The sequence below is a fragment of the Cajanus cajan genome, chromosome 5, assembly GCF_000230855.2.
Source record: "Cajanus cajan strain Asha chromosome 5, NIPB_CcT2T_4, whole genome shotgun sequence".
Lineage (NCBI taxonomy): Eukaryota > Viridiplantae > Streptophyta > Magnoliopsida > Fabales > Fabaceae > Cajanus > Cajanus cajan.
This window is the reverse complement of record NC_138521.1, coordinates 26,114,180-26,165,197: the sequence shown is the minus strand read 5'-3', so window position 1 is coordinate 26,165,197 and position 51,018 is coordinate 26,114,180. Positions and strand designations below refer to the sequence as shown.

At 32.6% G+C, this 51,018-nt stretch overlaps 2 protein-coding genes and 1 pseudogene across 2 annotated transcripts; all 3 read right to left on the bottom strand.

Annotated features, from left to right (window-relative positions):
* Window positions 1-14,175: 14,175 nt before the first annotated feature.
* LOC109814113 (uncharacterized) lies at window positions 14,176-15,695 on the bottom strand (annotated as a pseudogene).
* A 7,271-nt stretch (window positions 15,696-22,966) lies between these two features.
* LOC145957929 (uncharacterized) lies at window positions 22,967-24,956 on the bottom strand. Its single transcript, XM_083074361.1, has 4 exons — window positions 24,647-24,956; window positions 24,525-24,586; window positions 23,493-24,298; window positions 22,967-23,387 (listed from the first exon to the last, which is right to left on the bottom strand). Exons 1-4 carry the CDS (start codon window positions 24,954-24,956, stop codon window positions 22,967-22,969), a joined length of 1,599 nt encoding a protein of 532 aa, XP_082930487.1.
* Window positions 24,957-35,580: 10,624 nt separating this feature from the next.
* Window positions 35,581-40,456, bottom strand: LOC109814121 (uncharacterized). The gene is made up of 8 exons (XM_020378472.3): window positions 40,116-40,456; window positions 38,621-39,970; window positions 38,327-38,509; window positions 38,185-38,239; window positions 37,468-37,616; window positions 36,774-36,863; window positions 36,156-36,284; window positions 35,581-36,048 (listed from the first exon to the last, which is right to left on the bottom strand). The coding sequence occupies exons 1-8, from the start codon at window positions 40,182-40,184 to the stop codon at window positions 35,968-35,970; spliced, it is 2,106 nt and encodes a 701-aa protein (XP_020234061.1). The 5' UTR covers window positions 40,185-40,456; the 3' UTR covers window positions 35,581-35,967.
* Window positions 40,457-51,018: the final 10,562 nt, after the last annotated feature.

The window sequence follows — 51,018 nt, the reverse complement described above, 5'->3', positions numbered from 1 at the left end:
TGCTTTTTCGTATATCCTAAGTTCTAGGTTTAATGTCACATCCTCTAATGTCATAGTGCATTCACCACATGGTAGATGGAATGTGTATGTATCAAGTCTCTATCTCTCTACCAAAGCTATGATCAATGAATGATCTATCTTACATTATCTTATAAGGGATATTTGTGTGAATTCGACTTATTCCAACAATGGTATAATTAGAGGATTTGAAAGAGTGATTGTATGGCAGTATGCACGCAAGACATTATCTGTTGGACTCTACAAATTAAAACAAAAGTCATTAGTACAAATTAAACATGATTTAATGTAACATGAGTTACCATTGAGGTTATACGACTAGTCTTATGAACATATTGTTTCCTCAACAATTGTGGGGTAGCCATTGATGTTAGCGTGAAGTCATGAAATGTTATGTATTGTAAAGGGAAAGATGTGAACTGGATAATGATTGTTTGTTATGTGTTTAATGGAAAAGAGGATATTTATTTATAAAAATGATTATGCGATCTTAATTGTTCAAATCGTTGGTACAATCTTAGTCATTCCTTTTCTTGCCACTACAGAAAGAAAAAACTTAAAGGATTCCTAATGTTTAAACAGTAATGAAGTCTAGACGTTTGTGATCTAAGTTATTTAAATTATCAATGCAATCTAATCATTCCTTTTCCTACCACTAAGGACAAAAACTTGTAGGTTTCTTGACGCTTGAATAGTAATGAAGTTTGCACAATTATGATCTAAATTATTTAAATCATCAATGCAATCTTAGCCACTCTTTTTCTTGCCACTAAGGACAAAAAAACTATAGGATTCCCGATGCTTGAACAGTAATGAAGTCTAGACATTTGTGATCTAAGTTGTTTAAATCGTCAATGAAATCTTAGCCATTCTTTTTCCTACAACAAAGAAAAAAAACCTGAAGGATTCCTGACGCTTGAACAATAATAAATCCAAATGTTTGTGATCTAAGTCGTTTAAATTATTAGTGTAATCTCAGTTATTCCTTTTCTTGTCACTAAGGAAAAAAACTTATAGGATTCCTAACATATAACTAAATAGGCCCAATAGTAAAATGTTCATGAGAAATAGACATTATAAATGTTACATCCTCGTCATTTTTTACTTGAAAAACATTATACACAACACAACCATCCCTAATAACTGTTGGTTTTTGATAAAAAAAAAATTCACCTTTTGTCCATCTTCAAGTCCTATGACATTGTGAATTCTTCTTTTAAGGTTAAAAAATGTGCACTCATTAGGAATTCTAATGATGTGTTTGTTTTATCGTTTCAACACTGTTTAACTGAATTTTTTCACTTTTTAGACAAAAAAATGTAGAAGCAAGAGGGGAGATGGATTGACGTTCGATTGGATGGAATGGAGAAACAAACACACACTAAGTAGTTTAGGGGAAGGACATTGAAAACACACACCTTTAAAAGTTGTTGTCATTTGACCATTATAATACACAAATGCAAGTGTCGAATTGGTGATGTTTTGAGTAGTCATAATGCCAAGAAAATCTATGAAGAGTTGACATTTTTACAATTATAATATCCTTCATTGTTTTGACAAATTTCACAATTACAAAGTCCCTTTAAATACATTTACTAACATAATAAATAGACGATCGAGATTGCTTTATACAAATTGACGGTTGAGATCGCATCGATTCAAATGCAAACACTATTCACATGTCATATTGCAATAAAGATTTTCGTCTCTTGTGACAAAAAAATGGATAGTTGAGATCACTCCGTACAAACCAACTGCTAAGGTCACACCAATTCAAATGCAAACAATGTTCATGCATCAAACTATAGTAAAGACTTTTGTCTCTTGTGATAGACAAATGGACGATTGAGATCACACCAATTCAAATGCAAATATTGTTCACGTGTTACATTGCAATAAAGACTTTCGTCTCTTGTGATATACAAATGGATGATTGAGATCACTCCATACAAATTGAAGGCTGAGATTGCACCAATTCAAACAAAAATATTGTGCATGTGTCAGACTTCAATAGAGGTTTTTGTCTCTTATGATAGACAAGTGGATAGTCGAGATCGCTCCAACATATTAAAGATTGAGATTGCACCAATTCAAACACAAACACGATTCACACATCAAGCTACATTAAATACTTTCATCTCTTGTGACAAACAAATGGATGATCGATATCGCTTCATACAAATCAACGACTAAGATGGCACCAATTCAAATGAAAATACTGTTCATGCATCAGACTATATTAAATACTTTTATCTCTTGTGATAGACAAATGGATGACTAAGATCGCTTCATACAAATCAACGGTTGATAACACAATAATTCATTCCATTATCTATTATTTCTATCATAAACATTGCCATAAATAAAAGCAACCATGTAAACGTCTTAGGATCAATCGTATAATTTTAAATTAAGCATGTAAGTAACCATTAATAAAAGAGGACTAAATATTTGAAATTTTATTCTCCATCGTGCAAATTTCATCATAAGGCACCAATATAGGGCGCTTTAGGGTACCTAATACCTTTCCTACATGTAATTGACCCCCGAATCCAACTTTGGGTATGACGGTCATTTTTGGTAATTTTAAAAATCTTTTTTCTTTTTTCGATGTTTTGAGTAAAACATTGATGACAACTCCGTTGAACTCTTTTCTAAAGCCATTGATTAGGAATTAGTATGGTGTTTGGACATCCCTCAATCAATGAGATTTTCAAAATGGTCCAAACCATCTATGGGCAAGATTGAAATTTTTCAGGTTCCAACAACTATAAGATTACTTAACCACAAATGTGTGGTTTATAAGTGTGCACAATCATTGGATTATAAGAAAATATCCAACAATTAGTCATTAAAAGTTAATATATATTACAAGTTATTGAGTAGAGTAATAACTTTATGAAAAATTACTCTCAGAGTAATTTCATCTTCATTACATGTGTTTGTGTGTGAGAGAGAGATAAAATATTTCATGATAAATCATTAAAATTTAATATACATTACAAATTATGGAGGTGAGTAACTTTATGAAGATTTATTATTAGGAGTAACTACATCTTCGTTGTGTGTGTTCTAGTTAGTTGTTAATTTTTGTTTTTATAGTGACCATTACTTGCTAGTTGCAATATATGAATGACCTTGATGGTTGTTTATATCATTCATATTTAATGTATTAACAACCCTTAACTACCTTAGCTATATAATGAATCTTCATTAATAAAGCAAATGCAATCAACATGAGAAGAAAATACAAACCAAAGCAGATGCAAGCACAAACAGTAACAAACATGATGCGACTCAATAAGTAACAAAAAGCATACATAAATAAGAAGGAAAAGTAATTATTTGTTTATGTTTCTTGATTTCATTCTATTAGTATTGTCATGACAAGTAGTAACATCATAAGAAAAGGAGAAAAATTAAAAAGTAGAAACTAAAACCTACATGGGTTGCAATTTAATTTAATGCATTAAAAAAAGTAGTTTGGTGGGCCAATTCATCTCACCTCACTTAGTTTGTGAGCTATGTGAGGTGAGTTCATTAGGTTTGTGAGCCAACTTGTCTCACCTCATTGAGGTGAGTACCACTATTATGAATACCTGAACACGGGACAAATTCAAAGGGGAAGCAAGGGTCTTGCCACCTTTCATCCTCATTGCATGTGTATGTGTGTGTGTATGAAAGAGAAAGAGAGAGAGAGAGAGAGAGAGAGAGAGAGAGAGAGCAAGAGAAAGAAAGAGAAAGATAGAGAAATATTCAATGATTAATCATTAAAATTTAATATCCATTGCAAGTTTTTGAGTAAAGTAATTTTTTTAAGAATTACTCTAGGAGTAACTTCATCTTCATCATGTGTGTGTGTGTGTGTGTTCTAGTTAGTTGTTAATTTTTTTTTTTTTATAATAACCATTACTTGTTATGCATGTCATCAATGGTTGTCTATATCATTCAAATTTAATGAATTCACAACTCTTAACTAACTTAGCTATATGAATTGAAAAAATCCAAGTCTCACATCGACCAGAGATAAGGTAAACACTCGGTCTATAACACACCTTACATGTTAGCTTTGTAGGGTTGAATTTGACTCAAACTCACTTTCTAAGACAATATCAAACTATTGGGAAAAACTCAAGCCTCACAACAACTAGAGATAACACAAACATAAAGTTTATACATAGGGGGCAACCCTCACCTTACAAGCTAGTTTTTTTAGGATTGAATCAGATTCAAACTCACATTCTAAGATGGTACTAGAGCTATCATGAATCCATTTAAAAGGGAAACTCACCATTTTTAGACGCACCAAGCTCAATAGTATATTGGGTGTGAGGGGGTGTATTGGTAAAACTCAAGTCTCGCCTATACTAGATCATTAATAAAATAGTCATTCACTATTTATCAATGTACCAAGCCCAATAATGTTGGGTGTGAGGGATGTATTGGGAAAATTTTAAATCCCATATTGATTTGAGATAAGAGAAACACAAAGTTTATAAGTGGAGGGGAACCTTACCTTACAAGTTAGTTTTGTATGATTGAGTTAGGCTCTAATCCATTTTCTTAATATGATATCAAAGCTTATATTCTAGTTATTATTGATTGTTGTTAGGTCTATCGTCCCACCCACTATGTGACCCTTATCATACCACATGTAGATGTCTAATTTTACAAACTTCACACTCAAGATGTTCAATACTCAACATTAGGGAAGTGCGTTGGAGATCCCACATCAACTAGATATAAGGTAAACAAAGACTTTATAAGTATGGAACAACACTCCTCTTACAAGTCAATTTTCTAGGTTGAGTTAAGCCTAAACTCATTTTCTTTGATGGTATTAGAGTTGTTCTAGATGCACTTTAAAAGGGTCACTCACCATTTATTCACGCACCAAGTCCAATAGTGTTGGGCACGAGAGTGTATTAGAAAAAATTCAAATCCCACATCGACTAAAGATAAGGTAAACACAGAGTTTATAAGTGGGGAACAACCCTCACCTAACAATTCACCTTTGTAAGGTTGTGTTAGGCTCCAAAAATCCAAGCTCTACCTATCTTATATCATTAAAAAAAAAATTTACACACCATTTATTTATGCACCAAGCCTAATATTGTTTGGTGCAAGAGAATGTATTAGGAAAAACTTAAGTTCCAAAACAACTAGAGATAAGGAAAATAAAGAGTTTATAAGTGAGAGGCAACCCTCAATTTACAAGTCAATTTTGTAGGGTTGAGTTAGGCTCATTAATTACTATTTTAAGAAATATCATGAATCTCCATCAATGAAGTAAAAGCCATGGTCATGAAAAGCAAAGTATTTGTGTTTATGCTTCTCGATTTCATTCTTGGTACTAGCATGACAAGTAGTAACATCACAAGAAAAGGAGAAAAAATAAAAACTAGAAACCCTAACCTAAGTAGGTTGCAATTTTATTTAATGCATTAAAAATTAGTTTGATGGGCCAACTCATCTCACCTCAATGAGTTTGTGAGCTAGGCAAGGTGAGTTCACTAGCTTGGTGGGTCGAGCCACTTAACCCAGCTCACTAATTTTTGTCAAATAAGCATTTTGTTTCACTATTATGAATACATGAGCGTAAGAACGAATTCAAGGGGCTAGATTCGGGGGAACCAAAGGTCTTGCCACCCTTTCTTAACTCTTTAAAAAATTAAAATAAAATCTATTTATATTAAGTATATGATTATGTTGAAATATTTATTAAAAAATAATAGATATTTTATATTATCCATGATTTTATAATTAAAACAAATCATTTATAAGTTAGATAAATAACATGATATGTTTATTATTATGATTTAATATCTATTTAAATTTATTATTAAAAAATCCTAACCCCCTTTTTGATAATGTTGTGAATTCGTTCCTTCACTAGTGATCTTAGTGATTTCTTTGTATTTCTTATGTTTATATCAACTTCTGTATTTCCAATTATCGACAACATCATGGAAAGTGGGGAAGATTTGGTCCTTGGTTTGGTTTATGCCTTCGTTTGTGCAAGTGGAGTTGGATAGTTAAGGCCTACTTTATTTGGGTGTTAAACACTGGATACTTTATTGAAAAACCTAACATGAAGTACCAAAATAAGTGGTATATCCATGAAGAAACTCTAACCACCGTTAGATTTATTAATAAAAATAGAATGGTTATGATTTTTTACTGGAAACCTACTAAGTAGGTTCTCCATGATTTTTCTTATTCCAAGTATACTCTTTGTTCTCTCAACCCAATGTACAGTGTTGTTGTAGCCAAACCAAAACTAAGGAGAAACACATCACGACACTTTTCGTTCTCCCAACCCAAGGTATTATGCCACCACGACCAAACCAAATGGAGAAACACACAGTTTTAGAACCACAATTTTAACAGCAACTTGTTGTCGCCAACGATGGCACTTGGTCTCCCTCAATCGCATATGTTTTTCCTCTAGTCTCTCCACCGTCAAGCCTTAGTCCTTTTCATATTGTATCTTGCTTTTGCCTGGTTATTTACATGATTCATTTGTTAAATTGTAAAAACAAATGTAATAAAGAGAATGGTGATTGAAGTAAAAAAAAAAAAAAAAAAACATTATAGTTGCCGGATGTAGCGGTAGGAAACTGTTGTAGTAAGTGGTACCTCTGATGTTGTTAGATCGAGAGAGAAAGAGGAAAAAAGATTGGAGAAAAGGTTTTTGAGATGGAGACGAATGTTAGAGATGAAAATAAGCATTGACGTCATCACATGCGATGGTCAAAGATCGTCTCAACAATGTTGATTTTATTTTTTCATAATTTTAATTTTTTTCTGTTTAAAAACCTCTTATTCCATATCATTTTAGAGTCTCGTCCAAAAGGTACCGACTTTAATACTCTTAGAATAGTAAATTTGAATCTAACTCAACCCTATAAAATCATCTTGTAAGATGAGGATTATTTTCTACTTATATGCTATTTAATTGTCTTATCTCTAGTTAATGTGTGACTTAGGTTTTCCCAATATATCCTCTCACATCTAGTACTATTGGGCTTGGTATGTGGATAAATGGTGGATGACCATTTTTTAATGACCTAGGATAGGTGACCCTTTTTAAGGATTTAAGATAGCTCTGATACTATCTTAGAATAGTAGATTTGAGTCTCAACCCTACAAAATCAGTTTGTAAGGCGAGGATTGTTTTTTATTTATATACTATTTAATTACCTTATCTCTAGTTGATATGAGACTTTGATTTTTCCTAATAAATAAGACTTCATGATATAAAATGAAAATTCTGAATGCTTCTAAGGTGAAATAGTTTGATGTTTGCCTCACTGATGAGGGAGTAATTTTACTAATAATTGTCAACTTTTGACTGGGTAAAATATTTTATTTTATATTATTTTATAATTTTATAATAAAGTTATTTGAAATTTAATTTAAACTGTGACAAAGAGGAAATGGTGAAATGGGTAGTTTCGTTGCTCTGACAAGATTGTAGTTGATGATAGATATACTTAAAGGCGTTCTTAGCAAAGTTTTCAAGTTTTTTCAGTCTGTCGTGTGCAGCTTCTTCAAGCTCCTCGATCTTGACTTTGATATAGTGGCAACTTGTATGGGCGAAGTGCGATTATAAAGTTACATGCTCTTTCTCAAGCTCTAACGCAGTTTTGTTGCTAGTTGATCCAAAAGTCAATCCTTACTACTACCAATAGATCTGGCTCAACTAGACCTTCTTCTAATGAAAACCCACCACAAGCACAAACAAGCTTCCAAAAAAAAGTGTTAATATGTAAACCAATTGATAAAAGTTTCAGACAAAACACTATTAAAAAAACTATTGGGGAGATGAGATGAAGATAAAGGCCAACTCATGCAATATTAGAGAAGATTAGTGCGGTATACTAGGAAGATGACTTGGAAAAAAATAGCATAAAAAATTACCGATGACACTAGTTATTCTTCTTTAATCACGATCGTCGAATATTTTATAATTATATCAAATGGTTGAAAGTGATGATTCATCGATGTACCATTTATTTTTGGTAACTTCATGTTAGAATATGCAATCAAAAATTTATATGCATGTAGTTTTATATACAAACATTGGCCAAACTTTGGTTATTAGTTCAATTTTGGAGTAAATTAAACATTTATCTGCATACTTTTATAATCAAATGATCATCTATCTTTTAAAAAATGTATTATAACTTGAAATGAAATGAAACTAATAAATAAATAAATAATTTTTAAATTATATAATATTTATATTCTATTTTTACGAAATGAAAACTCTCAATTCAATAATTGAATTTATGAGGTTCATAAAAAGCTATTAAATAAAACAAAATAAGATTTTATTTTTTAAAAGTAGATCTCTCAAATATTGAAATGGTGTACTTTGTTTCGGAATTGACTAGTGAAGATGAAAATATCGACAATAGAGTTAAAAATAAAAAATTGAAAGAGTTGATTCATGTGTTGAATGTAAAAACTGAAAATGAAAAGATTTCACAACATCCATAATTTAGAAAAATCTTCTTTCGGCTAGAAGTCTCTTTCATTCTTTACTTAAAAATACCTTTACATTACTCTTTTTCAATAAATACTTGAATGATATGAGATGATCTATAACCAAATTTTAATAACATTTACTCCGATCTTCACAATGCTTTATGCATACTAATATTTATAGTGGATTATATAAATATTATTAACTGTTATCATATTCAATAAACTTTCAAGTACTAACAAAACCCAATTTATGTACCAAAAAATAGCATAAAAATGTAGCAAACAAAACCCCAATTAATTTTCCAAAAGGATGTAACATTGTCATGCTACGAAACAAATTCCATCACATGGTTAGACATTGGTAATAATTTAGTTCATATTTGTCAAGTTTGAAACTATTTGGCAATTTTTTTACCATAGAAACTCTCTAGTCTCTCCTCACCCCCACGCTTTCCCTGTCTCTCTTTAAACTAGAGAAACCAAGGAATCATTTATTAGCAATAGACACAACTTTGGGAAAATGAACCTCCAGCAACTATTTTGGGCTTTGATCCAAATGCATAAGGTGGTGGGGCAACTAGTAGTTGGCCAAGATATCGAAACATCATCAAGGCAGTTAGCCCAAAACAGAGCCCACCAAAATCTGACAGTGGGCCACACCTCTCCATCCATTATTTTGGACATGCCCCAAAGCGTACTTATCTCTGTCTGACACAGTCACGTGCTTACAACGTTCGAGTGTCAGAAAAGACTCAAAATCTTGCGGCATTTCGCGATCATCTAAACCTTGAACCCAAAATACAAGACACCACCTTCCTTCATAATCAATCTCTCGTTGCTGTCAATGGATTCTTTTGTATTTAACACAAGATCCTCTCCCATTACATCACTTTTCTAAATTTAATTAACACCCAAAAGTAGAAATTTATATATTTCCTTTTGTAACATTTAATCTTGATTGCATTTTTATCCTCTTATTATGTTATTTTACAGATTTAATTTCTCACTTTTAATTGTATAATTTATATTCCTTTGTAAACATAATAATTAGCAAATATATTAATGTTATGATATCCTAATCTAATATAGAGTAAATTATGTCGATACTGCAATACTTCCTCAATTTTTCGTGAAATTACACAACTATTTCATAAAAAAATTACACTAACACTCTTTAAAATATTTGAAAATATCTTACAGAAACTAATATAAAAATGTTTTCCTATTTAAATACTAAATAGACTATTTATCCTATAAGAATCAGATGGATATATTTTGTATGTACAAAAAATAATATATGTATCTAAAAATATAGATGTTTTTCTTAGATATAAAAAATATACACTCACTGTTAATGTACTAATCGTTCCATTATTACACATGGTGAAATATATTATCGAAACACCTATTATTATTATTTTTTTTTTTCATCCCTGCAGTATCCACCACCTATAGCAGTGACTATTAACAATACAATCCAAATTTATTAGTGTGTTTGGATAGATAATTTAAAAGAGTAATTTATTTATTTAAATAATTTTAAATATTTTATAATTAAATAATTTGTTTGGATAGATAATTTTAAAAAAAAAAAATTTTGTCATTTTTATTAAGTATTTTAATTAATTAAATTCATAAAATTTGACATTTCATCAAAAATTGATATTTTTAAAATTTTATAGAATTTAATATTTTAAATAAATGTTTGAAAATGAAATTCTGTTTAGTAAAAATCAAAACACTCTACTAAAATAAGACAACTGAAATACAAAATGAAAAATATTTTATCCAAGCAAAATATTTTAAAAAGAAAGAAAATTCAATTGAGAATAATTTAAATTTAAGAATTTAAAATTTTCTAAATTTTTAAAATGTCACATTATAGTTAAAAAATATTCTTAAATTACATGTATTATTATTATAATATATTACTCGTGTATTGGATTAGGATTTTAAAGGACTTTTTTAGTTAAAAAAAATCCTACGAATTTTAAAAGATTTTGCAGGATTTTCATGACTTTTAAGATTTTGCAGGATTCTACAAGACTTAAAATCAGGATTTTAATGGATTCTGCAAGACTTTTAAATCAGGATTTTAATGGATTCTGTGGGATTTTGTAGAATTTTCATGGATTTTTGACATTTGATAAGATTTCAAAAAAAATTTCATACATTCAAATTTAAAGAGTCAAAGACAAAAATAATAAAAAAAAATAATGTCTAGATAATTAATAATAATAATAATAATAATAATAATAATTCTCCATAATATCTTGTCCTCTTAAATAGCATTCACCCACATATCCATATCTATACTAGTCCTCCAAGCATTAGCGTATTTTTGCTCTTGTTCCTGGATTTGAATAATAGGTTCAAAAGTATGATCTTCATTAATTGGTAACGTTGAAGATGAAGGTTCATCCACCGCTTCAATTGGAAATTCATCAGAACGACATTCTTTACGTAGAAAATTATGTAGTGTTACACATACTAACACAAGTTCTACTCGTGTCTTAAATAAAAATGGAGATGCTGACTTAAAAATTGTGAACCTTGATTTAAAAATACCAAATATTTTCTCGATCACATTCCTTAAAGACGCATGACAAAGATTGAACAATTCTTTCTCATTTTCAGGGTTATTATCCTGACCTGCAAAATCTTATAGATGATACCTTACACCTCGAAATGGAGCTAAAAATTGGCGTCGATTAGGAAATTCACAATCCACCAAAAAAATAGTTACCTAATTACATATGCAATATATATAATATTAGTATAATAATAATAATAATAATAATAATTATTATTATTATTATTATTTAAAGAATAAGCATTTAGATATAAAGAATATATATATATATATATTATTTTAGTTATATATTATATGATAATTTTTAACGATATTTATAAATATAAATTATTCTAACAAATATTTTAACAATATTTCATCTTTTAAAAAATAAGCTAATGAAGACATAAATTCTAAATCCTAAAAAATTAGATACTGCAACGTTTTATGTTAATTTTTTTTTAAATATAAAAAAGTCCTAATTTCACAATATAAAAAGAAAAAGAAAAATTCATAGTAAAAAAAATAAAATAATTGTTGAGTCATAAAAAGAGGAGAATAAGAGTAACAAACTTAAAGGAAGAAGATAAATCGCAATTTTTATGCTAAGAGGGTTCTTCCCCCAATTAAGATCAATTTTCATCTCATTTTACTCACAGAAACTTTAACAAATTCGTCTTTTATATATATATATATATATATATATATATATATATATATATATATACATGGTTGTCAAACTCGCGAGTCAACTCGTAAACTCGTACGAGTCTACGAGTCTAGGGTAGCAAAATAGGTTAACTTGCGAATAGACTCGTTTTTTGGTAGACTCGGGCCGACTCGGGTAGACTCGGGTAGACTCGGTCAGAATCACGAGTCTGATGCCGAGTCCACGAGTCTAGTTAGGTTTTTTTTCCACCCCTAAATGCCCCAAAACGACGTCGTTTTAGCTAGGGTTAGTAAGTGAGAATGGCATTTTTCCCTTCGCGCACGATGCCTCCACCATTCTCGTGAGTCTGATATGATTTCTCTCCCTCCGCCGCATACGAACGCTCATCTCCGCCGCATACGAACGCGCATCTCCTCCGCGTACGAACGCCGCCGCATACGAACTCGCGTCCTCTTGCTGGGAGAGGAACGAGTCCAGTTAGGAAGGAAGCTCACGAGTCTGATTTCTCTCCCTCCGCCGCATACGAAAGCGCATCTCTGCTGCATACGAATGCACTTTCCGTCATCGCAGCTTCCGGCGCCGTCGTTGCAGCTTCCAGCGCCGTCGTCGTAGCTACCGGCGTCGTCCCTACAGTTTCCGACGAACACCCACTAGTCACCGTTGTTGTGGTGATTGATAAATTTAGATCTTGTTTTATGTTTTTGATTTGTGGACTTATGTGTTTTCGACTTTTGGTTGTTCATGTATGATTAAGATTTGTATTATGACATTTTATTGTTATTTGACTTATTTCAGACTTAGAATGTTGAAATAGTGATATCATATTATGTGTGTTTATGTTTTTTAATATCTTTTAATATTAAGTAAACTCTTACGAGTCTACGAGTCGAGTCTACGAGAGCTCCACGAGTTTGTGTAGACTCTCGAGTTTGACAACCTTGTATATATATATATATATTGTAGAGATTATAATATCAATTTCATCTTTCACTTTTTTCTTTTCTTGACGTGTGTTATAAAAAAAATTACCACTTAAAAGTTAACATTTTAAGCATTTTTTTGTGTTATATAAAGGAACAAATTCAACTACATAGAATAAAATAAAAGCAAGTCAATTAAAGAGAACAAACAGAAAAATAGAACAAATCAATGACACTATCATTTATATATCGGAGTTTTACAAAATAGGAGAATGAGATGAGAACAATACTACAATATTATATATGAGCAATGAACAATAGTGCAGTATTATTAGTAAAGAAAAAATGGAGAAGACAGGAGCATAGAAAAAAAAGATAAAAAACTCACTTGAAAATTCTTGAAAAGTCACTTTAAACAATCCTTCAAAATCCGATGGGTTTGGATGTGATTGTTTTATGAATTTGGTATTTATAGATAACACTAGAAAGTCCTTCAAAATCCCTCTCACACAACAATCCTTTAAAATCCTTATATTTTTGAATATCAATGGATTGTTTTTAAGTTGTAAAAAATCTCAAATGAATACCAATGAATTTTAATGGACTCTTTAAAAAATCTTGAAAATCCTGATTGAATACCACTGGATTATTTTTAAGTGACATAAAATCCTGATTGAATACCAATGAATTTTTTACTCAAAAAAAGTCTTTTAAAATCCTAGGAAATCCTAAACCAATACACCCCCCTTACAATAACTGTTTGTTATTTTTTTATATATTAATTATTTTTAGATTAAAATATTCTAAATTAAAATGCATTTATTTAATATGATAAAATATATTAATTATAAATATTTTAAATAATATACATTCTAATTAATTAGAAAAAATATTAATTATAAAAAAAGAAAAAAATATTAATTATAAAAAAAGAAATATTATAGAATATACATTTTAATCAGTTAAAAGAAATATAAATCTTAATTTAAAAAGAAAAGTAGTATAAAAATATTTTTCAAATATATATCTATAAATAATAAATTTATTAAATTAACTAATCTTTAATATGGATGAATTAGATAACAAGAATGGTGGGCTAGTATTAAGCATCCTCAAAACATTTTTTTTTATTCTTACCAAAAATTGGTCGTGAGAGACGATCTGCTGGGCAAGATTGGTGAGTCTCCTTCGCTAGGTACACGGTTGTTCCAAAGTAGGAGTGGTACCTGTAAAAAAGACTCTGATACTAAAATTAGTCTTTGATAGTGTAATCGTCTTATATATATAATACATGTACCTTGATGTGAATTAAGGTTTTCCTCTTATGCGAGGATAACGTTGATTTGCGCCTAAAGTTGATCTTGACCTGAGATGTAATGGGCCTCTATTTTGACCGATATCATGTTGCGCATATTTGATATCATTTAGTGCTTTAGTCCCAAGCCTAAGCTCAGCTTCAAGATATAAATAGTACAGTTTTATATACGAAAAACTGGGTAGAAAAACTGGGTAGAATGTTAACTATGATATTAATAGATCGATCAAAATCGTATAATTAAAATAATAAAATTTACAGAAAAAAAAATCTCAAACTAAGGCGGAACTAAAATACCATTACACCTATATGAAAATAAGGTGAGACTGAGAGAGAGACGATGTGAGAAGGTAGAGAGTAGAGTAGAGTGAAGCGAGAAGAAAATGTACATGAAAATTGAAACGAAGAAAAATAGATGATCTTGGGAATGAAGTGGTTGAATCTCTTATACTCTTGGTAAGACTTCTGTTGCCCACCCTGACAAAAGAAGAAAAGACTAGGGCACTTATAGAATCAATTATCAACGAGCCTCACATTCATCTCACCCTTCAAGCGCCATTAGGGCACTCGGAATCACCCCGAACAAGTAATTCCCCCAACAGAAGCCTCGCCAACCGCGCCACCCCACCTGAGGGAAAAACCACCTTCAACGCATACTTATCGGCAACATCCCCACAAGCCTATTCTCCTCCTACGACAACGACGCAAACCTAGGCAATAGCGCCAAGAACACTGGCACAACCCCCAATCTCGTTGTTGCTCAGATCCACCGCCACCACCTCGCTCCGCGCCTCCCACGCGTGCCAAGGAGCCTCCACCCACCAAAACCCGTTGAATGACAGCGTCACTTGCTGCGGCGAGGGAAACGGAACGCGCCGTTTAGCCTGTTGGAGCTCAAGTCCAACACTTGCAAATAGTTTAGCCTTTTACGAGAGTCCAACGCGCCAACGCGCCGCTGAGGCTGTTGTTGCGCATGGAGACCTGAACCAGAGACTCCGGGAGCGTGGAGGGGAACGCTCCGGTGAAGGCGTTGAAGCTGAAATCCAAATGGAGAAGGGTTTCGAGAGAGCGCAAATCCGGAACGGCGCCGTTTAGGTTGTTGAACTGCGCCTCGAGGCGCTTGAGGTTGACGAGGGCGTTGAAACTGACGGGGAGGGTTCCGTGGAGGTTGTTGTTATCGAGGTAGAGGTCTCGGAGGTTACGGAGGGAGCCCAAGGAGGAGGGTATTGGGCCTGAGAGGGTGTTTTTGGAGAGGGCGAGACGGGTTAGGTGAGTGAAGTTGGAGAGGGAGTGGGGGATTGGGCCTGAGAAGAAGTTGTTGGAGAGGTCGAGGGTTTGGAGGAAGGGGAGGGCCCAGGTGGCGGGGAGTGGGCCGCTGTAGCCCGCGGGGTCGAGGGTGAGTTGGGTGACGCGGGAGGCTCCCGAAACGACGGCGTCGCACGTGAATGTGTCGGTGAAGAGGTTGTCGCAGGGGTCGAGGGAGAAGTCCCATGAAGAGAGGCAGGAGCCTGGGGTGATCGAAGCGGGGTGGAGGTTGTCCTCGAGTTGCTTCAGAGCCTCTCTGTCTTCCCAATGCGTTGTTGAGTGTGCGAGGAATGGGGCTATGGAAGCTGCGAGAATGAGAAGAAGGGGAAGTGAGAGTGAGAGTGAGAGTGAGAGACCCCATTTGCGTTGAATGAAGGTGATGGAGAATAGAGAAAGAAGATGTTACACTGTTTCTTTTAGCAGAGTGAGGTGTCAGAGATCTTTGGTTTTGGTGGAGTGACTTCACGGCTTGGTGTCAGAGGTTTCTCCAATGCATTTCAAGTTCTGATTGTTTCTTTAATGCAGGAAGAAAAAAAGTACAGGGTTTTTCTTTTTTCTTCTTCCATCAGTTTGTATGATGATGGCCTTGGTTCTTAGAGTACTGCGGATATTGTTTATAAGTAATTTTTTGTGTAACACTATGTGACATTAGTATTTTTTTATTTTATGGATTACTTAAATTTTAGTATTGAAATTTTTATAAGTAATTTTACTAAAATTTAAGTAACTTATAAAATGAAAAGGAGCTGATATAACATAATGTAAGCAATCTCTACTGTAGATGCTCTTAGAATATTTCCGGTGAAAGTTACTTATAAGCAATCTCAAGTATTATATTATGCCACATCAAATTTGTAAGTTACTTAAATTTTAGCAAAATTACTTGTAAGGATTGTTTATAAAGAATTCCTAATTAGAGATGCTCTTAAGTCTTAACTTCTTATTATAGTCTTATCCAAAGAAGGTCGAAGGAAACTAGATAGATTCTCTTTTTGTTATGATGCCGTTTGTATAATTTGCTATGGTGAACTTTGAATTTTTTCCGTTACACTAAAAAGTGTTCAATCTTAAAGGTTAACTTCTAATACCAATTGAAAAGATAAAAACAAAAACACGTGAAATAGATTGAATTATGTATTTGAAATTTTTAAAAATTAAATAAATCAAAACTTTTTAAAAGCTTTAAAAATCATAAGACAAATATAACTTTCATAAAGATAGGATTAAGAATCATCCTTTGATAGATCCAATGATCCAAGATCACTGTTTGAAAAAACAAATCCCTTTTTATAAAATATTTTTGAGTTATATAAAATATATGAGAAAGATAGAAGAAAAATTAAAATTTATATTAATCTACTTTACCATTTTAGACTATGTCTAATTTTTGGTTATCTATTAAGGTTTTAACACAAAAATTTTTACGAGGTTCTCACAATCCAAGTATTTGTTACAGTTGTCTCTGTTGACTTTTTCTTATTTTTTTCTCTATAAATCTATTTAGGCTTAACACAAAGGTATGTTTAAGAAATTAAACTTAAACTAAGTAACTAATAATGGTTGTGTTTGTGATGAATTACGTTTATGAGTTCTTTTTATTCGAACTAGCACATAGTTGTTTTAATTTAGGTATGTGAATTTATATATTTTGAGAACAAGGATGAAAACAGAGACGAGACAGACACAAAAAGAACCTTTAGTAGTTTCCTATTTCTAGATATTCATCAATAATTAGTACCCAACAGTTCTCATGTATATAAACTTTCAAATAAATTGAGTGAATGATATATATATTAACAATATAGAACATCATTCATTACAAGATCAAGACGTATAACTCTAAACAAAAATCTTAAGAAAATAATAAACTAAGAACAGAAAAAACCATACTAAACTAAACCTAGGGAAAGACAAAAAATGTGGCCAGGAAATCATACCTGACAGCAATCTCATGCACAAAAGCCATATGCGCGAGTAGAGCGTGCTCTATGAAAGTGCAAGTATGAGTTTTTCCGACCCACTGTGAAGTAGTTTGCTTCTCATATTTATAGAGCTAATCGAGAGCGGTTGATTTTGTGCGAGCTCATCATGGGCCATAACCGCTGTCCACTACGCAAACTACGTGGCTTAAGTGTAACTTCTCGTAACCGTTCATCCCACGTGTTTTTTATTTCTTTGACTTGCTAGCTTAGTAACCCCCTTGGTACAACTGCCCCAAACTACTCAGAAAACCTCTAATAACCTCCCTTCACTTTATAAATATTCGATCTACCCTCGAATACATACATTCCTTTGGTCCACCCTAATCTTTGTTTACATGGCAGGTATCCCTTTAATTCCTTTTTCGAGTAGGTTCCGTGTGAATTTACTCGAGTGGCCCCAACAGATGCCCCCTAGGAATTTAGTCTCGAGGAGTGTACTAAATCGAGGGAGAACTAAATTCCTACTTGTCTTTTCATTTTTTGAGAAACCTTTCTTTCACCTCTCTTGACTAAAAAACCGAAGCTCCTTGTTTCATTTCGATGAAAACCTACTTTGAACACCTATTAAATGCGGTTACCATTTTATTTAAATCTATTGCTCCCCTCATGAATTTTGACGACGCATGTTCACGTTTCCCTATATTTTTGTTCGTTGATTTGAAACGTTTTGGCGACTGACTTGATATGTTGGCCCATTTTTCACTCAGGCCCATTTAACTTGTTTAAAAGTTTTCACCTAGGGTAAAGTTACTTTTACCATTTTCATTTGTGCACAAGAATCTCTTTCTTCTCCGTTCTTGCTTTCTTTGTTCTTCTTGCTTCTCGTTGCTGCCATGGCTTCCTCCATTGCTTCTACTTCAGCCACTGCCTCTGGTCTTTCTCCTACGCTAGTTTTCGCTCCGTCCATGCAATCTCTCCCACTCTTGATGGAAAATGCTACTGTTTGCACCGTGGGAGAGGGTGACGAGACTTTTGTTCCGATTCCTGGCATGGAAGAAGCTAGTCTCAAGATTTATCATTCATAGGTACTCCTCCCTTTCTCTCTCCAAGATGGTACCTCTCATGCTTTTCAGGGTCCTTTCATGGGTCAAAATAGGAAAAAGTTTGGCAATACACTACTCCCTGAGGATTACTCTACTTTGCCTTTCATTTACTCTCCAACGATAGACTTGAACTTGTTTGGTGACAATACTAATATTTTTAGAGTGTTTCCACCCACTAAAGATAGGCATTTACAATGGTTAGAACGTGTGGAAAATTCAATGCATTTTGTGTGGGTAGGTGCTAGTATATCTGAATTCATTCAACTGCCTAAGTTTGACTTGCATGTCTTTGATCCTCAAATGTTTCTCTCTGAAATCTTCTTTTGGAATAGAGAGACTCAAACTTTCGAGTTTTCGCGTGGTTTCGTGTGTCCCACTTTATTAGATATTGCTACTATCACTGGTTTAGCACTTATAGGGGATAGGTTTTACCCGGATGCGTTCGAGGAGGAGATTTCTATAAAAGAGACTTCTATTTCTTGGGACAAAAAGACCTATCTAGCCTTCATCAATGCGCATATGGGTAAATTGGACACTCTAGTTTTGACCTCATAACATATTGCCTTTTTAATGTATTGGTTATCTGCTTGTGTTTTTTGCACTCCTTCTCTCCAAGTTCCCAAATACTATTACATCTTGGCCCAAACTTTCCATTTAAAAAAGAAAATCTGCTTAAGTAAACTCTTGTTGGCCTCTAAATATTCTTCCCTCGATGAAGCCTCGAAGAGTCTTTTTCGTGAATCTGGTCCCCGCAACCTTTCTGGGCCATTATGGTTATTACAATTATGGCTTAATGCTATTTTGGAGAAAAAACTTTTGCTTACTTCTTCTTTTCTTTCCCCTGTGTGCCAACTCGAGGGAGCTCGTTTGACCACCCTTACACTTTGAAAGCACTCAATCAAAAATTTTGCTAAATATATTCGCGCACTTCTTAGTTTTGGTGAGTTCACCGAAGACTTGGCTCCTTTTATTTGCCCCAATTTAACAGGTCCCTCTTAGCTTTGAGGAAACAACCAGGTTGGAAATATTTCTCCGAATTCCGTTGATATGTTGTTTGGCTTGCTATCGTGGGATGTTATTCTATCTGGAATACGACAAAAAGATGTTAGAATCTATCTCTACCAACCTTAACTATTTGCTTGACAATTTGATCTATGCCAGATGAAGCCTCTTCTCCTTTGCAGCAAAGAAAAAATAGATGCTGATATTTGTGTTGAGAAAGGAGATTATAAAGATGTTTTGGACTTTATCTTACGTCCCAACAAACAACTTTCTCTTACTCCTTGCACCTTCTCCACTTCCTTTCTAGTCTCAAAGTGCTTTCTTCATTGGTAGTGTGAATATTATGTTGACAAAATATTCACCTTTGATGATTTCCTAAAGAAGCTTATTAATTCTCATCTTTCTTCGCAGGGCCCAAAACTACCAGGTACTTACAAGAATCGTAATATTATTTATCAATTCAAGCAATTTTTTAAAGTTTGTTATCGACTCGACAACCTTGGTCGAAAAATTTTTGATGCCTCTATCTCTTTAACGAAAATGGTACAAAGGAATATCCGATCAAAAAGACTTATTCATCCTTGAGGGGAAACAAATTTTGAAAAAATTTGCCCTAAAAATCTTCACCCTCTCCCAAACACTCGTTTTGGTTTAGTTAAACATTTATCTTACCCTCTTTGGGTGAAGACCCTCGATCCTTTTTACCCAGAGCGCAAAGATGTTCCTGTAAAAGATCGAGTTACTTATGCGAGATGTTTCATGTACGATTTTCCTCGAGAGAAATGGTGGCCTTTGTGTTGGGTCGATAACTGCAATCTTCCGCCTGGTAAATGTCTATAACAAAACCCTCGATATTACCTTCCTTGTCATTACCTGACCCTTATTTTCACCTTGTATAGTTGTTGTCCCTCAACGTGTTCCTCAACACCCTGATGAGACCCCCCAATGGGAGAGTGATGATGATGGTGGAGATGATTCTTCATTGAAACCTAGAAAGAGGAAGACTGTTTTCGATAAAATTTCATTACGTGCAAAGGTATAGTTTCCAACTTCCTTGTCTAATTTGCTTTGATAATCCTACTCTTATACCTCTTTTCCTCTTCAGGGCTTCGAGACCTCCAAAAAATAGAAAACCAAGGCAGATTCCACAAGCGGCAAGATTGTAAGTATCTTATATTTATTTCCTGTTCACGTTCTCCCCTTGCTCATTGTTCTATTCTTTCAGGTTTCGAAAAACGAGAAAGCTTGATAAGGGGAAAGGAAAACAACATGTTCACGCTTCTAAACCAGATCAATTGCCAAAAGTCAAAAAACTTTTGAAGGATGGGATGAAATTTGTCCCCAAGGTATTTTGCTCTTAAACTAATTTACTTTTCTATTCAATTATTTCACTTTGTTCATTCGATTGCCTTACTAAAAACTTCTTTGATCACAAGATGTTGATATAATCCACATCTCCTCCTCCCGAGATGCTTCTAAAGATACCCCACGTTCGACTGAGGGTCCTCAAGAGGTTTGGATTCCTTAATCAATGTTCTTTCATTTACGTATTTTTCTCGTATTTAACTCGCCTTCCTTTTTGTAGTTGGTGACTACTCAATTAAACATTGTTAATGCTCCCTTGACGGGTGTCACTATGGGTATCAAAATTACTCCCCAGGACGTTCAAGGTGATGCTCCCATATCTGAACCAGCTGCGACTATTAAGACCCCCCATCATTCCTCTCAAGATGAAGCTCCGTCTTTCGAGTTGAAACCTCCAACCTCGCCTGGCCAAGGTATGTTGTTTTACTTATTCTTTCTTTTCTGTGACTAATCAACAATGTAAAATCAATCGTCTTCATTTATGTGTACACCTGGCAGCTCTTGCGTCGACTTGGCCTCTTGCTACTTCAAAACCTAATACAGATGGTATCGAGTCTTCTATGCCACCTCCTGTTTCGATACCCTCTACTGATTTGGACTTAATCAGCTTCTTCAATGACGACATCGAAATTGATAATATTTTCGACATATTGGAAAATTGGACAAGTGGAACCTCCGCCTCCGAAAAAGCCCCTGAGTCGGCTGCTAACTTCCAACCCTTACTCGAGTCATTTCGTTCCAAGGCTTATGTTGAGGATCTCGACCAAGCATTTCTCATTCCTGATTTAATATCGAAATTGAGCAAATGGTTGGTGATTTGCTGGATCGAGGTAGAAACTGAGGGTGATTGTGCCAAGCTCGAACATCTTAGGCAAGAATTACTTATGATCAGAAAATCCACTGAAGAGATGATTCCTGCTCTGAAGAAGTTACAACAAGAAGAAGTTGATACTGAAAAAACTCTCGAGACTTTGTAAAGAGAACTCGATAATCTTCAAACTAAGCAGGCTGCCTTGAAAACTCAAAGTCAAGAGGTGATTCAATGACAAAAAAGTCTCAAAGATGAAGGCAAGGAGATCTCCTCGAGGCTCTCGAAAACTCTGGAGCACAAGAAACAACTGGAAACTCAATGTGCTTCTCGAAGACAAAGCTTACATGAAGCCTATCAAGCTTATAGGAGTTTTAAGTCAAAATTTTGTCCATGATTGTAATTATTCTATATCACTTTGATACAATTTCCAATATTATTTTACCTTTCATGGAATTTTTTCAAATATTTGTTATTAATTACCCTGCTTGTAGACTTAGAATTTACTTCTTTAATTATGTACGCATTTTTCGAGTACACTTGGTCAATTACAAATGGGCCTTCCCAATTATAAGACTATTTGCCTAGGTGTTGAGATCTTTGATCCATGGGAAGAATTGTCTTTAATACTAAATCTCCGACTAGAAAATTTCTAATTTTAACTCTTTTGTTGTATGTTTTCTCGACTCTTTCCTTTTGCTAGATGAGATTTTGTAATGCTATCATCCTCTCATCATCCAAAGAACTCAATTCATCATACATTAAATTCCAGTAATCTTCGACAGGAAAATCATTTTGTCTTTGTATGTGAATTGATTGTTGATTAATATCTATAGGCAAAACGACTTCATGTCCATATACCAACTTGTATGGTGTAGTTTTTGTAGCATCTTTTGGTGAATTTCTATAAGCCCATAATACCTGGACAAGAGTTTCGTGCCAATTTTGAGGCTTTCTTGAAATATGTTTCTTGATCAAAGTGATGATCACTTTATTAGCAGCCTCGACTTATCCATTTGCTTGTGCGTAATAGGGTGTTGAAGTTACCAACTTAATACCTCTCGACTGAGCATATTGTGTAACTTTTCGACCTGTGAAAACTGTTCCTTGATCTGTAATGATTGTTTAAGGTATTCCAAACCGCACTATGATATGATCCTCGATGAAGTCAATAATTTCTTTTTGATCTACCTCTTTCACTGGGATTGCTTCTACCCATTTTGTGAAATAATCTATGGCTACTATTATATATTTGTGATTCCTTGATGATGGTGGGTGGATTTTTCCTATTAGGTCAATTGCCCAACCTCAAAATGGCCAAGGTTTGATAATTGAATGTAACTCGCTTGCTGGTACCCTTTGTATTAGCCCGTGTTTTTGACATTCTTCACAGCTTTTAGCAAATTCGATACAATCCTTAATCATAGTTGGCCAATAATATCCTTTCCTAGACAAGGCCATCTCATTTTTTTCTCATGCTTGGTGAGCTCCACAAATACCCTCGTGTAATTCTGCCATAGCTATATAACTTTCATGATTTTCGAGGCACTTAAATAGAATCCCATCAAAACCTCTCTTGTATAATTCGTTATTTAGCATGACATAATTGAGAGCCTGATATTTAATCTTTCTCTCAGATTTTGAGTTTGGGGTTTGAAGATATTCGATTAACTCTTCCCTCCAATCCTGAGTGTTCGAGGTATTGATGGTGAGGCCTTCTTCCAGACTACAAATCAATTCAATCTCTGTATGAATCAAAGATTTGAGACATCCATTACTTAGCTTATATCCAGATGCTATTTGAGCTAGCTCATTTGCAGTTTTATTCTCATTTCGAGAGATATGTTCCAACTGTACCTCGTCAAATGAATTTAACAAATTTATTGCTCGAGACCTACGTTATAGTAATTTCTCGTTCATGCACTTGTATTCTCGAGTCAATTGTTTGATTACAAGTTGAGAATCTCCTTGAACCATTATGTTCCTCGCTCTTAATTACCTGAGTATCTCTAATCCCATAATGAGTGCTTTATATTCAGTTTCATTATTTGAGTACCCAGTTTTTGTTCGAAATGACAACTTAGTTGGGATTTCTTCAGGTGAAATAATTAACAAGCCTATCCCTGTTCCTAATTCATGTTTCGAGTCGTCGAAAAATAATTCCCAAGGTTTCGTGGTTAAGTAATTTACTTGCTCAGTTAAATTCGAGTGATTTGATTGATCTGCAAGGAAATATGCGATTATTTGACCCTTAATAGACTTGAGAGGAATGAAGGTCAATGAGTATTCAGTTAAAGCAAGTGCCCATTTACCGATTCGAGAATGTAACACAGGTTTACACAACATATACTTAATCACATTACTTCGACAAAATACCAATACATCGAAAGGTCTAAGATAGTACTTCAACTTTGTACAAGCAAAATATAAACTTAAACATAGTTTCTCCAAAGGAGTATATCTACTTTCTGCTCCTACCAACATTCTACTTAGATAATAAACGAATCTTTCGATGCCATTATCATCGTCTTGCACCAGCATGCCCGCAATAGTCGAATCATTGGTAGAGACATATAACTTCAATACCCTTCCTTTAGTAGGTGGTGCTATCACTGGAGGATGGGCCATGTAAGACTTGATTTCTTTGAATGCCCGCTGGTGCTCTTCTTTCCATCGAAATTCCTCTTCCCATGAGAGATTGAAGTTCTTTTTTGTTCGATGGTGGCCTAGTTTCCATGATAGCGTTGGTTTTGTTTTTGTCCACTTTGATCCCTTTTTGATGCATAATGAATCCCAAAAATTCACCTGCTGTAATACCAAAAGCACATTTTAGTGGATTCATCTTTTAACCATATTTCCTCATTCTCTCGAAAGATAGCTTTAAATGCTGTAAATGGTTGTCCTTTTATTTCGACCCAATGACTATGTTGTCAATGTATACTTGTACAAACTTACCTATTAAATCATGAAATATTAGATTCATTGCCCTTTGATATGTGGCACTTGCATTTTTCAATCCAAATGGCATTACCACCCATTCGTAAACTCCTAAAGCTCTTGGACATCGAAAAGTTGTTTTCGATACATCATTAGCTGCAATGTAGATTTGATTATATCTAGAATAACCATCTAATAGACTTAAAATTTCATTACCTGCAGCTGCATCTACCATTGTCTCAGCAATAGGCATAGGGTACTCATCTTTGGGTATAGCTAGATTGAGATCTCGAAAATCAATACATACCCTGAGCTTCCCATTTTTCTTGATAATGGGCACAATGTTAGATACCCATTCAACATATCTCGAAGTCCGAATGAACTTGGCCTTCAGTAACCTCTCGATTTCCTCTTTGATTTTGCCAATTACTTCAGGGGAAAATCTTCGAGGACTTTGTTTCACGGGCTTCCTCCTAAGAATTATTGCTAGTCTGTGTTCCACCAAACCTCGATCCAGACCGGGCATTTCCTCATAATCCCAAGCAAAACATTCTTTAAACTCGTGTAATACTCAAATAACTTCTTCTCTTGGCTTCCTCTTTAAGAATCTGCTAATATAAGTGATTTTCTTGTTCTCGATAGTACCCAAATTGACTTCTTCTAATGGATCTTGAGATTCTAACTTGTATTCTTCATTTCTTGACTTTTCGAATCCCAACAGGGAATCATCAAAAACACAATCCAACTTTGCTTCAGACTCTTGTGTTTTTTCTTTCTTCTGATTTTTGACCTCTTGGTTTTCTCGATCACTTTCTGTTTTTTCCTGTTCTTTTTTTTTTTGCCATTTCAGCCGTTTCGTCTACACATTCTCCCAATACTCTTGACGTCTCATCAATCTCCTCGACATCTTCACAGTCCTCGGCCTTAGTCGTTTGTTCTGCCACATAGGCCGAAATTTGAGCTAAAAAGCTCGAATAGCGATCTTGGTGTATCATGGTTGCTTTTAAGCCAACTCAATCTCGACTCGAATAACAAATCCTCTCTTCACATCCCAATAGAAGATTTTCTTGATGCCCTCTTCCTCATCTAACACATTGGCATTATGAGCATCGAAAGGCTTGATTTTGGCAAATGTCGTCAACTGTTGATCTACAAAGTACATGCCCACCTCATATTCCTTTTGGTCAGCATCGAGTACTTCCAGGCCTTCATCATCATTCCAGAAGAAGATTTTCTGATGAACATTCGAAGGAATAGGCCCTACTCCATGTATCCATTCTCATCCCAGCAACACATTGAAATTTGCCTTCGACGGAGTCACTATAAACATAGTTGTCCTTTTTACACTCCCTATTTGTACGTCGAGCAAAATCATCCATTCAGGTTGTGCCGACTTTCCTGCATAATTTGATATCAGAATACTATGAGGTTTCAAATCAGTCAATGTTTTCCCAAACCTTTTCAGCATAGTCCTTGGTAGTATGTTTATGGCCGCACCCCCATCTACCAACACCTTGTTCACCTCATGCCCTTCGATCATTAGGGTCAACAATAGGGGCTTCAAATGAGCCTTCATTTCCTTATTTGGTGAGTCAAACACAAATGAGTTGAATTTGGGGATAACTCGAGAAATCTGATTCACCCACACAATTTTTGATGCATAATTGGGATCATCAAAGAAATCCTCCCTATGAATGTCTTCTTGCTCATTTACAGATTCCATAGCTCCAACATAATCAGAAGAAAAAATTGTCACTATGCCACAAATATCCTCTAAAGAGTCCTCAAACCCACTCTCGAAACAATCAGTTATCATATCTTCGTCATCCTCCATGAATTTTCGAGATGACTCATCCTTTTGAGGCTGAGGCACTGGGATCGAGAAATGGTTTCCCCTAAAACCCTCGAATGTAGCCTTCCTCATTCTCTGTTGTCTTCTCCATTGTGTCTTAGTCAGATTGTTGAAAGGTTGTTGCCTAAGTCCACGCCCATAATTTCCAGACACATTCAAAATTTCCTAGGAGTTCCATGGAATGTAGGCCCTGCATAGTTCATGACTTGCTTTCCTCGACCCAATCCAACCATAGGCCACTGTGGTGAATTCCACTTTCCTACTGGCACACTCGCACTAGGCACAAAGGTATTACCAAATCTCGACAAGTTGTGCATTTCCATTTTTCCCATAGGAGCATTATACTGGGGCATGTGTATCTGTCTCATAGTTAGTCCATTGCTTGCCTTTGCCTTCTCTCAAATTTTTTCAACCTTGTAGCTTTTTAGTAATTCTGATTCTTCAAAAGCTTTAGCAGCAACTCTATTGAACACTACGCTGCATCGAGGGCATAACACGACTTCTTTGTCAGCATCTTTCTTCTTAGAAAGGAACTCGATCAGATTGTCTCCTTCTTTTGGATAAATTGGTTCTTCCTCCTTAGCAAAATTGTCAAGCAATTCCTCTAACTTTTCATTTGAGATGGGTTCAACGTTTTCATCTTCATCAATATTAACCTCGACCATGTTGATCCCCATCGAGATTGGTTCTACATACCTAGTGTGAGCTGCAAATGGAGTAGTATCCACTTTCATATCCTTATCCTCGAAATCCAGACGACCCTCAGTGATCTCCTTCTCGATCATATCCCTAAAGCGTACACAATTATTAGTCCAATGACCATACATGTTATGATATTTACAAAATTTTTTCCTTTTTCTCTGCTCGAATGGAGGAATCTTATGGTTTTCTAGGAGTACATTCTGTTTATCTTTTAGCAAAATATCAAATATTTTATCAGCCTTAGTTACATCGAAACTATATCATATAGTTGTACCCCCTTCCACACTATCTCCTGGTTTTAACATTTGGCATTGGTATGTAGGACCAAGACGTAATTTGGCTATGTTTACTTCAAAATCCTCACTCAAACTCTCATAATTAGTATCTTCACTGATCTCCGCATTCTCTATATAAGCAACTTTTTCTTTTCGAACAAACCTATCAAACTTTCTTAACTTTTCTTTCTCTATCTTAATTTGTTCGATCCTTCTCACTTTTTCTACTAACTGGGTCATATCCCTTAATTGTTCATTCACCAATTTTTTACGAATTGAAAAATCTAACCTTGTAGCAGCAATTTTAAGCAATTCATGTTCAGGTATGTTGGTATAACATCGAGATTTTAACTACCTGAATCTATTCAAATAGTCGTCTAATGTTTCATGATTTTTTCTTTTTATGTTCATTAAATCGACTACACTCACTTTAATTGCACCTCGAAAAAAGTGCTCATGAAAATTTCCTTCTAACTGAGCCCAAGTATTAATCGAATTAGGAGGCAAGGTTGTAAACCATGTAAAAGCATGTTTAGTCAGAGAACTTGGGAAATACTTCATCTTTAAATATTCATTGTTCCCTAAATCCCCACATTCGACTAAGTACCTTGCTATATGTTCGACAGTAGACTCATTCAATTCTCCCGCAAATTTTGAGAATTTTAGGATTTTTACCCTCTAGGCAGTTCTACCTGGGTTATGTATTCTGGGAAGGCAGACACAAAATAAGGACGCTCATTTCGTCCTACCTCAAAACCATGCCTATTTAATACCCTGTCTACAACTTGATCTAAGTTTTCCTCGAGGTTCCTATAAGGCTTACCTAGATTTTGGGGAATGCCTCCATCCCTAACCTGATTTTCTACTTCGTTCAAATTTGCACTCATGGCTCTCGAAGGTTGATTATATCCCACTTTATCTCCTAATTTATTTATTAACTCATTGAAAGGGGTGAGTATATTATGCATCTGAGTCAATAATAAGTTAACCATATCATAATTATATGGTCCATCTATTGTCGAAGGGCTATCATAGCTTGATTACTTATACTTGTGGGGACATAGTTACTTTGTCGAACCAAAGACCCTTCTTGGCTAGTACCCACATGTTGGTAAGGATCTTGCATAACAAAACCCATTCAGTTTGGAGCAGGATTGTACCCTTGTGGAGATACATGCATTTGTGGATTTGGCCCTAAATAAGGCATTAGCATCTCGACATGTATGGGTTGGGTAGTTTTCCAATTTGGAGGCATACCCCATGGGTATTCTCGAGTGGCATTTAAAAATTCTTGAGATACGTTTATTTGTATAGCCACGTTCTCAGGTACTACAGGAGGTAGCGTTGCCCCCCTTGTCAGGATAGTTACATTTTCCAAATTAGGATTTGAATTTCTATTTTCCATATCTACTGGATCATCATTATTCGCCTCTCTAGACGTAGACATGGTTCTTCCACTCCTAAGTCTCATAAAACATACCTAAAACTAGTCTAATTATGTTTCGAACAAAACGTGTCCCACCGGGCGTGCCAATTTGTTTGTGGTGAATTACATTTATGAGTTCTTTTTATTCGAATTAGCACATAATTGTTTCAATTTAGGTATGTGAATTTATATATTTTGAGAACGAGGATGAAAATAGAGATGAGATAGATACAAAAAGAACCTTTAATAGTTTCCTATTTCTAGATATTCATCAATAATTAGTACGCAGCAGTTCTCATGTATATAAACTTTCAAATAAATTGAGTGAATGATATATATATTAACAATACAGAACATCATTCATAACAAGATCAAGATGTATAACTCTAAACAACAATCTTAAGAAAATGATAAACTAAGAATAGAAAAAACCATACTAAACTAAACCTAGGGAAAGACAAAAAACGTGGCCAGGAAATCATACTCGATAACAATCTCATGCACAAAAGTCATATGCGCGGGCAGAGTGTGCTCTACGAAAGTGCAAGTATGAGTTTTTTGACCCATTGTGAAGTAGTTTGCTTCTCATATTTATAGAGCTGATTGAGAGCGATTGATTTTGTGCGAGCTCGTCATGGGGCATAATCGTTGTCCACTACGCAAACTACGTGGCTTAAGTGTAACTTCTCGTAACCGTTCATCCCACGTGTTTTTTATTTCTTCGACTTGCTAGCTTAGTAACCCCCTTGGTGCAACTGCCCCAAACTGCCCAGGAAACCTCTAATAACCTCCTTTCACTTTATAAATATTCGATCTACCCTCGAATACATACATTCCTTTGGTCCACTCTGATCTTTGTTTATATGGCAGGTATCCCTTTGATTCCTTTTTCAAGTAGGTTCCGTGTGATTTACTCAAGTTTCTCCAACATGTTGATAGTATTACATGCTAAGAGAAATAACTAAAAGTTTTTTTTTTAAACTAAGACATATACTATAAATGCAGAGTAAATATTTTGAAAACTAATAATATATACACTTTCAATATAATTGATTATATTATTTATTTAATTTTTTTAAAAAAAATTGCTATTTTTATCCTTCATCTTTTGGTAGTTGTTGGATGCAATACTTTAGTTTGAGGCACTTCGATTTTTTTTTTAATTTTGTTGCAATAAATATGTTATTAAAATGAAATTTTTAATCATAATTTTATATTTAATATAAAGATTAAATCCTAGTTTATAATAAATAAATACAAGTGTTGAATTACTTGGACTTATAATTTTGGTTAGAATTAATAGAAAAAAGTTAGTGTAAGATAAGTTGTCATTTAACATATTTTTAAATTATATTGTTGGTCTTAACTAATGCTCATAAGAAACTATGAACATAACTAATATTAATATCTATAAAAATATATAAAGGTGATAGTCTGTTTTAATGTACATAATTTTTTAGATAATTTTATTCTTATATTTACAACTTTGGAACTATTCTCTCTCATTTTATTACTGGTAGGGAAAGAGGTACTTCATACCTCTACATATTTATTTTTAAAACAGTTTTGAAAGAATTTTTTTTGTTAAATTTAAAGGTAATGGTATCCAATACAAAAATAAAAAAATATTTTTTTTAAATTAAAAAAAAAAGAAATTTTGTTAAATCTAAGGATAATAGTATCAAATATAAAAATGGAAATTAAAATGATGGTTACCAAAATCTATTCCCTTTAGGTAATGGTGTCCAGTACAAAAATGAAAATTTATTTTTAAAGAAATTTTGAATAAAGAAATTTGGTTAAATTTAAGGGTAATAGTGTCAAATATAAAAATCAAAATCAAAATGGTGGTTACTAAACTCTATTCTTTTTTATAATAGGTATAGATAGATTAAAATACAATATAAATTTCTAAATATTGAGAAACTATAAATGTCTATATACCACATATAGAATTTTGGAAACAACAGAAAGAGTTAAACATGCACTTAATTCAGTCTAATAGAAAGAGTATAAAGAAAGAAAGAAAAGAAGCTAGAGTACATACCCAAAGTCATCAAAGAAGCAACTTTGAATAAATCTTTTTTCTCTAAGCTTCCAATAAAACCCTATATCAAAAATTAAAATCCTCAAAAAAAAAATAAAATATAATATAGAAACTAAAAATCAACTATATCAATAAATAATAAACAAATAGTTTAAAAATGAATAATATGAGACAAATATCATAAATGAATCTAGAAAAATCAAAACAAATTTTTTGAACTCAAATTCACTTGTCACAAATAAATCAAAGTATGATTGTTCACAAAGAAAAAAATCAAAAAATAAAGAAGGAAGGAAATATTGTAACATAGGAGTTCTTAGAATTATTTTAACAATCTTCAAATTCTCCAAATTTTATGGGTGGGTGATGGTCAAGGTTGCACATTAGATATGAGAATATCACCATTAATTAATTGACAACAACTTATACTTGACATGTTTTTTTTTTTTTTTTTTACTTCCTTTGTATCAGGCTTATTTTGGCCAAATTGTGTTATTTGTACCTTTCTTTAGTGTTATTAATAAAATTTATGATTTGTCTTTTAAAAAAAAAGTATAATGAAAGACAAAATAAGTAATTTTAGGGATAAAATTTAATAAGCAAAGAATCAATGCAATTGCATATGTAGTTTCCTTTATTTTAAAAAAATAAATACCATTCCCATAGAAATGATCGTGATTTTGTAGTAGTTCCTTAATCCAACTGGTAAAGAATTATTCCACAAATATATTAGAAGAGTTATTTCCTTTTTTGATTGCAGTTATATGAAAAATAAAACCCTCATAAACAATTTGAATAAAAAAATCTAATCCTGAAATCACAAACTCAACCATATCAGAAAATAAAATGAAATAATTTAAAAAAGAATAATTAAAGACAAAGTTCATACATGAATCTAAAACATTGGGTACAACTTTCCATGAACAAATGAAAGTTTGATTATGCACAAAGAAAAAAAATAGGAAGAAAAAAACAAAAGAATGGCCAATAATGAAAAGTCAAACTTAATTATCATAGCAATTTTTTCTGTGCCCACCTTTGACACTCAATAATATTATTGTAGCAAAGATAATGAAAATACAAAATGAAGCGTGAAACTTAATTACAATCCTTGATGGGAGGCTATCATGAAATGTACGCATAAATTTCATCTTATTATGAATCCAATTTCAACATGTCAACATCACATAACAGTTCAAAATAACATTACCTACATAGTATGCACACTTCAAGCGAGAAAGATCAGAGAGAGAGGCGAAACTGATCAAGAGAGTGCATACCAAGAATCACGGAAAGAGAAAGAAAAAGCGTATGATCGTGGACATTAAATTCTTGCAGAAACAGGGAAATTAGTAAGCGTGAGAAAATGGAATTGTGAAAGTGCGAGTAATAAATCCAGTTACATATACATTTTTAAATAATTACTTTTATCTTTAATTTTTTTTTAAACTTTTTTGTCCATTCAGTTATGCAGTAATTTCTTATAAATAAATGATAAAATAGAAAAAATGTATTTTTTAAAAAATATAACCGTTTGTGTAATTATTAGATGCATGAAGTGCCTCAATTCTTCTAGTATGCAATTAAAAAAAATAAAATAGATCAGTTACTTAAATAGTGTGTGGCTAAAAGAGTTTGGTGAAAAATAAATGATTAAAAAATTATAGAGACAAAATAACATGATTACTTATATTAATTGTTTGATATGTAATATTATTAAGGGTAAAAAGATCATAGTAAAAGTGGAGACCAAATGGTGGTTATAAGCATTTGTATCCCTATTATGTAATACAAGACAAAGAACCCCATGTTAAAACAGCACCTGGTGCAATGCAAGTTCTACACTTATGTAGATCATGAATTGTGCTTAATCCTCCCGAAAGTCAATAACTTCCAAGCATGAAACACTATAAATCAACTAAATACATCACAACCAACATATAAATGCACTCAAGTTCAACATGCAACAATTATAAATCAAATCACTATCTTTCGTTCTAACATGCTTAAAACTCAAAATCCTAACCTGGGTCATTCTACTTAAAATCATGCAACTCAGTAGCAACTTGAATTGAAATCAACCACAACAGTGCAACAACTTCATAATATTAAGAATTTTAAGTTTTTCTTACCTCAAAATGAAAGAGAACTAGGAAAAAGAAGAGAAGAAGAACACCAAGCTACTCCATGTCTACTTTGAACAAATTACTACCTAAATTCAAGGTTTTACTTACCTGGAATCACAACAACACAAGTTACGTGAGATTAGGGGAGAATAAACATTAATTCTACAAGAGAAGTTTGAGAGAAAAATGAAACTCACGAACCAGAACACTTTTCTCTAGAATTCGTTTCTCTAAGTTTCTGAAGAATTGAAATTATGAAGCTTCATTCAAAATAAAAATCTTATATATTCCTCCCCTCGAGGCTAAATTGGACTTTTGTCTAGATAAACCCCCAACACTATAGAAACTCATAAGAAATCCTCAGATTCTAAAGTTCCTCAACATAGAACAACACTTCAACATAACAACCAACATATAATTAAAACAATTACAACACTTTATAACTTACAATGTTACATATTTTATATGAATTAATATATATATATATATATGTATATATATATATATATATATATATATATGAAGAACACGAAGCTACTCCATATCTACTATGAACAAATTACTACCCGAATTCAAGGTTCTACTTACCTGGAATCACAACAACAAAAGTTATGTGAGATTAGGGGAAGAAACATTCTACAAGAGAAGTTTGAGAGAAAAATGAAACTCACAAACCAGAACACTTCTCTCTAGAATTGGTTTCTCTAAGTTCTCGAAGAATTGAAATTATGAAGCTTCATTCAAAATAAAAATCTTATATATTCCTCCCCTTGAGGTTAAATTGTACTTTTGTCTAGATAAACCCCTAACACTACAGAAACTCAAGAAATTCTCAAATTCTAAAGTTCTTCAACATAGAACAACACTTCAACACAACAACCAACATATAATTAAAACAATTACAATGCTTTACAACTTACAAAGTTACATATTTTATATGAATTAATAATATATATGTTATATTGTATTAAAATATAATATTATATATAAAAATAATGGAGGAAAAAAGTTTACATTATTATGTTACTTTTCACCCTAAATCTCTAAGATAAAAAAACGTACCAAGTCAATTAGATATAATAAATATAGTTATTACAATTTATTTGTATAATAAATAATTAATTATAACATAAAATAATCATTTTTTAATTTTTTCCACTAAAATACTTTAGAATTTTTTAATTTTAAATTTTGTAGTGACGATTATAATCTTTTTTATTGTTGATAAAAAAGGATCTTTTTATTCATTATATTAAGTCAATTAATCCTTATATATTAAATACAAAGTCTTATTTGTGTGAGAGTGTTTTTAAATAATTTTCTCTAACAAAAATATCCTAAAAATATTTTAAATATCTATTTATACAAATTTTAAACATAATTTATGTATTAAAACATAGTATTTATTTATATAATTTATTATCAATTTTAGTTATAAATAATAAAGGAGATTGTCCAATTTGATATCTACATTTTTAGACAATCTTATCCTGATAACTATCTTTTTATAAATTACATTTTTTTTATATTTCACTTCATAACTAATGTTATTTATAATAATCATCGACTATTATATAATTCATGGAAACACATACTACTCACGGAACACTTTTTTTTATGTTAACTAAGGGAGTCTGAGACACTTCTTGTCTCTATTAAAGACAAAATAAAAACAAAAATTAAGTAATAAAAGTATATTGATCTAACTGGTATTATAATTAATTCATTAGTTTCAAGTTTTTAAATTTGATTAAAAATATTATTTTTTTAATTATTTTTTTAACTGGTCAACAAAATGTGAAAACCAAGGTGATTACTAAAAAAAAGCATTCCATTTATATTAGTATAAATTCTAGATTTTAGATTATAGATTTAATTTTTTGTTTTTTTTCAATTTTGGTAAACTTCTAACTAATCGGCTATTTTTTTTTTTTTAAATAACAGAGACACGTATTACCTCTCCCCAGCTAACATTTAATAACCGATCAATGACTATTTTTTTTTCTAGCTCCATTAGATAATTTTCATAATGTGGTTTTTGTATTGATCAAGGACTACCGGTCTTATTCTCATCATTGCTCCGACGGACGTTTGCTCCATTAGTTTGTGCTGAATTCATAGAATTCAGTTTCTAAAATGAAGCTTCAACATCTGATAATTTTATTTTTTCAATTGTCCCATTGGAATATGCAGAAAATTGCTTTGAAATCGGCCTAATTTATAGCCAAATTTATTGCTGCTGAACAGTGCTTTGGTGTTTGGTTATCTTCATTCCATATTCATTATCTTCAGTATTTATGTTGATATACTCGTTCAATATTTGTATTTCAAAAGGGGTCATCTTGTGTAACTTTTTCACCTCAACATTTCTCTACGAGGTCAGTTTCACCTAGGATAGGATCTCCTTAACCAACGGCTTAGAGAACTGAAATCCGATAAACAAGGTTTGTCCTAGATTCATTTGTTGCTAACTTGTGCAAACCATGTAGTTGCTGCTGGTAGTCTTCAAAATGCAATGTCGCACTTGAACAAATTTCCCAGCTTGCGTCCCTTGCGGGTGATATGCTATGCAACGAATGACTGTATACATACTGAAGTACTTACCAGTTGGATAATTAAATGGGTTTCACGGGGCCATCAATTCCACCATAATAAATAAGGATTTAGATGAAAACCTCAAAATATAAGGTTGCATTACAAACCCTATATTAAATTGAAATAGTTTTGTTGGAAACCATAACATACTTCTATTAATTATTTATTGATGATTATTCCTAGTTGGGTACAGACGTCTGTTGCACTAAATAAATCCTATTACATCATATGGGAAATAAGAAACATACAAGACAATAACCAGTTCCCATTGGACAGCAGCCATATTATATATTATATATCTATATGAAGCCTTTTCATCTTCTATCCATATGTACACTTTGAATTCTGATTTTCCATCGACAACACATTAATATTATATAATAGCTGGTATAACTTCTACTTTTGGCTGGCATGAGAATGCTATCCTAAAATCCTAAACATACAAACTTGGACGCCATTTCTGTTCTTACAGACCCCCTCTCGGGCAAACAAGGTAAATGTCTTCCTTTTATCTTCATAGCTTTTCATTCAAATTTTCTAAAAACCTCCTAACGCACCTATTATTGATCTCAAAGATGAGTGAAATGCCTCTAATCTGCATGGAATTCATTTACTACAAATTGTTATGTTCTCAAGATAAAGAACAAAATTGCAGCATTATAATGTAAAAGTTGTTTATGAATAGAAAGGAAAGACAGTTACCTCGATCACACTACTAGCACTAAGACCCCGCGCTTGTCCTGTAGCAATTTCTTTGCCATTCAAGAAGATAGATCTCTTACCAAGATTTTTAATAATGAAAGAACCATTTGCTTCCAACTTTATTATAGCCTATCAGATAAAAAATAATTCATTGTTCATACTACTATAATTCAGTCGAGGAAATTTAAAATTTTAAAACGACATGATTTAAAATTTCTTGACTTTCTCCATGAATACAAATACTATTCTAGTCCTTGTTTTATATTGGGCTCATACTTAGCGAAAATGATACAAATCGAGACATCACCATAAAACTATTTGGTTCAATAACCAAAACATTCATAAGAACATAATCACGTTCCAAATAGATTAATAACACCTTTTTAAGAAATTGTCATTTGTCTTTCTCCAGAAGCATACCAATCCTTTAATAGTGATTTATTATTGGTGAAGTCAAAGATTATTTCATGCTCTTTTTTTCAAACAATAATACCAGCCTTCCCATTTCCCCGTGCTCTCCAGGAAAAAGAAATATATGAACTTAAGAGGGCCTATAAATCATCACCAAAATCAACCATGCACAGGAATTTTGCACCTGAAACTTCTGAGAAATCTTACCTGTCTTCTAGATATTTTCTTAGCGGCCTGCCCTTCTTTTCCCAAGTCAATATCCACATGTACATCAGCTGTTTCTCTGCCAAGTATAACCTGTGAAATAGAAAGAGATTGTACAGAGAGAGAGTCTTTCATATTTTATATTGGGAATAAACATCACAAACTACAGGAACAGTACTAATTAGGCAAACACCAAAATCAGAATATTATATTTGGTGTTTAAGACACACTCAAAGGACATACCATTCAAACTAAAGGTCAATAAATTTTCAGAGATGCAGATCCCAGTGCCACTACAGAACCCATTGATTTTACACAAATTAAATTAAAACAATGGTAGCCACAAAAGGCATGAGCAACAAATAGAAATAAGATCCTCAACTACCATTGAAACTCGGAAAAAATATTAACATCCACTAGTCACAAGACCACTTAAAGCTAGTGTGTTTCTATTTTTCCCTGCTAAAGCATTAATGATTATGCAATGATATCTAGATCATAATAATGCAAGACAGAAAATCTTAGTGCAGAAATCATTATAGCATGCAAACATTCCTTAAAAAAGTATCAAACACATTTAAAAGGAAAATTAACAAGATTCGTGAATCGTGACAGTTACATAGGAGGAAGAAAATATAGGAAAATCATTCTTTCATATTTTAGAAGAAAACAAGAGATCCAAATTCAAAAACTCCACCTTGCTTTTTCTAATATACTTCTTCAGAATGCGCCCATACAATACTGCAAATGCATCCCGAGATGTAATGGCTCTTCCCATAGAGGACTGAGCACCTTGCTCCAATCTCATGATGGTCCTCTTACTTTCTTCATGTTGATATCTCAAGACTGTAACAGAACATTATAATATTAGAAGACAACCATCATTAAAATACCTAGACATTGATAAATCCAATGAGGAACAATGTTAGTAATACAAATTCAGAGCACAGTATTTGAATCTATATTTTAAACATCACAGTTGCTATTTGAAACTTTAGCAGGAACCAACCAGCATATTATCAATACACAGAAAGCTTATTCAATTATAAACAAACTCATAAGTCAAAAACTTAAAAACCAAACAAAAAATTTTCATTTTCGTTCAAAATTTCAAACATTTAATTTTCAACTTTTAACAATTTTTGAACAAAAATTAAAAGCCTTAAGCAGAGGGAGTTGGGCCACAACAGTAAGGTTTTCTGCCTTATGACCAGGTTGGTCATAGGTTTAGACTTCTAGTCACTGAAAGCATGAAACAACCGCTCCACTTACAGTGGTAAAGTTTTGTAAAACTGGCCCTCCCTAGATTCCACATGGTAGGTAGGGAACCTAGTGCAACAGGCTGCTCCTTTCAAATTCAAAACATTAAACAGAAGTGTGATAATTTTGTTTAATCTAGAGTTAGGTAAATTACCTTCTTTACTGGTATTTGTATCTTGATCCATTGGACATAAATCCATTTCAAGAATCTGAGCAAGCAATTCAAGAATATGAGAGATAACCTAACAAGTAAATACGGGAAATTATTACCATTCAATGCAAAACATTATGCTTACCATTGTCTCAACATCAGAAAAGTTAGGGATTTCATCATCATCATTATTGTTGGCATCATCATCTTCAATATCACCTCCTTCCTGATCGAGAGATAATGATTTTGCTTCTGACTTAGATAAAGCATTATGTTCCTCTGCCTTCACATGTGCGTGAACTTCAGCAGAAGCTGGAGCATCAGTTTCCTGTTTATAGGATACAACTTTAGTTAAAATTTCTAAATAAAAGTAAACTCATAAATTAGTTCCCTAACAAATTTTACTATAATAAAGCATCCTGGAATCAACATATTTTACCACTTGTTTCAGATGTCCATCTGAGGCAGGCATCACAGTTGGACGAACTAATCTGCTGTGACTTGGATTGATGTTGACATTGACATTGTTATTCTGTCTAGAAACTGCAGATATAGAGTTTTTTCCAGGATTTTCAGTTGGTCCAAGAGCAACAGGTGGGTAGCTTGAATTCACAGTAGGCCCTAACCCCTGTCGAACTGTTTGTGCTCCAAAAGACTGAGAAAGAACAGCTTCTTTCTTCAGGCTTCTGTCTGGTTCAATTCTTTCCGAATAACCCACCTCTTTAACAACATGTTGGGATTTCAGATCTGCCAAATGAGAAACTACAATGGATTCAACTACAGTGTCATTGCACGGGATATCAGGGTCCTCAGTGTTCAACATACAGATCACAAATCCCTCACTGTCTTCCGGGTGAGGACTTCGCGCTGCAGCAGACGATCCAGCATCGTTTTCAGAATCAGAAACAAAACCCTGATCCCCACGACTGACACCTAAGGAACCAGAAACAACCTCCAACCCAGCAGACAAACACTCACTAGGCACAGCAAGTTTTGCTTCGACGTCCAACTTCTGTGACTCACTGCCATCAGCATCATCGTTACCCTGAACATCACAGGGAGAACTCAACAAAAGCGAATCAACATTATCATCACCCGGCTTATCCTTATCCACAACCACCACCACCTTCCCCTCCACATCCATAAAGAGAAGCTCACCCTCATTTGCCATGTTCAAGAGACATTCAGAACTGTCACCAGCATCGTCTCCCAACACAGCATCAGAAGCGTTTTGTTTCAACACACCATTGCCACACTTGCCTGTCCCTTGGGAACCGCAATGTTCCCCCTCCACAGGCATAGCAGGCAAAGAAACATCCTCAATCGTTTTCCACAAAGGAACATCCCTCACCGAATTATTTAATTCCCCTACCCCTACCCCTACCACTTCCTCTAACCCCAAGTTATTTCCACAACCAACTAAACTATCAGTATTACTAACATTTTTACTATTCACAACATCATTATTTAAACTCAAATTATCATCAATTACCACATTCTCCTTGCCCTCACACCCCACATCGGAAGCCGCAACACCACCGTGCCGGCGAAGTCTCTTCTGCACGGCGTAGTACAGCCTCCTGACGCTTTGCACCTTCCTCTTCCTCCCCCCACCCTGGCCGGAGCCACCGGACTTCCCCAGCTCCAAACTCCCCATGGCGGCGGCAGCGGCGGCCGAAACGGCGTCGTCGTATAGCAGAGAGCGCCAGCGATCTCGCAATTCCCCAAGCGAATACCGCCGCGAGAACCGAACCGCCCCTTTGGCCAGCGATTCCAGCGAAGCACCGCTCTACACAACACAAACACAATCCACCAGAAGAACGCAAGTAAGCAAATAACGACCCCTTATTATTATTATTATCATTATCATTTAATTGGGAGCTGAATTTGGCGAAATTGAAGAGAGAGGATAGGGTTTAGGGAAATTGAGTTACCTCAACGGCGTTTTTGAGGAGAAGGTCGTCCTCGGGAACCCACGGAGGGAGCACCTCCACTGGGTCCATGGCTTAGGTATGTATGAATGGTTGGAATTGCGATGCAGAGAGAGTGTGTGTGAGAGGGTTGAGTTAAAGTAGTGGTGGTGAGAACTGAGAACTGAGAACTGAGAACTGAGAGTTAAAATGAGAGAGTGAAGAGAGAGAAGAAAGAGCGCGAGTGTCTAGTAGTAGTGTCCTGAGATATCACATTTCTCATCCTCCTCACTCCTCACTCCTCACCATCGTTTCCTTTCTTACCACATATTCGCACAATTGATTCCCTCCTTCCCCTGCTCCTGCAATGCCATCAAAAATAATATTATATTATTTTTCCTTTCAAAAATAATGTTTAATTAATGAGAATAATTGTTATTTTCAATTCAACTTTATTACAAATAAATTGTAAATTATAGTTATCAAAACTTAAATAAATTTATTCTAATCAACTTATATAATATAATTTTGTTAACTCAGAGTTTCATTCTATAAAATTTCAATATAGTAATATCATGTTTTTTCTTAAATATTTTATTTTTCTTTCAAAATAAATAAAATATATATATTATCTTCTATCCTAATTATAAATAATATAGGACAAACCACCGATACTAAGAGGAATAATTAAATTAATTTTTTTAATTAACTCTACCATAAATTTAAATTTATTCCAAATATATCTTTTATTCTAAATGATTCCTATATTTAATATTAATATTAATTATAATTCAATAAATAAGAAGTAAGTGAATGCATTAAGAAATAGACTTAATAATAAATTAATAATATAAAAAAATATTTATTCTTAAGTAACTTTAAAAATTGGTAATTGTTACTTATAATTAGAATCAAAGTTTGTGACTTATAATTAGGAGCAAATGTAGTATTTATAAATTATTCTATTTATCTTAATATTTATATATAATGATAAATATTTTAAAGATTTTTGTATTTTGTACCAATAAGTTGTCTCATCTTATCTCTCTAGTAGGTGATGAAGATTCTTGGGCAAGAAAATACAAAATTATGATCTTTTACTTATAGTGTGTTGATAAACTTTTCATAAACACTTATAAGAAAAGAAAATGGGAAAGAAAATAAAATTAATTTCTTTATAAGTTAAACTTAACTTATGCACAAATTTAAAAAAAGGTTTTTGGGAGAAATTAATATGAGATAACTTTTATAAATTAGTTTATGCATAAGCTAATTTTAACTTATAAAGAAATTTATTTCATTTTTTTTTATATTTAATCATGCTATAAGTGTTTGTAAAATAAATTATCTAAACAAACTTTTAATGTTTGCTAATTGTTTTTGGGCAAGCATCGATCCCCCCCAAATGTAATATGTATTGGATATTCTTAATACCTTGGTGAAAGAAAAATATTAAGGTGAGCACATCTCGAAACTAAGTTGAAAGAAAAAATTTGGAATGTTTAGGAACATTAAGTTGGTTTGGATTAGAAAATTGCAAATCTCTAGTCAGTTTGGTTAAAATCTTGAATTTGGATTTTTAAGAATCGAATTGATACATCTGATTAAATAAATATCTTAATCTTTTTTATTATTAGGTTTGCTTTGGACCATGAAGTTTTAGCTTTCAGTGGAAGATAAACTCATTTAAATATGTTGTAAGTAGTGTAGACATCAAGTTTTGTATGGACTATTCATATAAGTGTTGGGAAACTTCTAAAGCAAAAAGAATGGCCCTGGAGGACCGAGGAAGGCACAGAAGCGGGCTAAGACGGAGCCTAGAGAGCTCAAAAGATGTTTTTGCATGAAAAAAAGCCAAAAACCTAATTTGGGACTGGAATGACCGTTCCCATCCTTAGAACAACCATTCCCAATAGAATTTTTCAACATAAATTTGTTACCCAAAATGGTCTTTCCAATTATCCTAATGTAGTGTTGTTCTAAGGTGCAAAACAGTTGTTCCAGTGTTGAAAATGGTCATTCCTCTTCCTTGTGTGCCTATAAAAGTGTGCACAGGGCTCATTCCTTGACACCCCTAACACATTGTATCCCCTCTCTGTGATTTTTGAACGATAATGAGGTCTTTGTAGAACGAAAGGCTGCCAAAAAGTGCCCCTATACGAATTTGTGAAGAGATTTATAAAAGCTTACTTTGGAGGTTCTAAACTCTTTCTCTTCCTCTCTCCTTTCTCTTTATTTGCTTTACTTATAGCTCTACTTGCATGCAATAGATTAGACACCATGTAGATGGTAAAGTAATATGCGTGTTGTAGATTAGGGTTAATATAAATTGTTGTACTTTTAATAAAATAAAAAGGGTAGAAATTCAATTACATTGTTATTATACTAAATTTTTCATAGGGTACCGAATTTGGCATTATGGGATGTCTAACACCTTATCCACACGTAATCAACCCCTAAGCCTGATTCTAGTTATAAAGGCCAAATCAATGTTTTTGAAAACCCTTTTCTTTTTCTGATGTTTTGTGTAAAATATCAGTGACGACTCCTTCGAACCCTTTTCAAAACCATCAAATGGAGAGTTAGTACGGCCTTCGGGCATTTCAAAGCTAATGAGATTTTTAAACTGTTGGTCCAAACCATCTGTGAGCAAGATCGAAATTTTTTCGGGTTCCAACAAGTAGGATATTTTATATTATGGACATACAAATTTGTAATATCAAAATTTTTATCAGTTAGACTTGATGGCATGATAACGTACTTTACAAGTAATCTAATTAATTCCATATTTTTATTTTTATTATTTTAATAATAAATTCAATGATTCGATCCGAATTTAATCAAATATGATTGGATTGGATTGTTTCAAATTGGAGACTAAAAAATAAAAATATCAAACTAATACAAACCAATTAAAATTGATTAGTTTTGATGAAAATGGCGGTGTATAGTCTTAAAACCAATACTTTTTTATATGATTCACGCTTATATCTTACTCAAATCTATTAATAAAATGAGATATGTCATTTATAATATGCATATGAACATGATAAAGTCTATGAAATATTTTATATTATTCTTAAAGAACCCTAGTCAAGTATTATTGTTAATATATAAAATAATAATACATTAAGACTAGTGTGTGAGTAGATTGATGACTGTTATAGATATGAGATATCAAGTTTTCACATAGGTATATGATTAGTGTATTAATATATGTTTTAGTACCACCAAACATCACTTATAATAAGGTTTAGTAATATTAATTTTTAAATTTTATTATAGTTGTTAGGATTAACCAATTGTGAGTGAACCTTAATTTTTCATTTAAGATTGAATACAATGGTTACACAATTATTGTATAATCATCATATTGAAACTTAAAATGTCTATTTAGATAGTTTGGAAATATATATGTTTTTTTTATAGTTGATTAATATATATATGTGTGTGTGTGTATGTGTGTATAAAGAGAGAGATTAAGTTTCATTTTAAACTTGATAAGATTTTTGTTGACTATATTTCTTGTTGTTACAAGAATTGTTGGTAAATGCTTATAAAGTGCAAAGATTGTGAGCTACTTGCGAGAAGAAGTGTTGCAAACATATTTGTATATACTAAATAACATTGATAAAGTTGTACCATATCTAACTGGTCACAAGGACATTGTGAAGAAAAATTATATACGAATGTTTGAGAAATTGTTGATTATTAAACATAACAGAACATTCTCAAAGTGGTTCAAACACCAAATTAAGTATGGCAATACAACTTCTGAAACAATAAAATGGCTAGCACTAGAGTCTAACTTTGATGTTATATATTAGGGTGGGTACGATATCAATAGCTACACATTTTTCACTGGAAAAGGAAGATCTCTAAAGTACCATGCAAAATAGTGGGGTTATAGTGGTGGGTAAGTCGCAACATTTCTCAACTTCCAAAGACCCAAATCTGGTTACAACATCTTTATGTTACTTCCTAGTCATTAAAGACATATGGTTGATCGAATACACAAGTTTTAAAGTGCTAGTTTTTAAGTGTAAGTGGATTAACTATAAGACTGGAGTTAAGATCAATGATCTAAGTTTTACCTTGTTTAACCTATAAAAGGTACGTTGAGTCATTCATCATGGAAGACCAAGCAAAAAAAGTTTTTTTATGTTACTGATCCTACTAACAAAAATTAGTCAATTGTTCTATAAGGAAAAAACATATATACATGACACTAATGGCCATGAAGATTCAACACTTAACATTTGTGAGACCTCTTCCTTCTCCACACACATGCCTATGTTGAATGTGGACAATGAGACTGACAATGTACATGTTACATGTGATGACCATGATGAAGGATTATGGGAGAATATTTAGACTTAAAGCACATGCTCACCATTATTACCGACAACATTAGGGCTCATAGAGGGAGGTAATACATTTTTAAATCTATTTAATTACTTTAAAGGGTTAAATGATTCTTTAATGATTAACTAATGGTTAAGTTATCTTTATTTTGAATTTTGGAAGCTATTCAAAAATCCAACTCCATTTGTCGATAAAAAGTTAGAGGATGTTCGCAAAAGATGGCATTGAGGATGGCATTTAGTTTTTTTACTTTGTTTTAGTTTTATTTTTGTACATTGGTATTCATATAACACTTTGATGGCTAGTTTACTTTAGTTACATTATTATTTGATAACATTGGTACATTCTTATAGTAATTGTTCATTGTTAATAAATAATGACAGTATTTATTGAGTTTTGTTGTTAACTCTCTTTAATTATTAGCTAGTTTACTTTTTATATTATTTGAATTTAAACGAGATATATTATACATTATATAGGTATGTATTCAACTAAACAATCATGTGTTGTATTGAACTAGCTGGGTTTTTATTCTGTACAAGTTTGGGGAATTAATTAAACGAATAAAATATTAAAAAATTATATTTTCTATAACAAGTGTGACCTTACCCATCATATAATGTGTAACATTAAATGTTTAGTTTGGTCACACCCTCCATAGAAATTGCATTTTCTATCGCGGGCAAAGGTCACACCCACCATATATAGTAGGTGTCAATATGATAAAATCATCACATTTGGTACCCATACTGTGGTGGACGTTGACCATCCAACATAAAAAGTTTATTTTTTATGTTATGTGTTGACTTGTGATGTGAAACTGTGCACAAACTTAACGAAATCGTTCGGATCAATTGTATCTCACTCTGCAAATTCCATAATTGCACGATTCCATGACAAGATGAAAGATGACATTCTAAAACGTAATTTAGACATATAAATCACTGAAAAATGATTAGTAAAATCGGAGATATGAAAACAAGAAATTTTGGACAAATTCTGGAAATTATAGCAATGTGGAAAAATGACAAGGAAACAGAAAATGAATGAGGAAAAAGATGATAGGCGCCACAAACAATTCACGTTTGATAAGCCTTTAGGATCACCACAAGAATTTTAGTGAATTCTTGATAAGATCAAATGGTTCAAGTAAGAACCCTAGCAGAGACAATTCTCACGCTTCAAAAGAATAAACATCCAAATCTGTCTTTTCATTCATACCCAAATGACTTATACAAAATAGTTCTCATGTACAAAAAAAAAAGCAAATAAAATATAAATACGTTATCAACATTACAAGCTAAATAAAATGCCTTTGCGGTTAAGTGAGACCTAAAGAAGCTTGAGGTCTTGGTCTCAAAACTAGCCATAAGCACTTTATTATAACTATTTTATTTTATTTGTTTTTAAAATGTCTAAGTCACTATTGAACTTCAGTGATTAGTACATTTTGAATTATTTTGGCCTCTAAGTCTTTTTCCTTAGGTGTAGCTTCAAAGATTGTTGTCACCACTTGTTGTAAGGACTCCTCTAACTTCTTAGTCCTAGCTCTAGTCATAGACCATCCAAGTAATTGTTTTAACTCTTGATCAACTTCAACGTCCCCATCAACTTGTCATAGAATGTGTGGACATTTTATGTTGCTAGGATCTATGTGTGTCCAAGCCTAACATAGAATGTCCAAAACACCAGACATAAAAAGTCAATATCACATTAATGGTTATTGGACTTAGTGTATGTATCAATGGTAAGTGACCTTTTTAGGATTGTCTCCCACTTATATACTTTTTAATTTTTTTTTTATCTTTATTCAATGTGGGACTTGGGTTTTTCCAATACTTAAAAGAAAAGATAACCACTAGAAGGGGGGTTGAATAGTGTATATCAAAAACTTGCACATTTTCTGCAATGAAGTAGTAACATTAGTTAAATGAAGCTAAAAGAATAGTCAGATGGAATATTGAGTATTTTTATATTGGTTCGTCTCAAGCACCGATACTTCGTCCAGTTCTTAATTCAACTAGATTTAGTTTCACTATCTTAAAACAAAGATACAAGCATTCTTTTAACAAGTCACTTCTAACTTAACCCTAAGTATTCTTTGATTTGTCTCTTCAAGCAACTACCCAAGTATTCTTTTAACAACAAGCCTTTCCAAGCTTAACAACCAAGTATTCTTTTATAGTCAAGTCTCTCCAAGCTCAAGAACAAGTATTCTTTTAGACAAGTCTCTCCAGGCTCAACCAGATATTCTTTTATAGTCAAGTCTGTCCAAGTTCAAGAACAAGTATTTTCTTTTAGACAAGCCTCTTCAGACTCAACCTTATAATAATGGTTATGAAGGTTACAAAGAAGTTTTGTTCGTTTCAGTAAGACGATATACAACCAATTACAGAGTAATGAATATTTACAAAAAATAATATATTTACAGAGAATATGTTTCTGTACAAATGTATCTATATATGTTCGTTCTCTCATTTTTCTTATGCTTTGAATCCTCTTATATAGTAACTCAAAAAAGATGATCATGGCAACACTTTGAGTTTAGTTCATAAGTTTGTTTCGTCTATCTTCGTCGTCTTCCCTTGTGGTGGCAAGTAACCGTTTGACATATTTAATGTGAACATTAAATGTATTTTACCAGATAGTACCTCTTATCTGATCAAGAAAGCTACTTATCAACTTTTCATACCAAATGAAGCTTGTAGAAGCAATGTCAATGCAGAGTAATTATAACAATGACTTTATCTAGTTTTTTTTTTCATGATTTCAAGGATTTGGTTTTAACAAAAAGCATGATTCTTCTCTTTAACAGATTTGTGAGTTCCAAGATAGCCTTTTTGACTCGATTTGTTATGGAATGAAACATTCAAAGAAAACTTTATTTTTAGTTTCAATAAATGATAAATATTTAATGCATATGAGATACACTATATGCTTCATCTGACTTACATCTTACAGATGATCTACGTCTTACACTTCTTCTAATAAGTCTTTCCAAGATACGTCTAAAAGATGTTTTCACAAACATTTCTTTTATATAAAATCGCTTTGTTTATTAACATTAAAACTTTGAGTTTAGAGGATCGTCTTTTGACTTAACAATCTCCTCCTATTTGATGGTGACAAACACATTTTGTATTTTTGAAATGTTTATATATTTTTCTTTGTACTTGAAAAGCATTTTGCTTTAGTAAAACGGGAAGATTTTTGAAATCTTTCCCTTTGTTCAAAATATCTGTCATCTTTCAAAAGGTATTGATGGAAACCTACTCCCCTTGAAAACAATCATGTGAATCTACTATAGATGCTTTATGCAATGCATAGGGAACTCCCCTTGAAAACATGCATGATTTGATGAATAAAGCTTGAATAATATAAAGCAAATTTAAACTATTCAGAGCAAGTGGTTTAGAGGAAAATAGAATCAATAAGAGAAAAACAATTGTTTAAAAATAAAATTTCCTAACAATAAAATAGAGCAAAAACTTTAAGCACTCTCCTCTTTCTGGCATAAGCAAAAGCTAATCCAAGACATCCTTCTCATCAAAGCTTAGGTCAAGGTTGAGGCAAGACAACAACTTGTTAAATTTTCTTTTAGTACGTGCTTGCCTCCTCAGCTTGTTAGACAAAAAAATGATTAGACAAACAACACCTATAAAAAGGTAGAAACATTTTCTTTTAAAAGAAACAATTTAGACAAAAAAATTAAAAATTAAAAATTCTTATTTTATTAAAAAGAATAACCTTTTTAGAAAAAAGTTTAAACAAATAGGTCAATTCCAAAAAATATTTTCTAGAAATATGTTTCAAAATATATTTTTAGAAATTATTTTTTTGAAACATTATATTTTTCTTTCTAAAATGGTGTCTTAATCAAGCAATGAATATATATATATATATATATATATATATATATATATATATATATATATATATATATATATATATATATTCATGCCCTTTAGACAAGAATGGGCAAATGGAAATGTTAGATAGTGATTGGAGGTGTAATGTTATATTGATATAAATGAAAATTATTGTTGATTAGAAAAGAATTGAGGGTGTGAGCATACGAATTGGGTAGGTTAGATGGAAAAATACTAGTACAAAAAATAATTTTAAAATTGAAGTTTTAAAATCAGTTAAGAGAGAACCGATTTTAAAAGTAACGTGATGACATTTTTGTAAATAATTCTACTATTTTTAAAACCTGTTAAATTTTAACCAATTTTAAAATACTTTTTAAAATTAGTTAAATTTTAACTTATTTTAAAAGTTTAAAATCAGTTTAAATTTTAACCAATTTTAGAAACGGTAGCATTAAGGACTACAAAATCGATTTTTTCTAGAGTTAATTTTATAGACTATATACAAAACAGGTTTTTACGAAGATCTTTCAAAAAGACTCGTAACTCTTCTCCATTTTCGATCTTCCATACTTGTTGTCTATAGTCTCTATTCTCTTCATTTTTCTTTTTTCGTCATCATTATTTGCACTGTGGTTGACTTTTGTTTGAAATCGTCGTGTGTGGTGTTTTTGTGCAAATCCAAGCGGTGCACAAGCATGACACAACTCAGAACCCAAAGAAACAAACACAAACATATACATGACTCATCACTCTCTTCAACCTACGAAAACACAAACCCTAACATCGTCATCATTGAACTACAAAACCACGACAATAGAGACAAAGAGTGGTCAAACACATCTTCCAACTCCATCCACGCCTCTTTCTCAAGCCTAACATCTACCACTTCTCTGAGATCTTCACTGCCACCACCCAATTCACCATGACATGCCTCTCCTCCTCCGTGACACTACTTTGTGCATGCCCATCACATCGTCGTTTTCCACTGCACCTCTTGTCGCCCGATTGACCACCTAGAGCTCCACCACCAACTCGCCCTCATCAACAAAAGCCACCACAACAGCCTTTTCAAACTCCTCTGCCTATTTTCTAATTCAATGTTTATTTGGTTTTGGTACTATTGCTTTGTGTTCTGATTCAAGGTATTGTTGCTATGTGTTCTGATTTAATGATTATTTGATTTTGGTTGCTGTTAATTTTTTCATTTCCTTACATGCGAGAATAGATTTATCATAAACTAAGCAAAGTGTGAATGTTTAACTTTCTGACTACTTAATCTAATGTGATTTTCTAATATTTGATCATCAAAACTTACACAAAGATCAAAGAGTAAAATGCATGGATTTGCATTTGACATAGCCATGGTAATGCCTCCTCCTCTTTTGTTGTTATTTTGTTTCTCAAATTAATTTATGTGAAGATAACTTTATAATTGGGCATTTGTGTAGCTTTTGGGAAATTGGTTGCTAATAATGATGTTTGTTATACAAGGTTAATGTTTAAATCATTTAATTACTATGTGACCTTGTTGATGAGAAATGTAATGGTGGATGCATATACATTGGCACTTAAGGTAGACACGGGTGTTTGTTGATTGATCTCTAAACAAATCGCCTTGTGTAAGGTGTCTACTAATTCACAAATAGAGGAATCTATTTTATCCATGGTTTCCTTTCAAATCATACTATATGATGTAATGATTTATTGAACATACTATATGATGTAATGATTTATTGAACATACTATATGATGTAATGATTTATTGAACATACTATATGATGTAATGATTTATTACTTGGAGAAAATATTGAACAAAATTAACAGTTTCTTTTAGTAATATTAATGTTGAAGCATGGCTAGAAATTATTATAGTATTTTCTATTTCAAAGTTGATAAGAATTGGTAGTTGTCAATTGTGTGAGATTTACATTTTGGTAAGTATTGTGTGTTTCATTAATAATATTTCTTTCCATCAAAACCTATTTGCAAAAGTTCATGTATAAAAAAAGATGATAATTCGGTATTCTTTTTACAAAAATGCTTAGCCTAGTCTAATTTTAAAAATTAGTAAGTTAGCTTAGTCTAAGATAATTAGTTAAAAATGACTAAAAAGTAATCATAATTTAGGTTTTACTTAATTAAAAGTTAAGTATCTTATAATCATAATTTAGTATTTAGCTTATATATATATGTGATTTAAATTGCATAATGTATTATTTATATGAGATTTAATTTGTTATGTTGCTTTTATAATTAATTAGGTACATTACATAGAAAAATTAAGTATCTAATTTAGATATATTTGGTACCTTATATATGTGATTTAAGTTTCATAATGTGTTATTTATGTGATTTAATTTATTGTGTTGCTTTATAATTAATTAGGTACCCTACATTGAAAAGTTATGTACCTAATTTAGAATAATTAGGTATCATATATTCCCTTTAAATTTGTGCACTCATTGAGTGAATCCTAGTTTCTTATTTGAGATTCAATACAAATATTAAATTGAATTTAGTATGTGTTTATGAATTATTACTAATTGTTGTTATAATTATTCTTAAAAGATATTTATAAATCGATCACTTAGAAGACATAAATACCATTAAAGAACAATGTGCTACATTTTCCTTTACCATTACGTTCACTAGTTAGAACTTATATTTTTAAGTTTCACACGTGTTTCTTA

Coding starts and splice junctions, on each gene's coding strand:
- LOC145957929 (XM_083074361.1), bottom strand. CDS start 24,956: ATGCCCGGTCTGGATCGAGGTTTGGTGGAACACAGACTAGCAATAATT. Junction 24,299..24,524: donor TAGGAGTTTACGAATGGGTG/GTAATGCCATTT, acceptor GTATTACAGCAG/GTGAATTTTTGGGATTCATT. Junction 23,388..23,492: donor ATGGGATTAGAGATACTCAG/GTAATTAAGAGC, acceptor ACTATAACGTAG/GTCTCGAGCAATAAATTTGT.
- LOC109814121 (XM_020378472.3), bottom strand. CDS start 40,184: ATGGACCCAGTGGAGGTGCTCCCTCCGTGGGTTCCCGAGGACGACCTT. Junction 36,864..37,467: donor AGTATATTAGAAAAAGCAAG/GTGGAGTTTTTG, acceptor TCTATTTCACAG/GTTATACTTGGCAGAGAAAC. Junction 36,049..36,155: donor GTGCTAGTAGTGTGATCGAG/GTAACTGTCTTT, acceptor AATTCCATGCAG/ATTAGAGGCATTTCACTCAT.